The sequence below is a fragment of the Hydra vulgaris genome, chromosome 09 (assembly GCF_038396675.1).
Source record: "Hydra vulgaris chromosome 09, alternate assembly HydraT2T_AEP".
In the NCBI taxonomy this organism is placed as follows: domain Eukaryota; kingdom Metazoa; phylum Cnidaria; class Hydrozoa; order Anthoathecata; family Hydridae; genus Hydra; species Hydra vulgaris.
In genome coordinates this window covers 55,432,501-55,490,667 of record NC_088928.1, presented here as the reverse complement: position 1 = coordinate 55,490,667, position 58,167 = coordinate 55,432,501, and the positions used below count along the sequence as shown (strand labels likewise).

At 28.8% G+C, this 58,167-nt stretch overlaps 4 protein-coding genes across 4 annotated transcripts in view; 3 read left to right on the top strand and 1 right to left on the bottom strand.

The window, feature by feature from the left end:
• The first annotated feature begins 2,369 nt into the window (after nt 1–2,369).
• Nucleotides 2,370–3,233, top strand: LOC136085593 (ATP-dependent DNA helicase PIF6-like). The gene has a single exon (XM_065806915.1). It carries the CDS (start codon nt 2,370–2,372, stop codon nt 3,231–3,233), a length of 864 nt encoding a protein of 287 aa, XP_065662987.1.
• A 26,452-nt stretch (nt 3,234–29,685) lies between these two features.
• LOC136085592 (uncharacterized) lies at nt 29,686–30,719 on the top strand. The gene is made up of 2 exons (XM_065806914.1): nt 29,686–30,078; nt 30,180–30,719. The coding sequence occupies exons 1-2, from the start codon at nt 29,686–29,688 to the stop codon at nt 30,717–30,719; spliced, it is 933 nt and encodes a 310-aa protein (XP_065662986.1).
• A 2,293-nt stretch (nt 30,720–33,012) lies between these two features.
• Nucleotides 33,013–33,828, bottom strand: LOC101238041 (uncharacterized). The gene has a single exon (XM_065806913.1). The coding sequence runs from the start codon at nt 33,826–33,828 to the stop codon at nt 33,013–33,015; it is 816 nt and encodes a 271-aa protein (XP_065662985.1).
• A 13,051-nt stretch (nt 33,829–46,879) lies between these two features.
• Nucleotides 46,880–58,167, top strand: part of LOC100212662 (dynein axonemal light chain 1) — an 84,372-nt gene continuing 73,084 nt past the window's right edge. Inside the window, exons 1-3 of the mRNA XM_065806090.1 lie at nt 46,880–47,018; nt 47,222–47,260; nt 57,237–57,346. Coding sequence (XP_065662162.1) covers nt 47,016–47,018; nt 47,222–47,260; nt 57,237–57,346 — 152 coding nt within the window. The 5' untranslated portion in view covers nt 46,880–47,015. The remainder of the gene's footprint in view (nt 47,019–47,221; nt 47,261–57,236; nt 57,347–58,167) is intronic.

The window sequence follows — 58,167 nt, the reverse complement described above, 5'->3', positions numbered from 1 at the left end:
ACAGTATCACAAAAGTAATCTTATTGGAATGAACAAAAACTATTTAGAACGCGTTTCAAAAAATACTACATCTAAACAATTAAATAAGCAGTTTGTTAAACTAGCTTCGATACCTATTATTGGCCCTAAACTCCGAAGAGAGTTTAAAAAACAAAACATCAGAGTTATATTTACTTCACCTCCCAATTTAAATAACATACTATGCAACAACAAAACAAAACTACCACCGAACTCGAATCCGGGTGCTTACGAGCTTAAATGCTCATGCGGAAGTATATATATTGGTGAGACCAACAAGAAAATCATTTCAAGAAGTGCGGAACACCAAAGAGCCTGTAAAAATCAAAAATGGTCGAGTTCAGGAGCCACGGAACATTCTAGAACATGTCGCGGTACTTTTGATTGGCTGATTCCTAAAACCTTGGCAGTCATTCCAGAAATATATATATATATACACACACACACACACACACACACACACACACACACACACACACACACACACACACAATAGTGTTAGTTGCTTATTTTTTCGTTCATTTTTGTCCTAAAGCATAAATAACCAGCACAAATGTACTAAATTTTAACCAAACAGTATCATAATTTAGTTTGAGTTTTTCTTACATAATAGAATTAAAATTTCTCATAAAAGTTTTTCTTTGCAAAGACTTTGACAAAAATTCTTCTGCAACTTTCTAAATATCTGCGTCATTTATTCTTTGTTTATAGATAACTGCGAGCATATAGTTTTTTAGTACATTTGGGTTAACTTGACATATCTATGAATAAGATCTTAGCCATATATGAATTTTAAATGTGTTAGCTCTTATGTAAAACTTATGCGAGAAAAAAAACTTTTAAATTTTTATGTTTTCAAATTTAGACCTCAAAAACCGAGGTTTTGGGTAAAAAAATGTGTGGTTTGCCGCAACTTTTGACCAGTTGTACCTAGTTACTGATAAATATCTTCAATCAAATCCTCAATCCAAATACCCTTTATTAGACACCTAGACTTATAATTTTAAAAGTTTATAAAGATTGTTATTTTTGCTGTAATATCTTGCGTTGTTACAAAAAGATTTTTTGGTTAAACTAAAATATATTTAATAAGCTATATGAAATAACTTATGAATTATCATTTATAACATGATGCATTTTAAATGCTGCATTTGAGTTGACACGTTAAGTTTACAAAAAATTTTGTTTATAAACTATTGTTAACTTTAAGTTTTTTATTGATGGCTAATTGAGTACTATCAAACAGCTAGAACTTGTTGAAAAAATGAAATTAAATATTCAGAAAACAGTTGTTATGTTTGTTACTCTGTCTGGAAAGCTCACATTGTATTATTGAAACTTCAAACATACTTCAACCACAATTTTGTAGCAAAGATAAAGATGAGATGATGTTTGCAGTGAAGGCAATAAATTCAATAAGAAATTTAAGCTCTCTAGGAAGTACTGCTTTTAGATAAAAAAAATTCCAAAATTTAACACCGATGCTGAAACTTTTATTGAGCTGATTGATTGGAGTATTGACATTTTCCAAATGCAAAGTTATAAAAATAGTTTATTAAGTTCTTAGAAATCCTAATGGAAGTTTAAGAATTTCCTGTACGCGGAGAAACCATAGAAAGAATTGTAAAGAAAGTTACAAAAGCTTAATAAATTACGAACTAGAAAGGCGGATTGGTTTATAAAGGTAACAATTGTTCACAGAGAACTTCTTCGTGTTTTAGAATCTAAACAGAATTTGCTTAAGCTTTTTTATGTAATAAGTTTTAACTTCGTTGTATAGTAAATGAGTGAAAGCACCCCGCCTCCCATATGGTATCATCGCACCTGATATATATATATATATATATATATATATATATATATACATATATATATATATATGCATATATATATATATACATATATGTATATATATAAATAAATATATAAATATATATATATATTTATATATATATATATACATATATATATATATATATATATATATATATATATATATATATATATATATATATATATATATATATATATATATATGTATATATATATATATATATACATATATATATATATCTTAATATATATAAAGGGCAATGTGTGTGTGTTTGTTTGTTTGTTCTCTATAGAAATCCGAACCGCCGGACCGATCTCGATGAAATTTGGCATGGGGGTAGTCCTCGAGGGGGAGAAGGTTCTTAGCTGGGTTTTGACCCCGTACCCCGACCCCCGGGGTCAGGGGGGCCCAAAAATGGGATCCAGTGTGGCTCTGCAGCCTCAGCCGTGCAATTTGGCAAAACCTAAAAGCTTCCTACCTGTGGAGGAGTGTCAGAACACTTCATTTGACAACAAACATGAGGGTAAAGTTTTCTGGTGATCTGTCAGCAGGAGCCTTTTCCAATCAGCTCCTTGCCTTGGGCAATGGTGAGGCACCAGTTGATGTGCAGACAGGGCTCATTAAATTCCCTGCCAACTTTTGCACACTGGTGGATTCTGCAGAGGAACTCATTGTCAAGGTGTTTCCCAACATCCAGCAGAGTTTCACCAGACATGACTGGATCTGTGAGAGAGCTATTCTGGCTCCCAAAAATGAGTCTGTCACCAAGATCAATATGCAGATCCAGAAAATGCTCCCAGGCAATGAAAAGTCCTACAACTCCATTGACATGGTTATGGACCCCAGTGAAGCTGTCAACTATCCAACAGAATTTCTGAACTCTTTAGAACCATCTGGATGTCCTCCTCACATTCTTCACCTGAAAGTTGGAGCACCAATCATTCTCATTCGCAACCTCGACAGTCCCAAGCTCTGCAATGGAACTCGACTCATCATCAAAGCTATTCTTTCAAACTTGATTGAAGCAACTATACTGACTGGATGTGGCAAAGGTGAGAATGTCTTCATTCCAAGGATTCCAATGATTCCCAATGACCTCCCATTCAGTTTCAAGCGCCTCCAGTTTCCAGTCAGGCTGGCTTTTGCCATGACCATTAACAAAGCGCAGGGACAGTCACTCAAAGTGGCTGGCATCAATTTGGAACAGCCCTGCTTTTCTCACGGCCAGCTCTATGTTGCATGCTCCAGAGTTGGATCTCCACGAAATCTTTTCATTTTGACTCCAGAAGAAAAAGAACATTGTCTATCAGAAGGCTCTTCAGTGAAAGAAATCCTCTTTAAAGAAGTCCTATTAAAAGAAAACAATAACAATCCAATGTGAAGAAATTACCCATGATTTAACTTTTGTAACATGTTCAACTTTTTTTTCCAGTGTGAGAGAACAATTTAATTGAAAAATTTGAGTAAATGTTCTTTTGGAAATTCTTAATTTGTTGTTTTTAAGTGGAAAATAAACAAAATGTCTTTTTCTTCCTTAATGTCTTTCAGTTATTTCATAGCTTCAACCAACAGGGTCACATTTTGTGGGATTATTGTGCAACACTAAAAAATATTGCACAATCTTACTGTGCATTGCCCAAAATTAGTATAACAAAGTTCCAGATGCTCATTTACTTTTAAATATTGGCCCGGGCAACGCCGGGTAACTCCAGCTAGTATATATATATTGAGTCTTATCTGCTGAGTTTTATCACTTGTTCTGCTGAGTCTTATCTCTTGCAAAGTTTACCAGACCTACTTGCTTTTTGTGAGACTAATTTCAGTTCAGCTGTCTTATTTTGTGATCTTATGTTGATGCTTATCTTTCTTTAATTTGTAAAGACTCCAATATAACATGCTTGGCCTGGGCATCTGCATTCGTACGAATTTACCCATTTGTTGGCAAACTAGATTTGAATCCAGAGGCTATTCTTTCATGTGCATATTATTCTTTATTTTTATTTAGCACGACTTTACTGTATTGCCTCTCTCTTTGCTCTATATTGCTTTCCTTTAAATCAAGATTGCACTCTTGTTGATTTTGTCTCTGATCAAATTGACCGAACTCATTCTCTTTAGCCAATATTGTTGTTGTCGGTGACTTTAATGCTTATCACACTGAACAGCTTGGCTTTAGTGTCAGTGACTCTGCAGGCGTTAAAGTCCATAATTTTTGTCTTTCTCAATCTCTAACACAAAAAGTCAACTTTCCAACTCGCTTTCTAGACAACCCAAATCATTTACCTTCTCTACTCGACTTATGTCTTGTTTTTGATCCTAGTCAGTACTCAGTTTCTTCACATTCACCCTTAGGTGCATTTGATCACGGTTTGATCTCTTTAAAACTATTAAATCCCTCTAAAATAAAACCTCTCTATCATCGTACCTCTTACAACTATCTTAAATCTGACTGGGAATCTTTCCATGATTTTTTTCGCAAGGGTCTTTGGGTAGAATTTAATTGTCTTACTGCTGACAAGCAGGAAGGCGATTGAATTCTATCCAAGGTGCTTCTTACGTAACTTCTTGGAATCAGGCTGGCAAGGAATCCTACATTACCTCTCGATAATTCCAAGTCAAGTCTTACTCTTCTCCATGGTTTTCCTCTCATTGTGCTGCTGCAATTTTCAATCGTAACGATTACTTCCTTATCTATCGCCAAAACATTTCTCTCGAAAATAGTACAAAACCATTATAAAATAAGTTTATCTAACACCAATGTCCGCTATTCTCAGCTCACGAAATCTCGTATCTCATCTCAAAAGTTAGGCTCTTGTGACTTCTGGAGAATTTTTAACAGTATCTATAACAAGGGTAAGAATACAGGACGCTGCAGTAAATAACACCGTACTATAGCAACATTATTTTAATGATACAATGAATGTATATAGTTAACTTACAACATTTATCTAAAACCAAGTTTATTTTTTAAACAAGAATTTGAGTCGTCTGTTATCAATACCAACATGCCAAAATTTTTATCTATAAAGTCCTTTTTGTCTCAGTTTATTTTGTCCCAGTGTACTTTTAAGTTAAGAGTGTATTTTGTGGGCGTTAAGAGTCTGGTTTGTGCACGTTAAAACTTAACGCGCACAAACCAGGCAGACAATTATTTGACATCGTTGACCTTTTTTTTACATAAGTAATGTGCTAAACAATCGTTTCACCTTACATGTTGTTCCTGGTAAAGTTAACACTTGTAAGGCATACCTGATACTTGGTTAAAATTGCGTAAAAGGTAATTTGTTGCTGCCAAAAAAACCATTTCTACGCAAACTAAATAAAGTTAAAAAATTGAGATGGGCAAAAATAAAAATCAGACAATTCAAAAATTGGTCTCAGGATTGTACACAGATGAATCAAAGTTCAAAATTTCTGGAGGAAAATATTGGCAATTATTTTCTCGGTTAATTGGAGAACGCATGATAAAACAATGCGTGATCCTTAAAGTCAAGCATTACCCTTAAAGTCAGTCATCGTCTCGGGACGCTTTATTGGAAACAAAGTTGGTGACTTTGTGCAAACTCAAGGTATAATGGATAAAAAAAAGCCACAGAACTCTCCAAAAACATGCATTTCTGTGCAGAAAAAGAATTGTGGATTTGTTTTTTACAGAATAACGATCCAAAACACACTTCTAAATTTTGTTAAAAATATATCGCAACCAAAGAAAAACAAAAAAAAACTAAAATGATCTAAGTCTCATTAGTTGCCTGATTTAAACCCGATCAAGTTGTTGTAGGGTGAGTTAGATAAAAATATTAGAAAAATGCAACCAACCAATTAAAAACACCTTTGAGTATTCATACAAACATGCTGGAATCAAATATCAACGAAATCATTGCAGAAACTAATTGTACGGATGCAGGCCCGGCGCCAGAGTTTTTGGCGCCCTAGGCAAATCTGGCATACTGCGCCCCACCCCCTCCTCCACCCTCCTTCAATTTACTTTCACATTTGTATTTACATTCAGATGAATAAATGCATAATCATAAATAAACGTATATTCGTGTAACTTTATAATGTATTCATAAATAATTTCAAAACTTCACTTTTTGTGCTTTTGATTTTGCAAATGTAGAAATAAGTTCCGTCAGTTCAATGTTTCCAGCAATATCATGTTCACTTGACAGTGTAGCTAATCCAGCAAGTCTTTCTTGCTGCATAGACGTTCTCTGATAAAATATGTTTTTATCAGTTTGAGTTTTGAGAAGCTTTGCTCACCGCTAGCCACGGAACTAGAAGTGTCAAGAGGATTTATAAAGTTATAACAGTGTTGGGGACACAATCTGTTAGATTATTTTTTAGTATAAAATTTAGTAAATATAGTCGCAATTGATTTCAGTTCACTACATAGATCAACTGCATTTGGAGTCTCCATATTGCAAAGCTTTCTCAAGATTCAAGTAATTTTCCATAACATCTTTGTTAGTTACACTCTGTAAACAGTGAACATCACAGAGAAAACCAAACAACGAACTTATTGTTTACATAAGAGTAAATTTTTCTTCAACCAATTGTATTGCTGTGTCAAGAATAGCAAAGTTAAAGTTTACTTTGAATTTTTCTACCTACTTAAAACTAGAAATAGCGTTTGCTATAAACTGCTTAATGATAGTTTTAGTCATACGTGGGTCCAAGTGGGTCCATAAGTGGGTCAAATGAAGCTAAAAATTCCACAAATTTCAGAAAGTTTCCGTTACCAGCAATATTCAGTTTCTCATGTGCTCCACGAAAAGCAAGATTTGTACACCAAGAACTCTAACTAAAGCTATCCACCGCTTCAAGATTTACTGCCAATACTGTCCTTTTTTTTTAACAAGACGCAAATGTTCGACATTAACTGTTTCATTGTTTCGCAGTCGCAGTTCGAACTCTTTCCATGACTGAAAATTTGCTAGATATTCACTGCTTTTCTCATTCCCTGACAGAATTGAGGACATGTTTTTTCAATTATATAAACCATTGGAAGAAAGAGATGACGCAACTGTTGTGGTACTGGTAAACAGTTTGCAGCAGAAACAATACACATAGTCATTACTCACAGAATACTGCAGCCAATGTCTACAAACTTCATCTCTATTGACAAGCCGGCGGTTGTAATGGTTTTTGAAAATTTTGTTTGCATTCTGTCTTTAGGAAAGTCAAACTTGATCGACTTGTTTTGGTCCATGTTTGATCAAAAGTTGTCGCATTTCATCATCAAATACGATTCAAGTAGCTGGATCGCTATAGTTAGCATATAGACCAGAGAATTTATCGATTTTATGCGCTTCAGATTCTTTGCGTGTTTCGTGTATTACATTATGTAACTTAAACTCTTCTGATACTGTCATCTTATCGACTTCCTTGGCTGCTTCAATTTGATTGTTTAACTCGTCTGTGCCGTTTTCATTTCTCTGCGGCGAACATAGATACTTTAACAGCGAACCAACCTGTTTTGTTACAAACGCTGCGTTCGCAGTCCGTAGTTTGCGAAATAGCGCACCTGGCAATTTTTTTCTTTCTGCCATCGTGGATTGAAATATCAAAGGAAACTGCTAAAAATAATTAAAATGATCACCTTCTATCTCTTTAATATCTTTAAATTAAAATATTATTTTTACTTCTTTATAAAAGCTTTAAAGTTACATTTTAAAACTTTTAAAGCTCCATAAATATAAATAACAACACTCTATAGTATAAAAACACAATATAAATCAGGTAATTTGTTACTATACTACTTCGTAATTGCTATTCAATTAAAATTCTTACTATTTCTGAATTAACACGCCAGTAAAAACAATTTTCACAATAAAGTTAAACGTGCTAAAATTTTCTTTAAATGAGTAAAGAAAACTTTGCACTGTATTTATTACTACAAAATTTCATTCTGCATAAAAAGTATTTAAAAAAATCAAGTCAAATAAAACAAAAATAATTTAATCTTTTGTTTTATTTGACGATTTTGTTTTACTCTTTCAAATCTCCTAAATTTAATTCAAAAGAGACTTAAAAAAGAGTTTGGCAATGTTTTTGATATATTTATTTTTTATGCAGCTAGTTTTAGTGCCGCCCTAGAAAACTTACCTTGGCGGCCGCCTAGTTCGCCTGGTGGTTAAGCCGGCCCTGTACGGATGCACAGCACACGTGCATCTGTTATAAAAGCGAAAAGAGGATGTTTTGAATAATCAAAAATTAAAAAAAAACTGAAAGATTTTGTAAAAGTATTTTGATAAAATATTATTTTACTGTAAACAATATGGGTACTAACTAAAAACTATGGGGAAAATCTATGTTTAAAAAAAAAGAAAAGAAAATATTTTGCATGATCTTTAAAATATCTGCTACTTTGTTAATAGTTAAGTAACTTTACTGTTAACTATATATAAATAAATACATACGATGAGAAAAATCTTTTTTTTTTTGTGCATATTATTATATCAATCAAGTGAACCCGAACTTTTGTCCGGTAGTGTATGTGCTCGACTTCGATGAACAATAAAGCTTATGTGTATTTGTCGTGTAATTCTATTTGCATACAATGACAATTCTTCCAGGTGTAAATAAATGTCTTTAAATTTCCAAAAAAATAAAATACTTTTATACTTGTTTGTCCTTTTTGTTTCACATAGAGCAGGAATATTTTTGACAGAAGTTCTCTGTTTTGGACTTTCACAAAAAATGCAATAGTTGTGCAATAATGCTTTAATAGTGCCAATATACCTTTTTTTTTTCCCCAGCGATTTCCAGCACCCATCAAAATCCTGACCAAGCAAATTATTAAAGAGAAGGCCAAATGTTTTGCAATTTTGAATGATACAAACAGAGACTGTTGCAACATCTATATCTTTTAGCAGTAAAAATCCCAGAAACTCCTCACAAATCATAGCCTTCTCTCTAGACGTATTAACAACTGCACTCTCAGTGATAACTGTTAAGATCCTAAAATATCTGCTGTTTCACCAACTATTACCGAGACTCCAACAGTATTGTTGGCAGCTTTTACGATATCTTCTCGCACAGTATGTTCAGACAAGTTGAATAAATCATTCTGCATATAATGTGATGTATAAAAGGCTTTTTCAGCATCTGTGCCAAAAATATTTTTTAAGATACTATCTCCCTTCTTATTATCTCCCTTCTTATTTTTTAAAATACTATCTCCCTTCTTAATTTTATACTCATAACATTGTTTGTCATTTCTTTTGTTATTAAATTTCTCACATAATATAAATCGTTTGTTCTGAAAAATAAGATTGTAAAAATGATAGGATACAGCTTCTTTCTATTGTTTTTAATTATTCGTTTTATTGAATTATCTAGCTGACAAAGAAAATTTTTATTTAGACTTCTTACTGTTGATGCCAAGTGTTTAGCATCTTGCTAAACAAAAATAGTTAAAGCACCTTTTTATCGAGGTAAATATGATAACCATAGAGTAGGGGAGAACTTGCACCCTTGATCCGTAAGCACCTTTGATCCTATACCCTTATCTCCTTACTTACATAACTTATTAAAGAGGGCTGATAACCAGCGTGTTATAAATATCGCATCTTCAAAATTAATTGTGTTTTGGTAAGAGAGTAGACCACTATTAAATTTATTTCTTAAGAGTTTGATTTTGACGATAAAAAGTAATTTTTTTACTTTTACAAGGAACCCCACATCTTTAATATTATTTTGAGTTGAATAATTTTGCTTATGTCATTTTGTAACTCACCTCTTGTATGGTTGCTTTTGGTAAGCTATGGAAGCATCTAATATGACAAAAAAAGAATTTTTGTAAAAATTGAGCGGGTTAGCACCCTTGATCATAATGCGTTTATGCACCTTTGATCCTATGATCAAAGGTGCATACACACACACAAACAAAATGTTTAACCAATAAAGTAACATGTACAAAATATCATATTGTTTTTAAATAAATTTTTTTCTTCCAAAATGTAGCCTTAAAAGTAGATTTTATACTATTTTGTGTTTTTTTTGTCCTCCTAATACTTCATATATATATATATATATATATATATATATATATATATATATATATATATATATATATATATATATATATATATATATTAGGGGTAGTCATTTTGAGGGAATTTTTGAAAACGAAATACATACCCAGCTAAAGTTGGAGCAAATATGCTAAAACTTAGTCAAAATTTTTTTTAGGTCAATTGGGTGACTTTTAAGTCCCCCTCAAGACTAAAGTAGTTAAGAAGTTGTTCTTCAAAAAAGGAAAAATAGGGTGTGTTCAGGGTGTTTGAGGGGGATTTAAATGAAAAAATTATTTCCTTTTTTTTTGTTTTGTTTGTTATTTGTTATCTATATTTTCATTTTAAAAGGGTATGTCATCATTTTTTTTACATATTCTCGGTTAAAACGATATTTAAGAAATCAAAAAATGAAAAGTTTAAGTTACGCAAGTGGTTATGAAATTAGCAAATTATGTTAATAACATAATATAATAAAAAATAATATAATAAAAAAACAAACTATTTTGTACTAAACAAGTAATTTACCATTTAATAAAAATCTTTACAAATACTATCAAGACAAAAGTTATGCATTAATTGAAATAAGTATTTTAAAATGAACAACAATTTTCTAAGTCTACAATTTCCTCTTCTTTAGTTAAGAGAGTGATATCAGGCTTTTTGATAGTTTTTTTTTTGTAATATTACTTTTTCCCACACCAAAAACCTTGAAAGTTGATCTTACTTTGTAGACGGTTAAAAGTCTGTTCTGCTTGTCATCTTCATTTATGTATCTTCGCACAAACTGCTGCACCATTCCGATTGCTCGTTCAGAATGATCATTGACAACAATTAACATTTTGGCAAAGTTTTCAAAATTCTTAAACGAGGACTGGGTGTGCCAATATTAGGGTGGAAGTGACAACCAGTCTCTCACTCTCTGATTATCCAACCCTATCATTGAAAAAATTAAATGTGAAAACTCATTAACCAAAAGAGAGAGAGTTGGTACCTTCATATTATTTATGATATTAAACTTGTCTATTCGTTCTTTGCTTCTATGTTTAAAAAAAATCTGGATCCGGCATCGTTATATAATCGTTGAATCAAGATACCATGTATGCTTATAAAGAGATGCTAACACAGCGTCTACTGCCTCCGGATTGGAGCAAACTTTTTTATACTCATTCATCTGAAAGATTGGATCAAGATCAGACGCAGGAGATTGAATCGCTTTATGTGCTTGAATGTACCACCTTGTGTAAAAACATACTATGAACTTGCAGATGAGTTTTAAATCTTCGCGTAGATAATCATTTTCTTGCACAAATGTCAGTTGCTTGCACAAAAGCTGAAGTTTAAGGTAGTATAAACTCTTGCCTAAAAAACTAGCATGATGAACTTGAAATGTGCAGAAGGGGATAAATACTGCATGGTTAGTTCAGCCAACTCTCTTCGGTCATTCCTCATATTGCGTTTTTTAGTAATATAGGTCTCACAGTAATCTAAAGTTTTCCTTGCAGCTTCCTTCAAAACTGTTCCTTCAACGGTTTTCCAATCAAAAGAGGTCAGGTTATTTTTGTCGTATTTGAATTTAGGGTTCTCAAACATATGTTTGAACTTTACCAATAAGCCGTTATCCCTGTATAATTCATTTTGACGGAAAAGTCTTTCCGTCAAAATGAATTATACAGGGATAACGGCTTTTTTCCACGGCCTTCTTTATATCTAATTTAGCAATTTCTGCAGTATCCTTGGCAGTTTTTTTTATCTTCTTTAATGCTGTTGACGCACTGGCTTTGCATTTTGCGATATCAACTCCACAATCTTGAAGAATTGCTCCAGTAACTTTTTGTAAGACATTCGGGAGATATCATTTGATGTAGCTATGATAGATACATTTCCATCAAAAATATTCATAGGGACTTTGGCAGTAATGTAACAATCATCAGCTCTTCTATGATGCTAAACTTTGGGTTCAAATTCTGAATCAGAATCAGCGCTAGTGTCAGTGAAACTCAAGTCTAATTCTGAGGTAGCGTCAATCTTAGGAGATTCGTCTTCTAGCCGTGTCCTCTTCCTAATAATGTATGTTAAATTAGCAAATTTTAATAAAAAAGGTCAAATTACCCCCCTAAAAACAACACAAAACCTTTTTGCTAAATTTTCTATCTTCTGATCCCAAACTAAAATGAGCGTTTTTTATCCTTCCTAATTTTGTTTTTCAAAAATGAAATAAACTCCCCTTGATTAACCTTGTCTCTAGCTGTTCCTCTGTATTTATTTCTACTCAAATCTGAATACTTCTTGTCCATCTTCATTAGGTTCTTGATAATATTTTTATCTGACATTACTTGAAATCCCGCTTTAAGCCATGGTCTTTTAATTAAGCCTAAAATGCATTCACAATCAGCTACTTCACATCTCTTGTAACCCTGAATCTTGTTAGGAGGGCATGATAAAATTGTTGACTTCTTAACATTATGAGGAAGTAATGATCTTCTGTAGGCAATGTCTTGAAGAATATCCATTCCAGTAGGGAGTTGAAGACCTTAAGAAAAAAAAAATCAATATTTTAATTTTTAACATAAAGTTTAAAATTCAAAACAATTTTTTTAAATTGAATATGTACATGTAATAGCTAGTTTAGCCTCATTTATGATAAAAAGTTTGCTTTTGCTTGATCTGAGAAACCTTCTCTTCCCAATATCTTTTACAATTTTTTTTTCCATTTTTGTATTCAATCTAAATAGATTTAATGGTTTGTAATTAGTTAAAAACTTCAATACAATTTTACTTTATATTGTAATTCGATTAATAACAATCAAGTAAATACGAAAGTTATTTACAAAAATAAAATAATGTAACGCAATTTCACATACAATTTGTTTATAAAAACTCTTAGTGACTTAAAAATACAGTGCAGTATCTTCAGCACATTTTCTTCTGCATTATTTTATAAGAATTTTTTTATTGTTGCCGATTTTCATAACCAACATAAAATTTTCATTTTTTCCTTTCGTAAATATTGTTTTAACCAAGAATATGTAAAAAACATGATGACATACCCTTTTAAAATGAAAATATATATAACAAATAACGAAAAAAAAAAAAAATGGAGATAATTTTTTCATTTAAATCCCCCTCAAACACCCTGAACACACACTATTTTTCCTTTTTTGAAGTACAACTTCTTAACAACTTTAGTCTTGAGGGGGACTTAAAAGTCACCCAATTGACCTAAAAAAATTTTTGACTAAGTTTTAGCATATTTGCTCCAACTTTAGCTGGGTATGTACTTCGTTTTCAAAAATTCCCACAAAATGACTACCCTAATATATATATATATATATATATATATATATATATATATATATATATATATATATATATATATATATATATATATATATATATATATATACATATATATATATATATATATGTATATATATATATATATAGGGGAGAGTGGGGTAATGGCGAACGCGGGGTAACTCCGAACATGGTCAAAACAGCATTGTAAAAAAATAAATTCGACAATTTTTTTTTACCTGCTGAGAAGGGATCCTATGCTCAGTTCCAGACGTGCAGTAGTGTAATGAAGCTGCGGATGTTGTTCACTATAATTTGATTTTAAATTTTTCTGATAATTTTATGCAACTTTTTTCTTGAGTAACACTCTGTTGTAGCTTCTATGGAAATAAAGTCACTCCTTTTTTTTATTTTTGTTGCATAATATAGTTTTTAGACTTAGTTATTACAATTAGCTTTTTATTCGCTATTACACAACAGTGCTTGTGATTGCCCCCCAATGTGTTCGGAATTACCCCACGTAGGCAGGGTAATTCCGAACACCAATGGTTTTATTTCTGGCATAAATTTTTATTTTATAATAAGATTTTTAAAAATTCCTTTTGAGGGTTTGTGACTGAGTAGTTAAACTAATTGATAAGCAATAAATATGATCAATTTTGTATAACTGGTGTCTTTAATTCGCATTCCCGCTTAGGTGTTCGCCAATACCCCACTCTCCCCTATATATATATATATATATATATATATATATATATATATATATATATATATATATATATATATATATATATATATATATATATATATATATATATAAATATATATATATATATATTTATATATATATATATATTTATATATATATGTGTGTGTGTGTGTGTGTGTGTGTGTGTGTGTGTGTGTGTGTGTGTGTGTGTGTGTGTGTGTGTGTGTTTGTTTTTTAATAAATTATATTATAATAATTAAAAATCTTTATAAATGTTCTTCCAAAAATTAGGAATATAGCAAAACTATATAAATGTTTTTCATTTTTTTACAGTTAAATATGGTGTATCATAAAAAAAGAAAAACCGATAGACCACCTTGAGGTAAAGTTAATGAAAATGAAATGCGAGCAGCTGTTAATGCAGTTCTTAATGGTGGTACAGTTTATCGTGTATCTAAAGAGAGGGGAATCAGTTTAATGAAACTTAAAAGATATGTAAGGAAATGTCAATTAAATCCAAATACAGTCTGCAAACCTAACTTCATTACCATGCAAATCTTTACCAACAAAGAAGAAACATCTTTATCAGACTATCTTTTAAGGGCTTCAAAACTTCACTATGGATTGTCAACCAAAACAACACGAAAACTTGCCTATAAATTTGCAATCACTCTTTCTAAGCGCATTCCTAAATCCTGGAAAAGTTTACAAATTGCTGGGAAACAGTGGCTTCGTGGTTTTATGTTACGTAGGAATGAGTTATCTTTACGAAATCCAGAAGCTACTAGTATGGCACGAGCAACTGCTTTTAATCGTTATACAGTCGGAGAATTTTTCACCAATCTAAAAGATGTTCGTCTGCGACACAAATTTTAGCCACAAAACATATATAATGTCGATGAGACAGGTCTTACAACCGTTCAAAAACCAGTTAAAGTAATTGCTGAAAAAGGAGATAAACAAGTTGGAAGGATAACTTCAGCAGAAAGAGGGATATTAGTAACAGTTTGTTGTGCAGTTAATGCAATAGAGAACTCAATCCCTCCATTTTTTATTTTTCCAAGAGCTCATTTCAAAGGAAGTAGGTTAAATGGTGGTCCACCTGGATGTGTTGGGGTTGCAAACCCATCTGGCTGGATGAATTGTGCAATGTTTTTCGAGTGGATGAAACATTTTATTCAAAATGTGAAATATTCACCAGCTAATCCAGTGCTTTTACTTCTTGACAACCATGAGAGCCATGTTTCAATTGTGTGTTTAGATTTAGCTAAAAAAAATGGCATAACTATGCTGTCCTTTCCACCACATTGTAGTCACAAGCTGCAGCCATTAGATCGGTCAGTTTATGGGCCTTTGAAACGTTATTACAATACAGCCTGTGATGATTGGGTTGTATCTAATCCAAGACCGATGACCATATATGATATAGCTGCAGTTGTAAGGAAAGCTTATGCACAAGCTTTTACTTTGTCTAACATTTCTGCAGGATTTGCTGTGGCAGGAATTGAACCCTTTAATCCTAACATATTTTCTGATAATGAGTTTTTGGCTTCATATGTAACAGATCATCCAGAACCTATTACTGCAAACCCATTTCCAGGTGTTATTGATCCAGTTTCTACTATTATTCATGCCCCAGCTTTTAATCAATCATTGATGTCAAGTCTGTCATCAGGGCCAGCTTGTAGTGTATTGCCAATTCAGCCTATATCTGAACCTGTAAGTCAACTATCCAGAGTTTCTATTAATATCTCTTATCAAGCAAGTCTAGAAAAAATTAGGCCATTTTCGAAAGCTGGATCAAGGAAGTTCATTAAAGGACGTAAGCGTCAGCGTACCCGAATACTCACAGACACCCCTGTTCGAAATGAACTAGGCTTCAGGAAATGAAAAAAAAGTCTCAGTCAAAAAAGAAAAAATATGAAATGCAAAATAAGATCTTCATGACAAGGAAAAGAAAACTTGATCTTGAAAGTAATGAAAAAAAAAAGGTTGAGTCTCAGTAAAAAATAACATTTTTTTCATTGATTTTTTCTTTTAAAAAAGATAAATTTGTAGTAAAATTAATAATAACTTTATTGGTATTTATTATAGACATACTTTTGACGACTTAAAAATAATTCTTACACATTTATGGTATAAGTTTGATCTCAGAACATGTATACACACATAGGATCAAGGGTGCATATAGGTAGGATCATGGGAGCATACTGGTATGCACCCATGATCCCAATTGAGGGTTCTTAGTTTTTATAATTTTAAATCTACTTAAAATATTCTGGTAAAAAAAAGATTATTGAATTATAATAAGGTATACAATTTGCTTTTATGTACTGTTACTTTAGAGATCGAAATGAAAACATATATTCAGTAAATTGGCCTGATAGATTTTTAGGATCATGGGTATATACTCTCCCCTATACTAGGTATTTAAAAATCACCTTTGAAGTCGTAGGGCGGATGAGGCTGGTAAGGATCAGTTAACAAACAATACTTAGGGTATTGTTCGGTAACTGATCCTTTCTAAATGTATTCTAAATAATAAAATACCACTGGATTTAAAATTTTGTGTCCCTTATATTAAAAAAATTATGCAAGAATTTCAAAAATAAGAATTGATTTAGAAAAAACATAATTATATATATATATATATATATATATATATATATATATATATATATATATATATATATATATATATATATATATATATATATATATATATATATATATATAAAATAATTAAAAATTTAAAATATTTTTAGATATTACATAATATATTATATACTATACAATATAATATGTATTATATAATATATTATAGTATATTAATTAGCTATAATAAATATTTAAAAGTATTAAAAAGTAATAATAAATAATTTAGTAATTATATATTTTACCGACCACATTTCTAAGGGATAAATTTTATATTATTTGTAAGATTGAAATATTTTAACATTTACAATAAAGCAGAAAATGTCAAAAAATGAGTTGTTTTTGTTTGAATTATCGTTTATTATTTACGATGTCGGAGCAGTTTGAACATTTGAATAGGACAACTTAAATTAGATTATACAATATTATAGTGCAACGTGGAACAAAATAAATAGACAGCGTGTGTATGCTGAAAGTGAGCAGCTAATTTCCAAAGCAAGGTTTCATGACACAATAATTAGAGAAGAACCACCTGATAGTAAAGATTATACAAACAGTCCAACAAGCGGCAGGATAACGGAACGAATATTTGGATGGATTAAAAACCATCTAAAGATTCATCTCACCTAAATATGTAAAATTATTTCCATAAGCTCTACCTTGCAAAAAGAAAAAAAAAATCATGAAAAGATAATGTAGAAAATCAATAATTCTTATGGAACTTTAGAAAGAGAAGTTAAAAATATTTATCTTTAACGCAAAACAAAACTTGAAAGTTTAAGAGATATTTATAACAAGATATTTTTAAAATCAAGCTATAACAAAGAGTACTTCGTTTTATGTTGAATGAGTTAACTTTCAATTGTTTTGATTTTTAATCATGACAATATATATATATATATATATATATATATATATATATATATATATATATATATATATATATATATATATATATATATATATATATATATATATATATATATATATATATATATATATACTGCGAGTCAGGCTATTTGTCAGTCGATGTATGTACTGAAGCCCCGACAGCAGGCTATTTCAGTATAACGTCACGCTGCTCACCTAGATCAGCAGTATAAGGATATATAAACTTAAACTTATATATATAATGATGCTTTATTTCAAAAATTTTAAACTCCATTTTAAAAATTCTTATTTCCATTTGCGCAAAACAAAAAAAATTAAAAGAATTAAAGATATTATAATAGATTAAAAGCTATTATGACAGAATGTAAAGTTAAACAACTTTTGATATTAAGTTTTTTTGATTTATTTTTCAAATGAAAAAATAGTTTGAAATATTTTTGCAGTATTGTATAGACTTTTTTGCTCTTCCTAACATTTGGTTTTTAACAAATATCTTGGAATTATGATTGATTCCAACCTATCGTTTGTATCCCACCTCAAAAACTTAGCGTTAAAATTTAGCAGATCAAATGGAATGCTTGCTAAAGTTCGCCATTATGTCAATCTGAAAACATTATTAAACATACATCATGCCATTTTTGGCTCGCATATACGATATGCTTGTTAAATATGGGGGTAATCTCAACAGCAAGAAGTTTTAAGGATATCTCATCTTCAAAACAAAGCTTTAAAAATAATACATTTTCAGAATTACAAATCCAATCTTAATGTGCTTTATCTTACTTCTAAGATCCTTAAACTTTGCGGCCTTGTTCAATTCTTGAATTGCCAGTTTGTCTGGAACCACCAACACAAAAACCTACCTCTTACCTTCAACAATTTCTTTTCAAAAAATGCAAATAACCGATACTATCTTCGATCAACTGATAATCTGAATCTTCCACTCTTAAATCATCGTTGTGTTACTTATGGATATAAGTCCATAAAAAACCAAAGTATAAAAATCTTGGTATAACCTTCCCTATGACCTAAAAGCTCTCCATTTAATTTATGTTTTTAAGAGTAACCTATTCTATTCCTTCCTAATCAAATACAGTTTATAAATCCAAAGATATGTGTATCTATGTATAAGTGTATATGATATGTGTATCTATGTATACATGGATGAGTATGTGTGTATGTGTATGTTTGTATATATTTAAATGTGTATATATATGCGTGCGTGTGTATGTAGGTATGTACGTATATATTTAAATATATATATATATATATATATATATATATATATATATATATATATATGTATGTATATATATATATATATATATATATATATATATATGTATGTATGTATATATATATATATATATATATATATATATATATATATATATATATATATATATATATATATATATATATATATATATATATATATGTATGTATGTATATGTATATGTATATATATATGTGTGTGTGTGTGTTTCTATATGTTTCTATATATGTGTGTATGTATCATAATGTGTGTATGAACATAATTTTATATTCTGATATTTTCATAATTACTGTCGTGAAAGGTTTTTATATAACCAACGTTATTAATATATTTGATTATCTATTAGAGTTTATAAATCACAGCATAATATAAATCACATTAATAAAATATGATAATGATATAAATCACATTAATAAAAGGTGTATGTGTGTGACTAATACTAAATTACTATTATTCTTTTTATGATTATTGTAATTATTTTTTTTGTTGTCATTTTATTTTTATTATTATTATTATTATACAATACAATGATAGTATTGTTATTATTGTTACTACTACCACTCTTATTATTATCATTATTAGTATTGTACTCCTTTAACTTTTAATGTTCGTTTTGTTACAGCTGTGGAGGATTACTATTACCTTTAGCATTAACAATATATTTAGTAGCTTTTATTTATATTTATAAAAATTCTGCTGAAGGTGATTCTTTTTTCAATTTGTTAGTTCTGCATAAAAGTTATGAAAAATACAATTTTGAAAAGTTATGTATTATCATAGTCATAGTATTTAAATACTATGACTATGGTATTATCTACCATTCTATAATTGCATATCTAATTGTTATTTTGTTATATACACTTTTTATTTGTAATATGTCAATGATGTGCGCTGTTACATAATTTATTTGGATCACGCTGTTAGTGTTCACACATGTGAACCTGTGTGTCCTTGCTAATCTAAACTAATCTATTTTAAGGAAAAACTGAAATAAAAAGAATTCATGTTTTGTTGAACACATTTTGTTCCACACCTATTTCCTAATCAAATTTAGATACACATTTAATCCTAATATAAATCTGTCAACCACGCAAATAAAAACTAAATTATTCACAATCAATCAAGAAATGATTAACACAGTAGCAAACAAAAAAAGAAGAAGAATTAAATTGACGAGACTGTCACGCTTCTGTTCAATCTGTTCACAACTTTTATCAGTTCCAATTCAACTACGTGAATCTACCAAATCAATAATAGTAGCTGTGAATGCTACAAAATCAGTAATAGTAACAGTGAATGCATGTCTTTAATTTACCCGAGATGTTAGACATTTTCAAACTGCTGAAGGACATAAGAATGAGAGAATTTAAAAGAAGATAAAAACTATATTTTAGCATTACGCAAAGCAATCAGCCATAATAGAGAGTTAGTCCACGCAAAATAAAATGGAGATTTAAACAAATCAAAAAAATGCAAGCGTCCAAATCGTGTGTACGAAAATGACAACAAATTAAAATTACCAGTGACTTACATGCCAAAAGGGGTGAGTTTGAAATGCTTGAAATGCAAAAAATACACGCATAGCGATGCGTTCTTTAGTACAAAAATAATGTAAAGACTGGTATTTTTTGCTTTACCTCCTCATCTGTGTAGTTAATTGTATTAATTAATCTGTTTAATTGCTTTATTTCCAATAAACTTTAGAAACAAAGTTTATTAAAAATAAAGCAATTAAGCAGATTAATTAATACAACTACTAACTAAAATAGAACTTTAATTGTATGGCTAAATAACAGGTTTAAAATGATAGTAATTTCGCGATTTTTGTTTTTTGAACTTATACGCTTGAAATTTGAAACTAAATAAAATTGTAAAACAAAGTTTATATATGCTATTAGAGCAAATGTTTTATAATAAATCTATTTAAAAAAATAGACATAAAATCTTTATTTGAAAAAAAAACAAAAAACGATTCAATTTATTTTTATAAAATGTAAAATAATTATTAGAGTTTTTTAAATATAAAAAAAAGAATGATCCAACAGTTCTAATTCAATTCAAAAAATTCAGAATTCACAAAATTCACGAGATGATAATAATTTAAAATTCAAAAAAAAAAAAACTTTTTTTAAATAATCATGAAAGTTTAGAATTATTTGCATTAATTTACGTTATTCAAAGGTTTAAATCTTTCTCATTTAAAATAAAATATACATTAAATCATATTTTTTCAAAAATGATTACTTTATATCAAGTTTTCGAGATGAGCAAATCATCTATATCCTAGATGATTTGCTAATATGTTAAAAGTAATAGTTTAAGTTTTTTTAGGATCAATTCAATAGTTGTGTTTTAACATTACTAATCCTTTTTTTTTGCCAAACGTGTCCTTTGTTATTTATTGAGAACATGGTGGTGTCGTATATAGTTTTGGGTTGAACATAGTTTTTACTTCAGTAACAACTATGGTCAACCCATATTCGGTAGGGTACTTGTGCTGAATTTTGTTAAATAATGGTTTAAAGATATTTTCTATTTTATTTTTACTCATTTTATATAAAAACATAAAATAACATATGATTATTTGGTCAACATTTAGTGTATTATGTAAAGCAATGATTTTGAATGTGTACTTTAATAGTTATCTAATAGCATTTTTTGCTCGTTGGATAGTTTTTTTGTTTTATTGATGCGCGGACAATGACTTCTTGTTTGCAAATATAATATAATATCAGCGGATAAGCCGCGATTATCCGCTTCTTATACGCTGCTTATCCGTGCTTATCCGCAGATCATGGTCGCACAGAGGGTGCGGGATCCGAATCGGTTTCCCCGGTCATCGGAAAACCAACCCAAACTCCCCGAAATATATGCTAAATAAAAAATTGAAAACATCCAATAAAGAAATGAAAATTGTTTACTTTGTTACAGAGAGATTTTAATCTCTGAAACAACGTAGATTATTTTCCTTCATCTGGTCTACGCCATACATCAATTCGAACATAACAAACAGTCAAGAATCTAAAGTTACAAAACCTCGTGATTTTTAAATTTAGATTCTCTGACAAATTTAGAAAGCTCTCTGAAAAATTATTGGCTCTTAAATCTTCTGAACAGCATTTATGCAAAGGGATTTGAAGGAAATTTCCTTCAGTAATGCATCTTTCTTCGTATCTTCCGTACTTGCCAGTATCTATGGCTAAAGGCGAGAAATCTTTTTGCAAGTTAGCTCTTGTCAAGAACTTTCTAAGAGCTACCATGGGATAGGATCGTCTTGACGACTGTTTTTTCCTTTCAATCGAAACAGTTCTTGCGAAGAAAGTTAATTACAATGTTGTAACTTCCAACTTTGCTGCAAGAAAAGCTCATAAAGTTTTGGTATAACGTAAAAAATATTTGATAACAAATGCAAATTTTTTTTTTCCTTTATTATGTTTAATTATTTGATTTGTGAACTGTTTTTATAAAATATAAAAATATTTTGTGAATGCTAGAAATAATAGCTTTATTTTTATTATTATTTTCATTTTGGTGGTGGGAGGGGGGAGGGGGGAGGGGGCATCCAGTAAATTTTTTTTTATAATATACTCCTGACATCATGAAGTCTCTGAGCGCCCCTGGCTCATATTATACTATGTTAATAGTCCGCTCTTCACAAACACCTTGCAACTTAAAGCACGTTTTGTTGTTTCACATTTTTGTTAACTTATTGTTGTATCCGAAGAAATATATAAAAACAGTATAGCTAATGTATACCTCTACAGATGCTCTCAATTAAGAGAGTATTTAAAAAAGAGTATTTAAAAAAGAGTATTTGAAAAAGATTTGGTTTAATAGATTAAACCAATACTTTGAAAAAAAAAAATTTAATGTGTTTCTGTAAACTTTATAAGCGAAGTTTTCATCTAGAATTACTCCCAAGAACTTCATTAAACATTCTCTTTATATAACGTGAACACCGAAAATAAGTTTTGGAAGTGTGAGAAGAATTTAGTTTCTTTTATGAAAGCAATGAAAAAAGTAAATATAGTTTTATTTAAATTAATAGATATTTTACTTACATCAAAACATTCAGTTAATTCTGAAAATTCATTATTGAGTTCTAAAAACCGTTCTAACCAATCTTTTAGTATTACTATGGAAATAAAATAAATTTAACTAATCAGCAAATAAGATTTTAGCAGTTTTTCTTAAATCATTAATATATACTAGCTGACCGGATCCGTAAAAATACGGCTCTTGTAAGTCTATTCCAAACAAGCTTTTTCTATACTTTTTCATATATATATATTTATATACATATATATATATTACCCGTTCTTTAAAACCGTAAGAGGTCCGTTTGGGTTTGCAACTGGAACCCATATGGGAAGCCCATCGGGAACCCGCCGGAACTTGGCCGTGCTTTTCCTCTAGGGCCCATATGGGTATACCCACCAGGGCATATTTTGAAACCCTACACAGACTCAGAATAGCAGAGATATGCCCAATCTGATTCGCTGATTTTGAAAGAGAGGCTTTAGCGCGTATGTTTATATAAAAAAAAATGCCAAAAAACATATTAAATAATAAAAGTGAATTTGAGTAACTTCATAAAAGCCAAATAATAATAGCAAAAAAAATTATGATTTTTCTATCTAATTTTGTGCAATATAGTACAAATACTTATAGAAACCCACACAACTCAAAACATCCGTGATTTTCAGAATTTTTTCTTAAAAATAAAGATTTCAAAAAAATAGTTTGTTTTTCTAATTGTTTCAACTCTAAGATATAAAAAAGACAACTATTGTAACAAACTATAAACCAGATGGTAAAACTTGACTATGCTGTGATTCTCACGGGATAGATTTTTTAAAACAGTTTTAAAATTTACCTACTAATATCAATAGACTATTATTGACTTGGTATACTTTTTTTCAAATTAAGTTCCCATATATCCAATCATTTAGCAAGATAAGTATTTTGAAAAAATAGCCTAATTTCTTTTTACAACTTTACACATATTACTCCCATATATAAATTAAATATAACACTAAAAAAGTTTGAGAATATTGCTTATTGGTTGTTATAGCTAGCCCAGATGATTTGCAACACTCTTAAATTAAAAGCAACTGTAAGCAAGAGCGAATTTAGATATCCTTTAATAATGTATAGTAATAAAAAATCACAAAGCATTGTAGCCTAATAAGCTATTAGAAAAAACCTGATGTCCACAAGTGTGTTTTGATATAATAAACTGATTACCAAAAGCAATAACTCTCAACTTACCACACCTTTATGAAAAACTAAGTGTAAAAAGGTAGAAACAAGAAAGATTGCAAACATGCAAGTTTATGTTGTTTATTTTAATTTCAAAACTCAATACATGTTTGTTGATATATAGCTTTTAACCTGAACAAAATACTCGTTATTGTATTCTATAATTAATATAAAATGTGTATCCTTTGATAGCAACTGATGGTAAATAATATTAAATAAACCAGCAAACTTTGATAAATTTTATATATTTATAATGCTAATAATTTATTTTACAATATATACTCCAGAAGAAAATGAAAATATGTCTGCTCTTAAAAAATTAGAAAAAAAACCTTAAATAAAATGTACTCCATATTTACAAATTTTATGAATAGTTTCATTATTTAATTTTTGGTATAACCAATAAAAACAGGTGTTCTTTTTTTTAATTTCTGTGAATATCTCTTGTTTAATAATATAAAAACAGAGATGCATCATGTTTTATTTTGATGTAATATTAATAATTTTTTAGAAAACTTGCTTCTTTAAATGTAAAAGCTAATTTTGATAAAGTTATTTTTATTACAAAAATTGCCATAATTCACCTTTATTTGGTTAAATTTTTTGACTTTAATACTCAGTAAAGTTTTAATGTTCAGTGAAAAAACAAGTATCGCTTTTTTTGTTAAATTTTCCAATAGATTATTATCAAATTGATTATTCAAATTATTTCCATTAGATTAATATCTAATTTTCATTCTATATAATATATATATAAAAAAAATATTGATATAATATAAAATAAAAATTGATAATATAAAATAAAAATTGATATAATATAAAAAAAATATTGATGTACGCCTTATCAGCCTTCTCAAAATTTAGGTTGAACAGTAACTTCCTCAGGGTTCGTAGATTTATATGGAACATGTAAGCTAGTTTGGCAAAACATCTGTAAAAATTTTCTTTTCCAAAATTTTAAATGTTAAACTGTTTATAATTAACAAGTTGGTATGAAGATGCAGTAACGAGCTTAGAACAACCTCTGCCTCAGCTTAAAACTTATACTTTGCATATTTTAAGTACTTTACCAGTAGTCTGGTGAAATTGTATATAAACTTTGTATTGAGCATGCTTTGTAGAACACGGACATTATATTTGATGAGAAACACATTTAGAAATCTTGCAAAATTGCACACATGCAAATTCAAGTGAAATATTTCAAGAGTTTATACATACAAAACACATTTTATAATAGCAAAAATATTTATAGCATGACTGATTTTGTTCTTTTTTTTGATAATTTTCTTTTCTTTTTTTTATTACTCTTTTTTCAATATAACATTTGATTTTAACCACTTAGTTTAGTTTATTAAATCCTTTTTTTTTTTTTTCAACTACTACAATACAAAAAATGCCACAATCATTTGCCATAATCCACTTTTATTTATGCCATAATCCACTTTTATTTGGTTAACTTATTTGACTTCAATACTTTTTCTTGCGTTTAATGTCAGTGTTTATATGTAACTGTACAAAAATTACTTTTCTGTAGACAAACATAAATTTCACTTCTTTTGTTAAATTTTCGAATATTTTATAAACTAATGTAGCCAGCCAAAATTTTTCAAAAGTTTTTAATGGTTTAACACAATGTTTTATTAAAATTATGTAATAAAAAAATATTTCAGCCTCCTCCAAACTATGGTTGAAACAAAGCATGAAAACAAAATCTCCTCAGATCGTATATATTGACATGGAACATGTAAGCTAGTTTTGCAATTAGTAAAAATTTTCTTTTTTTAAAAAATTTAATTTTCAACTCTTTATAATAAACATGTAAATCAGTTTATAAATAAAGTTCTTCACAAGTAGTCAGGTAAAACTGCATATAAACTTTGTATGCAAAAGTGCTTCACTATTAGTCTCGTACAACATACTTATATAAACTATGTATTTGAGAATACCTTAAAGTATTCTCAAATACATAGTTTATAAGTTTCTCTTAAGATATATCAAGAACATATTTTAAGAGAAACATATTTGTAGATTTTTTCAAATTTACTTCAACACATTTTTTTTTTCGTTTCTTAAAATTAACAATAGATAAAATCATCATCACCAAGATAAACTTTATTGAAATTTTGAAATTCTTACAAGTGAAAATTCTCTTGTACAAATAGATTTTGATACATTTTAAATACTCTGAAGAGTACTAAAATAAAATGAATTTCCTGTGTTGATAGTAACACATGACTTGTATTGATAAACTTAGTATATCATTACTTTGAAATTTATTTCCAAAATCTGTTTGTTTTGATTTTAATTATATTTTTCAACAAAATTGCACTTGCCTCTCTTTCAAAATCAGCGAATCAGGTTGCTCATTTTTCTGCCTGATAGACCTTTTCGTAATAGAGCGGAAATTATGAATCACGTGACCTAATGTTTTTCTCGGGAGGGCAAAATTATATACAAACTTGGTAAAACGCTTTATCTTTTTATTGTTTGTTTAAATATCTAGAAATAGTTTATCTGGAAATATATATTTGAAAATTGTATTTTACCATGCCACTTGAAAAATACGAAGATTTTTTGAATTTATCTGTTAAACAGTTTGTTAGTTTTTTAACTGTTCGTGGGCTAAGTTTGCGTCCAGTAGTACGCAAACATTTTCTGCAATGGAATTAAATATAGATGGTATAGAGACAGCAGAAGAACAGGAAAAAGAACTTAAGCAATCTTATACGGACAAGCTAAAAGCTTTAGATCTAATTGACCCAAACTTTGTTCCAATGGAAAATAGAAAAGACTTAGTATCTAAGTGGCTAGAGTTGCTACTCAAAAAAAACATGCGCGTTTTTTTTATAAAAAACACGTTTTTTTTGCAAAAAAAACAGGCCTGTCCTAAGAACATGTTTTTAATGGTTTTTTTTGTTTTTTTTAGGTGTCCATTAAATTTTATATATCAATTATCCTTTAAAAAGTTACAGTGTCAGTAAACCTTCAAAATATACATGTTTTTTGTTAAATGTAATGTATCTTACCCTATATAATATTTCTTACAAATTTATAGAGTTGCAACCCAAAAAAAACGGTTTTTTTCTTCTTAAAAACTGTTTTTTATAGTTTTTTTTATTTTTTTAGTATTTATTAAATTTAAGATATTAATAATACTTGAAACAGTTTCAGAGGCATTAAACCTTCAAAATATGAATGTTTTCTATTAAATAAAATGCATATTTAAAAAAAAAACAGTATTAAATATTAAAAAAAAAATTAAGTAATTTTTTTAATATATCTCAAAAAAACTATACTAGTAGCTACTAGTTAATTGTAAGTATAACACAACTGAATGAATGAAATAAAAATGTTATTTCAGCAGTGTTATTTCATTCATAAAAATGAATGAAATGCATTGCAAAATACAAAAATGAACCAACAGTTATATAAAATTTACTTTAATGTTTTATTTACTTTTATTTATTACTTTTGTAAAATTTTAATAGTTTATTTCTTTATTTAAATATTTCAATTTTAAACAGAGTTTAAAATTGAAATTTTAACTAGTTTTAATTATTGGAATTTAAAATTGAAATAGTTTGGTTTATTTTGAAGATTTAATTTTGTTTTTTATAAGTTTTTTTATCTTGGATTCATTTGAGTTTAGAAAATTTAAATCATTTTTTTCAAATATTTATTCAAATTGCAATTAGATAGCTAAAATTTTATTTATTCAAAAAATATTCAATTAAATAAAAATAACACAATAACTAAGTTTGTATAACTAATGAAAAAAACTTAATATTAAACAATTTTAAAAATATTGTTTATATTTATTTAAAAAAAAAGAAATCTAAAAAAAAGAATGCCAGGCAGAAAGAAATGTTTTGTAGCTACATTGTTCAATGAGGCACCTTTAGAATCTGGAGGTTCTAAAATTCAACAAGTTATATGCAAATTTTGCAGCTTAAAGCTATCAAAAAATGGCACTCGAATGACCGAGCCCATTGCAAAATGTATGAAATGTGGAGATCAAATAAAAAACAAATATTTGAACGATATGCCTTTTAAACAAAAGAAAGTTCAAACTGAACTAATGATGGAAGAAGATATTCCTGAAAACTTACCTATTCAATGTATGGAAAAAAAGGAAAAAATATGTTTATCATCTGCTATATTGCAAATTCCAATTGAGTCCTTCTTTCGAACCCCAAGCTGTTGTGGAAACCAAAGTAGGTCTACAACCCCTAAGTTTGGAGACTGTAAGCCAAATAAAACCAATTCAGATAAGCCTTCCTTGAAACGATTGCATTCTTCAACAAGAGTTCCATTCACACCTCAGAAAAATAAAATTGCATCCTACATTTTCTCGGACAAAATGACTAATGAACAAATAGTAAGAATTATATTTAAAATATTTAATACTTCCAAATATTTAGCAAACTTTATTTAGTACATAAGTAATTTTTGTAATAACAATTTTTATAAATTTCATGTTTTTACAGGATGAATCGCAAATGGATTTAGCACGCACTGTCTATGGTACTGGGTGCTCATTAAGAGTTTTTGAAAATAAACTATGGATAGACAGCTTTGCAAAATTGAGACCTGCATTTAAACTACCTAACCGTGTTATGTTGTCTAATTCCCTACTTGAAAGGGTTTATAATGAAACCTCAACTACCGTTAAAGAACTTGTGGGAACTGCTTTAAGTGTAGCAGTTTTGTGTGATGGGTGGAGCAATATCAGACAAGGAAAATATGATTTAAAATAGTAGGACTATTTATCTACGTTTTGATTTGTGCACTAGTATAGGAGTATTCAATACCTAGATACTTTTAAACGTTATATAACAAAATTATGTAACAATGTAAGCTACACATATATAATTTAAGTGCATTCTAACTTCATGTGTATAATTCATAAATAATAAAAATCAGTAATAAAGATAGATTTTACTATTTACAGGAATGAAGGAATCATTAATTTTGTTGTAACGGTACCTCAACCTATATTTTGGACCAGCATAGAAACAGGTAGTCTTTTTAGATTAATTTTAGTTATCATGTCTTCAGAATTGTCAGATAGCAAGTTTTATTTTATATTCTCCAAAGTTGTAAAGTTTTTCAAAAATATTAAAATTTTTATAGTTTATTATAACTATTAAACGTATAACTCTTTATTTAGGCGCAGAAAGTCATACTGGCGAATATATGGCAAATATAGTTAAAAAAATAATATGCGATGTTGGACCTATGAAAGTTCTTGGTGTTTGTACTGATAATGCAGCCAATATGAAAAAAGCATGGCAACTAATAGTTACTGAATTTCCTCACATATATCCTTATGGATGCCTGGCACATACCTTAAATTTAATTTTTACTGATGCGAGTAACTTGAAATCAATAGCAGATTCCCAAAGAAATTGCACAATGGTGGTAAAAGGGATAAAGAACTCTCAAATTTTATCAGCTTTGTTAAAACAACATCAGCAGAAATCAGGACAAATCATTCAACAATCACTAAAGCTTCTAGTAACAACTAGGTTTATTAAAAATTAATTTTATAATAAAATTAAACATAAAAACATAAAAAATAAAACATAAAAAGTATTATTATAAATTTTTAAAAAATTTATATTACATTATAAATCATAATACTTAGTATGGAAATAACATTAGGCAAATTAATATTTAATTATAAATAAATATATTTTTCAGATGGGCTTCAATTATACATTGTATGGAAAGTCATCATAACAACAGATTATCATTACGGGGATTAGCTATTGACGATGAAGCAAAATCTCTTGCTAAGCCTATTCAAAACCTATTGTTGTCAGAAGTGTTCTGGGATAAAGTGGATGGGTTTATCAAGTTATTAAAACCAATAGCCATAGCCATTGCAGCAGTTGAAGGAGATAAATTAAGTCTCTCCATTGTTGCAAAAACATTTTCAGATTTAGAAAAGTCTTTTCAGGACAATATCCTTTGCAGTCCAATTCTAAAAAGCGAGGAAAATGGTATGATGAAAATAATTGCCAAAAGAAGGAAATTTCACATTCGAAACATTCATCTTGCTGCAAATTTAGTGGATCCACGTTATAAAGGATGTCATATCTCTGGAGATGAAATGGTGAGTATTTTCAGAATTTAATCCTCATTTAAATTAATTGAAAAAGAAGGAAGTTATATTTAAAATGAATTAAGATGCCTTATTTAAAACATCTTCTTTAGATTGATGCCATTGAAACGCTACATAAATTAGGAAAAATGGATTCTTCTATTAAAGAATGTGATGACAAAATTTTGGGTGAGATAGCTGATTATAGATCAAACGAAGGACTTTTTGCAAAACCTTTTATATGGGCTTCAGTAAACCATTCATCTCCTGTAAGTTGGTGGAAGGGAATATGTTGTTCTTGTGCTCCAATACTATCAAATATTGCAAGTAAAATTTTATTACTTCCACCAACAAGTGCTGCAGTCGAAAGATCATTTAGTAGACAATCTTGGATCCATAATCAAAAACGGAATAGATTAACAAATGACAGAGCTTCAAAATTAGTATTTATATCACATAATTTACAACTCAAAAATCTAAAATGTAATGCAGAATCATCAACAAGTCAAAGCCAAGAATTTTTTCTGGACAATGGTACTTCACAGAGTTTAGAGTCAGAGGTATCAAGTGACTCTGAAGAATACGGATTTGACTTTACAATAGAAGACCTTAATGAACAAGAAAGCCAGAATACAGAGTCTTTTGTTAATTAAAAATAAATTTTTCAAGTGATGTACTATATATTTATCATATATCATGTTACTATTATATATTGTATTACATTTATAATAAAAATAGAAATTAAATAAAAGTAAATAATTTTTTTTCATCTAAAAAAACAAAAAAAACTATAAAAAACAAAAAAAAACACACAAAAAACATGTTTTTTTTGCAAAAAAAACACAATTAAAAAAAAACGGTTTTTTTTGCAACTCTATGAGTGGCCTAGTATAACAATGGGAAATATTTTTTCATATATTCTTAATAGAAAATATTTTGATTCGGAATATATTGGCAAATATAAGGACCAAAAAGCATTTTCATTTTTCGATAGTGGTTTTGTAGGCCCAATAATGCACTTCAGGTTTAAAAAAGATGTTTTATTCGCATATTCTGAAGTGTGTGGTTCGCAAAAAATTCACAAAAAAAGAAAGCTTTGGATTGCCTTTTGCAATAGTGATATTCTTTCTGCTTGGTGTTCGTGTATGGCTGGAGCTTTTGAAGTTTGTAATCATGTCATTGCCACCCTTTATAAAATGGAATATGCTAATAACAAAGGTTGGTGTAATCCAACATGCACAGAACAAGCTTGTGTCTGGAATAAGTCTTCTAGAAAAGATATAAAACCGTGCTTAATAACTGACCTAGTTGTTAGAAAAAAAATTGCAAATAATGAAAAAAATGATAATAATAAGGAAAACACTAGGATGAAAGCATTGCAAGAATTCGATCCAAGAATCGAAATTCATCGTGAATTTAATGAACATTCATTTGAAACTTTTTTAAACAACATTCATATATCTGAGCCTTCTGCTGTAATATTTAAATCAAAAATTAAAAAATCTGTTAAAAATATTGTAAGTATTCCTGATCTTGAAAAGCTATCATTTAAAATACTTTTAGACCATCCTAACGCTGATGAGTCAACATTAGGCAAAATATTATTAGAAAAAATGGTTTTAACACATGAAACAATTAAAAACGTGGAATATAACACAAGAGATCAAGCTAAAAGCAATACCTGGTTTCAAATGAGAAAGGGAAGGATAACTGCATCTAAATATCACAGAATATATACCAAAGTTAATACTCTTTCTAGAAATACAAGTTCTAAGAAGCCTAAAACAACTCCTCTTGTTGCTGAGATTTTATACCCTCATAAAAAAACATTTGTTATTGCTTCTATCAAATGGGGAATTGATCATGAGCAAGATGCTATAAAAAAATTTTATGCAGAGCATGTATCAAATCTCACTGATTTAAAAATTGAAAAAAGTGGTCTCTTTATTTTGTATGACAGACCTTACATTGCTTGCTCCCCAGATGGATTTATGGTATGCAAATGTCATGGTAGAATGTGTTTAGAAGTTAAATGATTTAAAAATTGAAAAAAGTGGTCTCTTTATTTTGTATGACAGGCCTTACATTGCTTGCTCCCCAGATGGATTTATGGTATGCAAATGTCATGGTAGAATGTGTTTAGAAGTTAAATGTCCGTTTAAAATTTTTAATAAAACAATCAAAGAAGGAGCTAGTGAATGTAATTTCTTTACAATAAAAAATGATCAAATAACATTAAATAAGTGTCATAAATATTACACACAGATTAATTCCCAAATGGCAATTACAAATTGCAAGTCAGCATATTTTATTGTTTGAACGCTTAAGGACTTATATGTTGAAGTAATGGAATTTGATCAAGAGCTCTGGGATACGGTGAAAATAAATTTAGATATTTTTTTCAAAACATATGTTTCTCCAGCATTATTACTAATAAAACCTATAACATTCTGTGGAAAATGCAATAAACTTATACACGAAGATCCAGAAATCAATGTTAAAGAATTTAATGAATTTAGCAGTATTCAATGTGAAGTATGTTGCGCTTGGTTTCACTGTTCATGTCAAAATTTAAAAAAAGAAGACTATGAGTTAATAGCAGATCTAGACTGGGTTTGTTGCATGTGCTCAATGTCTAGTTTATGTTTAGCTTAAATCTTCAATGGATATTTTATTAAGAGTTGTAGGTAAATATGTTGCTTTTATTTACATTTTTTTAAATTCTTTCTGCATTTTCAAAAGATTTTCAAAAAAAAGTTTTTTCGGGGCTGGTTTGGTTTAAAAAAACAACTAATTTTTTACACATCTTTCAAACCCTAGTTGATATAAACTCATGTTATAATAATAACCTAAAGTTTGGACAGTGGAACATTATATTATACAATAAAAAAAACTATTTAGTAAACTAAATTTGTTTAATGAACTATTTAGAAACTAATGGTTTTCTCAAGTTTGATACGCACATACGCGTAGTATATTATTCATGATAGGTAGGTATAGTAATGGCTGTATTATTTTTAAAATACGGAAATGTTTTATCCTTTTTATTGCTTGCTCCACATAAATACGTACATTAGCAATGTTTGATGTTTCTCGAACTTCTTCTTTTGATATTTGAATTCCTTTAACAGCACTTGGAGGTATACAAAGAGTACACTGTTTATATGCAAGGTCTGTCCTTATTTTAAAGCCACGATCTGCCATAACTTGGTCATAGGGCTCAAGTATATCAAGAAAACCACTATTTCTGACAATAAAAATGTCAGAGGCACGTCCACCATAAAGGGGAGACAGCCATGAAATGGCTCCATTCGGAGTTATTGCTATTAAAAATTTGACTGTTGCATGATGTTTATAGTCACTCCACATACAAGCTTGAACATCAAGAGCACTTGATGTTTCAAAAAATATTTCAGAACAATCTATAATTGTTCTCACTTTTGGATATAATCGCTTAAAACAGTTTGGCATAGTTGCTCGAATTGTATTCCGGCTAGACCACAAGATTAGGCTGTCCAACTCTTTAGATAACAATATTACCCATGTAATAATAATTTGGGAAACTGTTCCAGCTGATATACAAAAGCGGAAAGCTAAATCTTCAATTAAAAGACCCAAACGTAATCTCATCATAACTAAAAGAAATTCCTGTTTCAGTGAGATTTTTGTTTTAGGTTCGCTTTTTCTCATAGGAAATAAGTTTTCGCTAATAGTATAATCTTCTGATAAGTGTAGCTGCTCGACGGATTCAACACTGGACATGGTTTTTCGTTATCGATTTGTTCTCTTATTTCCATCCCAGTATTTCATAACTGCTGCTTTGTGCTTGACATAATTGAAAACACTTTGAAACATTTTTGCATTTTGTAAACCTGTAAAAGTCGATACATCTGAGTCCCTAGTAATATGACAAAACTGTAAAGCAGTATATGTTGATAATAGAGTAGGCTCTATATTATTTTTAACACTGTAGCCGGCTTTATTCTTAGACAAAATTGGATTTACAGTGTCTTTTTCTTTGGGAGAGGCGGGTGGGTGTAATAATTCTTTGGGAGAGTCGGAGATGTGTAATAATTCTGCTGCAACTGCATCGCCACAAACATATGGAGTTATTTCGAACAATATTAAGCTTTCTTCGTCTGAAGAAACAATCATAAGATCTGACAACTCTTCAGCTGTAAGTGTATCCGAGTTAGAGTTGATAGATTCAATCATTTTTGACGAAACAGGTTTTACAATAGATGTTGTTCTGATTTTTGGAGGAGGTCTTGATTGTTTTTTTTCCGGAGTACATTGAACATTCATGGCGTATGTCAAAAAGAGTGTTGGGTTAGGATTTTCATAAGTGGGCATGCCATCGACAAAATGATTAGGGGAGATTTTAAAATGTTTAGGTATAACAAAGTGTTTTCGCCCTTTAGAAACTGCAGGAATCCATAATTTTCTTGTTTTTCCATCAACAGGTAATTTGTGGAAACATAATTTTCCAGATTTAACGTTACTATGTATTTCGTAACGCTCTGGATAACGTTTATCGTTATTGCAAATACCAACTACACAGCGATCATTAACCATAATGTTTTTTTAACTGAGATAGTAAACAGTAAAAACTTAGTAATGAACACATGATAATAAATATTCAAACAAAAAGATTAAAACTTAATTAAAAGTTAAGAGAATAACCAGTTATATTATACAGAATTATTTTTAAACAATAAGAAAGCAAATAAATTCTTTGCAAAAACTCACTGCTTTAATAAGAATAATTTTTTGGTTTGTATCTTTTTCTATTTTATTGAGGTAAAAGTAAAATATTCTTTACTAAATTTTTTTCGACTTTTATTTTATTTGTGTTTGTAAACGTATATCATTTTTAAAATTACACATCTGATGTATTTTTTCTTATTTGTTATTTACCTGATGTATTATTTCTTATCTTTTTCTTATATGTTTATTATTAGTTTGTTTACATTTTTGCCCTCCCGAGAAAAACATTGCATCACGTGATTCATAATAGCCGCTTAATTACGAAATCTTCTATTTTGAGCCTATATAGGGTTTCAAAATATGCCACTGGGTATCGGGCTATCGCATATCTCTGCTATTCTGAGTCTGTATAGGGTTTCAAAATATGCTAATTTTGAAACCCTATACAGACTCAGAATAGCAGAGATATGCCCAATCTGATTCGCTGATTTTGAAAGAGAGGCTTTTGCGCGATGTTTAAATCAAAACAAATGTCAAAAAACATATTAATTAATAAAAGTGAATTTGAGTAACTTCATAAAAGCCAAATAATAATAGCAAAAAAAATTATGATTTTTCTATCTAATTTTGTGCAATATAGTACAAATACTTATAGAAACCCACACAACTCAAAACATCCGTGATTTTCAGAATTTTTTCTTAAAAATAAAGATTTCAAAAAATTAGTTTGTTTTTCTAATTGTTTCAACTCTAAGATATAAAAAAGACAACTATTGTAACAAACTATAAACCAGATGGTAAAACTTGACTATGCTGTGATTCTCACGCGATAGATTTTTTAAAACAGTTTTAAAATTTACCTACTAATATCAATAGACTATTATTGACTTGGTATACTTTTTTTCAAATTAAGTTCCCATATATCCAATCATTTAGCAAGATAAGTATTTTGAAAAAATAGCCTAATTTCTTTTTACAACTTTACACTTATTACTCCCATATATAAATTGTATGCAACACTAAAAAAGTTTGAGAATATTGCTTATTGGTTCTTATGGCTAGCCCAGATGATTTGCAACACTCTTAAATTAAAAGCAATTGTAAGCAAGAGCAAATTTAGATATCCTTTGGTAATGTATAATGATAAAAAATCACAAAGCATTGTAGCATAATAAGCTATTAGAAAAAACCTGATGTCCACAAGTGTGTTTTGATATAATAAACTGATTACCAAAAGCAAAAACTCTCAACTTACCACACCTTTATGAAAAACAAAGTCTAAAAAGGTAGAAACAAGAAAGATTGCAAACATGCAAGTTTATGTTGTTTATTTTAATTTCAAAACTCAATACATGTTTGTTGATATATAGCTTTTAACCTGAACAAAATACTCGTTATTGTATTCTATAATTAATATAAAATGTGTATCCTTTGATAGCAACTGATGGTAAATAATATTAAATAAACCAGCAAACTTTGATAAATTTTATATATTTATAATGCTTATAGTTTATTTTACATTATATACTCCAGAAGAAAAAGAAATGTCTGCTCTAAAAAAATTAGAAAAAAAATCTTAAATAAAATGTACTCCATATTTACAAATTTTATTTATAGTTTTATTATGTAATTTTTGGTATAACCAATAAAAACAAGTGTTCTTTTTGTAAAAGCTAATTTTGATGAAGTTATTTTTATTACAAAAATTGCCATAATTCACCTTTATTTGGTTAAAATTTTTAACTTTAATACTCAGTAAAGTTTTAATGTTCAGTGAAAAAAAAAAAACTCTTTTTTTGTTAAATTTTCCAATAGATTATTATCCAATTTATTATTCAATTTATTTACATTAGATTAATATCCAATTTTCATCCTATATAATATATATAAAGAAAAATATTGATGTACGCCTTATCAGCCTTCTCAAAATTTAAGTTGAACAGTAACTTCTTCAGGGTTCGTAGATTTATATGGAACATGTAAGCTAGTTTGCCAAAACATCTGTAAAAATTTTCTTTTCCAAAATTTTAAATGTTAAACTGTTTATAATTAACAAGTTGGTATAAAGATGCAGTAACGAGCTTAGAACAACCTCTGCCTCAGCTTAAAACTTATACTTTGCATATTTTAAGTACTTTATCAGTAGTCTGGTGCAATTGCGAATAAACTTTGTATCGAGCATGCTTTGTAGAACACGGACATTATATTTGATGAGAAACACATTTAGAAATCTTGCAAAATTGCACACATGCAAATTCAAGTGAAATATTTCAAGAGTTTATACATACAAAACACATTTTATAATAGCAAAAATATTCATAGCACGACAACTCATTTGGTTCTTTTTTTTGATAATTTTCTTTTCTTTTTTTTATTACCCTTTTTTCATTAAAACGATTCATTTTAACCACTTAGTTTAGTTTTTTAAATCCTTTTTTTTTTCAATTACTGCAATACAAAAAATGCCACAATCATTTGCCATAATCCACTTTTATTTATGCCATAATTCACTTTTATTTGGTTAACTTATTTGACTTCAATACTTTTTCTTGCTTTTAATGTCAGCGTTTATATGTAACTGTGCAAAAACTACTGTTCTGTAGACAAACATAAATATTACTTCTTTTGTTAAATTTTCAAATATTTTATAACTTAATGTAGCCTGCCAAAATTTTTATAAATTTAAAAAAAGTTTTTTATGGTTTAACACGATGTTTTATTAAAGTTACGTAATAAAAAAATATATCAGCCTCCTCCAAACTATGGTTGAAACAAAGCATGAAAACAAAATCTCTTGAGAGCTCATATATTGACATGGAACATGTAAGCTAGTTTTGCAATTAGTACATATTTTCTTTTTTTAAAAACTCTAATTTTCAACTCTTTATAATAAACATGTAAATCAGTTTATAAATAAAGTTCTTCACCAGTAGTCAGGTAAAACTGCATATAAACTTTGTATGCAAAAGTGCTTCACTATTAGTCTCGTACAACATACTTATATAAACTATGCATTTGAGAATGCTTTAAGGCCAAGAGCATATTTTAAGAGAAACACATTTGTAGATTTTTTCAAATTTACTTCAACACATTTTTTTTTTCGTTTCTTAAAATTAACAATAGATAAAATCATCATCACCAAGATAAACTTTATTGAAACTTTTACGAGCGAAAATTCTCTTGTACAAATAGATTTTGATACATTTTAAATACTCTGAAGAGTACTAAAATAAAATGAATTTCCTGTGTTGATAGTAACACATGACTTGTATTGATAAACTTAGTATATCATTACTTTGAAATTTATTTCAAAAATCTGTTTATTTTGATTTTAATTATATTTTCAACAAAATTGCACTTCCCTCTCTTTAAAAATCAGCGAATCAGATTGCTCATTTTTCTGCCTATTCTGAGCCTGTTTAGGGTTTCAAAATATGCTATCGGGTATGGGTTCCACGAGGTTTACACATTGCAAATCTAGCAAAACTACGTTTAAAAAGTTTAAAACTTACAGAAAAAGCAAATTTATATATAACTTGATTGGTTTATTTCAAACAAAATAATTAATACACACTGTCGAAATTAAGCAAACTTTTAAACGATTCTTTAATTGTGCATCGGAATGTAACGCGATGGTATTCTTAAATTAAAAATACCATCCCGCCTTGTCATTGTTATATATAGCAATGTTTTATACTTTATAAAAAGGTGACGAAATGGCATTCCGGCTCACTTTGAGCACTGTGCATGTATATATATATATATATATATATATATATATATATATATATATATATATATATATATATATATATATATATATATATATATATATGTATATATATATATATATATATATATATATATATATATATATATATATATATATATATATATATATATATATATATATATATATATATATATATATATATATATATATATATATATATATATATATAATTATAGTTAAAAACGATAAAGAAAAAACTTTTTATTATGGAACTTTAAGTTTCATGCCTAACGGCAATCATCAACCATATATTACAAAATTAAAAATTAAACGTTAAATTACAATTAGAATTACGGTGGCGTGAGTTCTAATGACTCCATGGAAACAAAATTTTAACGTATATGTAAATTTAGTATAACGTGACGTAAACGTGACGTAAACCAACCAGGATCAATCTTCGGTATCAAAAGAGGAGATAAGGAACTTATTTTTGTGCCTGCACTTCGATATTATTTCGCTTCTTGTATTTAGTAGGTTTTCTTCTCTATACATCAAAATTTGGAACTTCTCCTTCAAAGAAAGGTTACAAACTCTTGATGTTGGGTTGTATGGTTTGCATTTTTTAACAATCCTCCATTTGACAAAAGGTGTAAAGTTATTTTCTTTTAATTTCCATACTTCTTTAGATAGCTCTGTATCATTCTTGTATCTAACTGCATTAAAAGATTTTAAGTGGTTTGCATACCGAACTTTAAAAGGTGTTTCGCTATTTCCAAAATACACTTTTTCTTTATATTCCGGATTGTTTGAATAGATGGTGGCCTGATAAACAATGTTGTTGGAAAGGCAATGGTTGTTCATGGGACATTTGGTTTTTTCAATGCAGTTGCATTTCATTTCATTAGTTTTTGCCTCCTTACGTAAAATGCTTTTGTTGTGAGAGTTAATAATGGATTTTATGTTTGGCATGCAGGAATAACTTATTTTGATTGTGTTTCTATTAAATATTTTACGAAGTCTGTGGTTAAATGGAAAGTGGAGGTCGATGAGGTTCAAGAAACATTTACCTATTTTTGTAACAACATTTGCACTGAAAGGAGGATTATACCAAATTATCTTGCGTTTATGGTTGCCGTTTGTTGATTTTATACTTGGATGGTATGCAAGTTCACAATTGTAACCCGATTTTTTCAAGGCGTCTTGATAAGGAGGAATACTTTCTTTAAAAATTGGTTCACTCGACGATGCTGCTGACAATCTTAAAGCAATAGTCTTAGGAATACTTTTAATTACACTCGGTGGATGGTTAGAATTAATATGTATATAATTCAGTATATTATCTGGTTTGCGATATGGCTGAAAAGATCCATCGTTAAGGTTTAGCGTTAAATCGAGATAGTTAACTATTTTCAAATTACATTGAATAGAGATAAGAAGATCGTTATTTTTAAAAATTTGTATAAAATTTTTCTTTATCCTCTCAATTTCTTGACCACTTTTATTCCTAAACATAGCTAGCCCATCATCTCGATATATGCCGAAATTGCTTTTATCATAAAACTGCGAGATTTGATGCAAAATAAAAATCCTAACTAATTCGCAAATCTCCGCGCCATCAAAGGCCCCCATAGTAACATCGAATAATCCTCCCATTTTCTTAATCCAAGCAGTTCCATTGCTAAATAATAATGATTTTCTTGCATGGTGTATAAAACTCTTTTGTTTGCTATTTATTGTTAGATGTTGCTCTGCAAAAGTTATTGCATTTTTTAGTAGGTTTTCATTAATCGACGGATAAAAATCACTAATATCAAAGACTAAGAACTTACAGAATTGCTTTTCTTTTATGTTTTGAAACCAATGTATAACATTTTGGGTGTTTTGCCATTGGTTCAAAAATAGCTTCTTTCTCAGTTCGGAGTTAATGTTGGATACAATAGATTTTGAAATTCTTCCTATCTCATTTTTAGCAGGATTAATAAGTCTAACAGTTGGTTTATCTAGGAAGTTCTCTTTATGGCCTTTTAGAGTTATGAAACAATCTGCAGTACCGTTAATTTCAATTTTATTGTATACATCATGGTTGATTAAGATTTTTTTACCTTGTTTATTTACTCGATCTTTGAGTTTAGGGTCCGCTTTTTTATACGTGGAAGTAATTGCATTATTAAGGAGATGGTTGTATTGATCTTTGGATAGTTTGTACATGTTTGATGTTTTGTCGGCTAGAGTTAAAGTTTTTTTCGAGGTTCGTATAGATTTTATATCGTTTGCTACTTTTTCTTGAAAAACATTGTTGATTTTCCGAAATTTGATGGTTTTAACAAGATTAATTAAATTATTTTCGAAAGCACACATTTCCTTAATTTGCGGAGGACATTTAGAAGAGTTAATACCGTAGTTAACGTAATCGAGAGAATCTTTTTCATTCGATTGTTTGTTAATGAAAAAAAGCACTTTCCACCTCATTCTTTTAATAAGTGTTTCGGTCTTTGCCAGTAATTGTAAAATATATTCTTTCTCTGATGGTATTGAGATATTTTTAATTGAGTATTGCAAGTTTAATTTCTCCATCTTGTGGACGACTTCGAGTAGAGTGCTCGACTGGTGGAGCGTTTATATCGTTTGATTTAGTGTTGTATTATAATAATACAAAACTCTTGTTCGTTTAAAAGTGCTCAAAATTTAGGAAATTTATTTTGGTTATATATAAATTTCTAAACAGAGCGATTTATAATTATAGTTAAAAACGATAAAGAAAAAACTTTTTATTATGGAACTTTAAGTTTCATGCCTAACGGCAATCATCAACCATATATTACAAAATTAAAAATTAAACGTTAAATTACAATTAGAATTACGGTGGCGTGAGTTCTAATGACTCCATGGAAACAAAACTATCAAATGTCCCATGAACAACCATTGCCTTTCCAACAACATTGTTTATCAGGCCACCATCTATTCAAACAATCCGGAATATAAAGAAAAAGTGTATTTTGGAAATAGCGAAACACCTTTTAAAGTTCGGTATGCAAACCACTTAAAATCTTTTAATGGAGTTAGATACAAGAATGATACAGAGCTATCTAAAGAAGTATGGAAATTAAAAGAAAATAACTTTACACCTTTTGTCAAATGGAGGATTGTTAAAAAATGCAAACCATACAACCCAACATCTAGAGTTTGTAACCTTTGTTTGAAGGAGAAGTTCCAAATTTTGATGTATAGAGGAGAAAACCTACTAAATACAAGAAGCGAAATAATATCGAAGTGCAGGCACAAAAATAAGTTCCTTATCTCCTCTTTTGATACCGAAGATTGATCCTGGTTGGTTTACGTCAAGTTTACGTCACGTTATACTAAATTTACATATACGTTAAAATTTTGATTCCATGGAGTCATTAGAACTCACGCCACCGTAATTCTAATTGTAATTTAACGTTTAATTTTTAATTTTGTAATATATGGTTGATGATTGCCGTTAGGCATGAAACTTAAAATTCCATAATAAAAAGTTTTTTCTTTATCGTTTTTAACTATAATTATAAATCGCTCTGTTTAGAAATTTATATATAACCAAAATAAATTTCCTAAATATTGAGCACTTTTAAACGAACAAGAGTTTTGTATTATTATAATACAACACTAAATCAAACGATATATATATATATATATATATATATATATATATATATATATATATATATATATATATATATATATATATATATATATATACATCGTTTATCTTTATTAAACGATATATATATATATATATAATATATATATATATATATATATATATATATATATATATATATATATATATATATATATATATATATATATATATATATATATATATATATATATATATATATATATATATATATGTCTACATTTAGTGAAAATTTTGTTGCTTACGAACCATTAATTAACTTTTTATTAACTATTTTAAAAGTTGTTTTAATATCTTTGTGGGAGCAAAAAAGATTGGCATCATCATAAAAAAAAATTAGGTCTAAAAGATTTGTTGCTAAGTATAAGTCGTTTATGTACAATAGAAATAAGAGTGGTTCTAAAATAGAGCCCTGAGGAACCCCGCAAGTTATGGAATATGGAATTGTGTTAATTTATTCATAGTATAAAAATTGCTTTCGGCTTTCAAACCAAAGAAAGTTTTCATTTTTCACTCCATAGTTTTCAAGTTTTTTTATTAGTATATTGTGATTTATCGTATCAGAAGCTTTTGACAGATCAATGAAAACATCTAATGTAAAACAGGTATTATCAAAGGTTAGATATTTGATTGGAAAGCTCAACTACTGCATGTTGAGTGGAATTTTTTTTTTAAAACCAAATAGCTTGTAATAAAACGTGTTGTTCTCAGTTAGATGATTATATAGCCTATTATACATTTTTCTCTCGAGCAATTTTGAAAAACAAGGTAATATAGATATAGGCCTGTAATTTAAAATATTTGATTTATCTCTAGATTTAAAAATTGGTGTTATATGGGCAATTTTTGTTTGTCAGGAACAATACCTGTCTTAAATGAAAGATCAAAAACATGAAATAAAGAAGATTCAATAATAACAAATACTGATTTGACAATATCAACAATAATTTTATCAAAATCTTCACTTTTTTTATATTTAAGACTGCTTAAGTTCAGCTCTCAGCTCGCTAAGTTTTAAACTAGTTTTGTCCATAAGTTTATCATAAGTTTTTAAATATGAATCCAATAGAGGGGAGCACATTCTGGTATTCACCAAAAGCTCATTGCATTTTGTATATCTGAGAAAGTTTTTAAACTATTTTATTATTTTTTAACCGCAGAAATTAAAGTCATCCTTGACGGGCAACACTCTCTTTCATTTTTCGTAACTTCTGGGGTATTATAAAATTCCACCTTTAGTTTTGTGTTATTTCTCATCTTCATTATTGATCTATTTAAAAATATTACATTTATGGTGGCTCTATTTTTTAACGACACAACTATGCGTTTTAAAGGGAAATTGTGTGCTTGGAAGGGAAATTGGGGGGAAAAAAAAGTAAAAAAATGTACAGACCTTATAAAAACATTTACTGCTAAACAAACAGTTAATAAAATGCGGCAGCAGTTGTTTAAACAAGAAAACACTATATAGCATTTTGAGGATCCGTTGAAAAAAAAAAGTAATTCATGTTTATCAAACTGCTCATCACACTGAATGACTTAACTGTAGTGTCAGTGACTCTGCAGGCGTTAAGGCCCACAACTTTTGCCTTTTTCTATCTCTAACACAAATAGTCCAAATCGCTTTCCAGACAATCTGAATTATTTACCTTCTTTACTCAACTTGTGTCTTGTTTTTGAATCTAGTCATTGCTCAGTTTCTCCACATTAGATGCTTCTGACCATAGATTGATCTCTCTAGAATTATTATCTCATTCTTCTTCATCATCAGAATCTTCCTATCATTGTAACTCTTACAAATGGCTTAAAGCTGATTGGGAAACTTTTTGTATTTTTAACATAGATGGTCTTAAGGTATAAATCTTTTGTCTTACTGCTTACAAATGTGCTTCTTACATAACTTCTTGAATTCATGTTGGTACGGAATCTTTTATTCGCTCTCGAGAAATATATATCAAGCCTCACTCTTCTCCATGGTTTCCTTCTCATTATGCTGCTAAAATTGCCAATAGTAACCATTACTTCCATATCTATCACCAAAAAAATTCTTCAGAAAAACAGATGTCTGTTTACAATTGCTAGAAACCATTATAAAAAGGTTTTGCATAACGCAAAAGCCTGCTATTCTCAGGTTACAAAATCTTGTATTTCATCTCAAAAATTAGGCTCGGGAGACTTCTGGAGAAATTTTTACAGTTTCTACAATAGGAGTAAATATTCCCTTTATATTGTTACCTCACCTAAAGACAAGACTGAATGCTTTTTTTTAAGTGAGGTAACAAAATCTCTTGATTCCACTAATCTTAGCTGTCGTCTATACTTTCAAAACGAATCTAACAGTATAAAAATTGTCCTTGATGCACAGCATTCATCTCCATTTCCTGTAACTTCAGGAGTTCCTCAAGGTTCTGTTATTCTTGGCCCAATACTTTTTGTTAATTTACATTAACAATCTCCTAGAAATTCTCACATCTAAGGTGGTATTGTTCGCTGATGATACTACCATTTTTTCTTTTCTTGATAAGAAGCCAACACGCTCTTATTGCTTGAAAAGGATCTCACTTATTCTTCAGCATGGGGTTCTCAGTAACTGTTAAACCATAATTCAGATACAACTCAATTTTTTTCAGCTAATTGTTATCGCAAAAATCTAGATCTTTCTATATTTATGAATGGTAATGTACTCGATTAGTCATCTACCCTTTGTCTTCTAAAGTTAACTCTTACTTTCGATTTTTCGTGGAAACCAAATATTAAATCCATTGCAAATTTAGTATCTGTCAAGATTAAATCTTTTCATCGCTCTCGCTACTTTCATTCTTTGGGTTCTAATCCTTATTTCTATAAATCTCAAATACGTCCTTGTATGGAATATAGTTACCATATTTAGGGTGATGTCTTTGAATGATGCGCTTTTGCCACACTAGTAAAAAACCATGGTTAATCTATGTGTCCGAGGCTACCCTCTAACTTTGAAATATGTCTTCTAACATTTCTTCTTTTATGTTTTGTATATTATTAAGGTACATAATAATTATTTTTTTGATTCTAATTTAATAGATAAATGTTTATACTTTTAAAAAAGTCTTTTGACACTATGTTTTCTGTTATTACATGAGTACAATCTATTTTTTTCTCAAGTTTTCGGGCTACCTGACTTTCCCCTAATAAGAAATAACTTTAAAGTCACTTATAGCTGTCTTCCTAACATCACCATTATTATTAATTCACGCAATGAAAAAAAATTATCTTCTGGGACGACTGAATAAGTGCAAATTTCATAACAGCGAAGCTGCATTAGTGCGAACTGGCATAAGTGTGAACTGGCATAATTGCGAGCTTGCAAATGTGCAAATTAGCATAAGTGCTCTAATGGAATTTGCAAACATTAGCATAAGTGCAAACAGGCATAAGTCCAAAGTTGTTGCAAAAATTAGCATTAATGCAAACTGTTATAACGGCACACATATATCCAGAGATGTAGTCAAGACAGTAAAGGCCAAGACCAAGAATAAGACAAGACATTTGGGGTCAAGACCAAGACCAAGACTGAATGCTTCAAGACCAAGACCAAGATTTTGAAAGTTTTTACAAGACCGAGATCAAGACTTAAGTTCTAAGAAGTCCAACACAATAAAACTCATGCTCACACATGTAAGGGGTAAAAAAATTACAAGATTTTTTTACCCTTTACATGTGTGAGCATGAACTCTCATTGAGAACGGGAGGTTGTGGCGATGTACGGTTTGTTATTAATAACTAATCAATTAATTGTTGATATTTTTTGTAAGAATCAAAAAAGTAAAAGACATTAGAGGTCCGAAACCAAGACCAAGACCAACACTTTAAGCTTCAAGACCAATACCAAGACCAAGACAGTTAAATATGTCTCGAGGCCTCTCGAGACCAAGACTTTGGTCTCGAGACTTACATCTCTACATATATCATGAACTGGCATTTGTGCGCCGAAAAAATTTGCAAAATATTTTTTCGGCTGTTTTTGCAACTGCTTCGTACTTATGCCAGTTCGAACTTATAAAATTTTCACTTATTCACAAATTTCTAAATATTAACAGCATCATTTTTGGCGTACATATTAGAGAGTTTAAGCATGCAAGCGTTATGTCGAGGCAGTGGTAGGAATACAAAATAATTTTTCGTAAATAATTTATAAGTCTCAGGGAAACTTCCTTTCTAACGCACAGCATCTAAAACATACGCTAGAAATCTTATTTCCTACCACTACTTAAAAACGTACGTTACATGAATAATAAATGAGTTTAAAACTCATACCTTTGTTTTGAATGATTTGCTTTATTATTTTTAAGGTTAACGTCGCTCTAACTCCAAATGTCATCTTTAAATTTAAAGTAAACTTTGATGCAGATTTTCTAGTAAGATTGCTTTGATTGTTTATAGAGCAGATTTTTTTTGAAATTGTTCTTAAAATTGTTTTTGGAAATTTTAGTTTAAAAATAAGTCATGAAAATTGAATGACTTGAAACGCGCATGTTAAAGGTTTTTCATGCTAAAGGTTTTTAAAATATGCCGTGGTAGCATACTTGCTAACGTTTGTACTAACACCGTTTGTACACGCGTTATCTCCAGGCGGTGCACCGCATGGAGATAACGCGTGAGTATACTTAAACTCTCTATTCTATGAACAAAACCTGACCAACTTTATTGTGACGTTTTAGTGTGATGACTCTATTCGCTTGGCAACTTTTGTTTATTAAAGATGGGTACATCACGCTTCGTATTAGTCCAGTTTAATCAATCATGTTTATTGCCAAAAGATAAAATTTATTAAATTTTTGAAGAATATCAATTATGGTTAATATAATTATCATTTATTTACTTTAAAGATTTTTTGACTTTAACTGATTAAATTACTAGTTTTTAAGTTCAGAGTTTATTCACAATTTGTATAGTATATAATTTTTATAATTTTAGTAATTTTTAATAGTTTTGTTAATAATATAATTAATTTTTAATTTTATTATTTTAAAAGAATCGCAATATGTATTTTTATTTAGTCTAAAGGTACAACCATTAAAGAGGCTCTTGCCAAATGGGTAATACAATTATTAGTTCTATATACCTTAGTTTTACAATTTTTGAAGCAAAAATTTTGTAAATTAGATTATTTATAATTTCAACAGCATCCCCTACCCATTTAATAGTTCATTTTATTTACTTTTAAAATTTCTTTGTTTATCGTGAATTTAAGAAAAACAGAACTATTAAGGTTAAAGTAAACAGAACATCAACATTTTATGATGAAGTATCATTATACTTTTAGTGATTATAAAAGTTCTGGAAAATATCCAATATAATTATAATTTTATAATTATATTACATTTAATTTATAATTAAAATCTAATTTAAAAATTATAAAATATTTTATAATTTTGTAATTACATTTAACATAATTATATTGGTATATTTTTTACAGTTGTTGAAATTTTGTTTGCTTTTACCAAATCTTTTTTTATTTTGTGCTTTCTCTACTGTTATATTTGCAGTTTATTTGTATTTTATTTTTAGTTTAATTTTCACACTTTTACATGAAGTCTGATGTAGCACGATATTTTTTGCAAGATTATTATTGTTCAGATCATTGATTTATTATTATATATCAATAATTAATTTTTTTATTCATTGCATGATACTTTTGAAAAGTAAAGGTGATAAAATAATTTACTTGATATTTATATACAAAAAAAGTCTGCCCACATTTGTTAATTAAATAACCATCTGTGAAGAGAGTTGAAATACATGATTTTGTTATCAATTTGATGCAGGCTAGTTATTTAGTTTAAATAACTTTTTACTGAAATTGGTTGATATTAGAATAGGCTTAAGTTTACTATTATTAAATATTATTTACTTTTTATGTTAAAGTTCCTGGAGTCTATCATTATAGAATCTGCTATATAGAGTCTTGAGTAAAATGATACATTATACCTATAGGTTCAAAAATCATAGATTTTAGAATTCCTAAAATTCTGCAATATTTTTTTGCATTTGCCTTTTACTTTTTGTTTTTGAATTTTGAATTATCCTAGATGTTTTATAAATAATTTTATCATTTTCCTTTTTCGCAAATATAAAATGTTTTCAAAATACTATCTAAAAAAATTATTGTATTTATTTTTCATTTTATCTTTTGACCATATCTCAGGTCACTTAACCAAAAGCCTCTTTCCAAAAAAAAAAAGAAAAAGCTTTTTACCAACTATAAAAAAAGGTATTGTATCTCCAAAAAATCAGATAACTATATTTTAATCAAGATAAGTTTTTGGTAAAAAAAGCTGTACAAAATGAAAAAGTATATTTGACTAGTTTTTTTCTCCCAGCAATGTTAGCTTTTGTTGAGGGCATTCTCTCTCACAGTGGGTTGATAATGCCTTTGTCATAATAATATAATCTAGCCAGTTAAGCCATTTTTACAAGTTTTATTGTTTTCAAATAATAAAAGATAATATTTTCATGTAAATAAAAAAAATTTGGCAAACTTAGAAACAGCTTTGAACTTTGAACAACTAGAATTTTGAAACAATTTATTGATTCTCGTATATTAGATCTAGAATTAGATCTAATATAAGAGAATTTGGTTTATCAAAAATGATAAGTTAACAGTCAAATAAATAAATGATAATTAACATTGTGTAAAATGTAAATCAAATTAAGGACTCTTTCCAAATATAATTGTTTTTTATAACAATAAAATAAAAAGTTTACCAAACTATAAAAATATGGCTTCGCCATATAACAACACTGCACTCTAGGAGTGATTCTTCAGCATGATAAATAAATGAAAAAACTTATGTAAAGCATGCATGTTCTACAAACAAATTCATAACTTTAATTCAAAAAAGTATTTTTTTTTAATTTTATTCTGATTTACTCCCAACAAGGCTGCAAGCAACCACTATTGAGTTTAGAGTTACTAGAAAAAAAGAATAGAGTTATAGAGCAAGGAAACAGTTGACAGAAAACTTAAAAAGTTGTATGAATCAGAAAAACACGATGATGGGAAAGAGTTGATAAATTTTTTCTCTGCAATTCAACTAAAGGGTTGAAGTGCAGAGAAAAAGATAGAGGAATAAAAGTTTTTAAAGCATGCAGGGATACATACAGTAAATGAATGAAACTTAACTGAATGACAAGTAAAACCAGAATGAGTTTTAGTTGACGGAACTAGAGATGATAGCTCCTTTGAGCAGCAACCATGATAGTATTTGTATAAAAGAGAAAGAGATGCAACATTACGACGATGGGAAAGAGGTTCAAGCTTAGCAGATAGACCGGGTCCAACTACGTTTACAATGCGTTTTTGGACCTTGTTTAGAAGGGAAAGAGTATCATTAGAAGAATCAGTTTTGAGAATTATTAAAAGAATCAGGTTGAGTAAAAGCTAGAGATGGTGTCTCGATAAAAATACTCATCTTGGGCAGATGTTAAATGCATCCAGCTACTGTCTTTTAGAAGGCCTCCTAGGCAAAGACTTAAGGGGTAAACAGATTCTATCTGTTGACCAGCCTCGCACCCCTTCTTCACCTATTAGACTGGCACAGATGTATTTTTAGTACATTGTTTCCAGTTTAGGATGTTGAATGCTGGATCTTCTTGACTCAACGCATGGGTTTTGCTTGTGTCTCTGTTTTTATGACTAGGCAACTCATTCGATTATCTCCTAATGAGGGTACAGCTTTAAAACTCAGTTTTTGAGGTTCTGAGGCCGGCAGGTAGTCAGGTTTCCCGAACTCTGTGGTAGCTCTCAGAGAGGCTGATTCCATCAACAGCTGAAAAATATCAAAGTATTAACTGTGCCATGCTGCACATGGATGGTGTCCCTGTTTGTACTTTTGGTGTGCATTGCCGAGGCCACATTTGGAGCCCTTTGTTATGGCTTTGGGTTTATTAATAGTAATGTGGCAAATGCTAGGGCTATTAAACAGTGTTCTGAGTACTATCTATGCATTGAGTCAAGTTCTCCAACAAATTTTAAAATGAATAAAGTACCAAAAACTATAAAACACAAAAAACCATCATCATCACAAAGTTCTCTAAACCTATCATTCACTAATATTTGTGGTCCTTGATGTAACTTTTCTTCTGTTAAGTCTTATCTCTTGCAAAGTTCAGCAGACGTACTTGCTCTTTGTGAGACTAATTTGAGTTCGGCTGTCTCATTTTGTGATCTTAGTGTTGCTGGTTATCTTCTTTTAGTTCGTAAAGACTCCAATAGTCACATGCTTGGCTTGGGCATTTATGTTAGTAAGAATTCACCCATTTGTAATGAAACTAGATTTGAATCCACTGACTATTCTTTCATGTGCTTTCGTTTAGCACCACTTCACTCTATCGCCTTTCTCTTTGTTCTATATCACTCTCCTTCATCTCAAGGCTGCACTCTTTTTGATGTTATTTCTGATCATATTGACCAAGCCCTCTCTCTTTATACATCAGCTAATACAGTTGTTGTCGGTGACTTAAATGCTCACCACTCTGAATGGCTTGGCTCTAGTGTCAGTGATTTGGCAGGCATTAAAGCCCACAACTTTTGCCTTTCTCAATCCCTAACTCAAATAGTCAACTTTCCAACTCGCTTTCAAGATAACCTGAATCATTTACCTTCTCTACTCGACTTATGTCTTGTTTCTGATCTTAGTCAGTGCTCAGTTTCTCCACATTTACCCTTAGGTGCTTCTGATCACAGTTTGATATCTCTATAACTAATATTTCATTCTTCTTCATCACCTGAATCCCCATATTATCATACCTCTTAAAACTACAGTAACGCTGACTGTGATTCTTTCCGTGATTTTCTCCGTGATGGTCCTTGGGTAGAAATCTTTTGTCTTCCTGTCGACAAATGTGCTTCTTACATAAGTTTGTAGATTCAGGCTGACATGGAATCTTTTGTTCCCTCTCGACGATTCTAGGTCAAGCCTCACTCTCCTCCACAGTTTTCCTCACACTGTGCTGCTGCAATTGCTAATCAAAACCGTTACTTCCATATTTATCAGCAAAACAATTCTCCAGAAAACAGGCGTCTGTTTATTACTGCTGAAAGCCATTGTAAAAAAGTTTTGTCTAACGCCAAAGTCCGCTATTCTCAGATCATGAAATCTCGTATCTCATCTCAAAAATTAGGCTCTCGTGAATTCTGGAGAATCTTTAATAGTATCTATAATAATCAGTTATTCCATCTCTCTTGTATAGTTCAGACTTTGTCACCACTAGACAAAGCTGAGTTGTTTGCTTAGAATTTTTCATCAATATCATCTCTTGATTTCACTAGTTGTGTTCTTCCTGATATTGCCAACAAACAGGTTGATCCATTGCTTGACATTCGTATCACTCCAGCTTCTGTTTCTAAAGTGATTTCCTGCTTAGACTCTTCTACAGCTTGTGGCCTGGACAACATACCTGTTATTGTCTTGCAGAAGTGTTCTCCGGAGTTGTCATCTTTATTCTCAAAACTATTTAACAAGTGCTTATTATAGTCTTGTTTTTCAGCCTGCTGGAAAGCGGCATCTGTTATCCCTATCTTCAAAAATTCCGGAGAGCGATCTAATTTGTCTAAATAAGATCCCATTAGTTTTCTTACTATCATAAGCAAGGTTTTTTAATCTTTAATTAACAAACACTTAATTTCTCATCTTGAATCTAATAACTTACTTTCTGACCATCAATATGGATTTCGATCTTCTCGTTCTACAGCTGATTTGCTAACAGTAATAACCAATATGTTTTATCGTGCATTAGATAAAGGTGGAGAGGTTAAGGCCATCGCTCTTGACATTTCAAAAGCTTTTGATAAAGTTTGGCATGCTGGTCTTCTCCATAAGCTTTTTTCTTATGGTGTATCTGGCAACATCTTTAAGATTATTGAATCCTTCCGTTCCAATCGTAGTATAAAAGTTATCCTTGATGGACAGCACTCTTCTTCATATCCTGTTATTTCAGGGGTTCCTCAAGGTTCTATTCTTGGCCCCATACTCTTTTTAATTTACATTCACAATCTTTCAGATATTCTCTAAGGTGGCATTGTTTGCTGATGATACTACCATTTATTCTTGTTGTGATAAGAAACCAACACTCTCTGATTGCTTGGAGCTTAAAAAAGGATCTCACTTCTGCTACAGCATGGGACTCACAGTGGCTGGTAATCTTCAATACAGATAAAGCTCAATCTTTTCAGCCAATCGTTATTGCAATAATTTAGATCTTCCTATATTTATGAATGCTAATGTACTTGATGAGTCATCTATTCTTCATCTTCTAGGATTAACACTTACTTCTGATCTTTCTTGGAAACCATATATCAAATCTGTTGCAAAATTAGTCTCTACTAAGGTTGCATTTCTTTATTGAGCTCGACACTTTCTTACTTCGGATTCTATTCTTTTCTCTATAAATCTTAAATCCCGCCTTGTATGGGATACTTTTGCCATATTTGGGGCGGATCTTCTAATGGTGCCCTTTTCTCTTTTAGACAAAGTGCAAAAATGCATTGTAAATATAGTTGGACCTGCTCTTGCAGCCAACCTCCAACCATTATCAAATTGTTGTAATGTTGCTTCTCTTTCTCTTTTCTACAAATACTATAATGGGCACTGCTCTAAAAAGCTAGCATCACCTGTGCCATCTACTAAAATTCATTATCATGTTACTCGTCATTCAATTAAGTCTCATCCTTTTTCTGTGACTGTTCTTAAGTGCTCCAAAAACTCTTATTCATTTAGTTTTTTTCCTTGAACATCACTTCTTTGGAATTCGCTTCCTTCATCTTGCTTTCCTAATTCATATAATTTGCAATCCTTTAAGTCATCTGTCAATCGTTATCTTGCTCTACAATCTTGATCTTTTCTCTTCTAGTATCTCCCAACTTTAATTAGTTGTTGCTTGCAGCCTTGTTGGAAGTGAAGATGTTTAAAAAAAAAATAGCTGTTTGTAGTAAATAACTGAGTTTTGTTGGAGCTAAAGTTTGCTAGCTACTGTGAGCCCCAATCTGTTACAGAAGTGAGATCAGATTCAAGATCAACTGTCTCTTCAAAACGATTGATAAGAAAAGACTTTTTGTCAAGAGAGGAGTATAAAGTTGAGTCATCAGCAAAAAAGACTTCTTTATATGTAGGGCTGTCGGGAAGATCGTTAATGTAGATAAGAAACAAAGCAGGACCAAGGATAGAACCTTGAGGTATCCCAGAAATTACTGGAAATAAAGAAGAGTGTTGAGGATGACTTTAGTAAAGTGGTTAGAACGAAATGATTTGATAATCTCAAAAACTTTCCTAGATACACCATATGAAACAAGCTTATGGAGAAGACCAGCATGCCAAACTTTGTCGAAAGCCTTAGATATGTCAAGAGCAATAGCCCTAATCTTTCTGCCTCCATCTAATGCACAAATGCTAAAAACAAACTTTACATTCTTTCATATATTGTTGATGACGTTTTAATAGACATGAGATAATTCTTTGCATTTATTCAATCTTATAAAGAAAGTGGTTGAAAATTTTAATAGTGATTAAAGAAATTGTTTAAACTTAATCTAAAGTTTTATAAAGTTGTTAATTAGAAAGATTTTTCAAAAATTTCTACTAATAAAACCTCAACCCTTGTAGGATATGACTTTGCAAATCATATTTGACCTCAATTTTAAGTCTAAAGATATTAATAACTTTTATTAAAGGATACGTTATTCAAAATATTGAAAAAGCAGATATTTTTCAAGAAATACTCTCAATTTTGGTGGTTGGAAAAAGTGTAGAAATTGAATCAAGTTATTTTGACAAGTATAATCATTTTGGCGAGTATAATCGTGTGAAAATTTTTTTAATCAAATCCAATTTGATCTTGGATTTGATTAAAAAAAGATATCATGATATCAAAAAAGGTTATTTTCATAGCCACAAATTTTATTAAAAGCATATTTTAGCATATGAGCTATATTGCAGTGTGATGGAGAGATTCTTTAATTAATAAAGTGAAAACCAAATGAATTTAAGTTTTTTAGTTGTCACATAAACTCTAATGACTAAAGCATATAGTATAAGAGTTATTAAAGCGTGTACATGAAATAAATCTGAAAGAGTAAATACGTAATTTTTTTTCAATGGTTGTATTAATATATTTTTCATTGTGTTTGTATTTTGTACTAAAATCTTTTTTTTAAATCATCACATGTTGGCAACATGTAATGATTTAAAAAAAAGATTTTAGTTTTACCATTTACTCTCAAGTCCTCAATAAAATTGGGGGAGGAGGGTTTACATTAATTTCCGCCACAAAACAAATTTTTATTAAAAAATTACAAAGCTTGATACAAACCTAACTAATAACTGATAATGACTATATTACTCTACTTCATATGTCTCTAGGCTAACTAATCAATTACTCACACACACATCTATTGTTATATATTTCATAATATTATTTATATTTTTATATTAGTTTTTAATTTTATATATTTTTTTAGTATATAAATAATGCATTTAATCACATAAACGAAAATTTTTAAACAACCATTGAAACATTTAACTATTTCACAACTACTAGCTAACTAAAAATGAATTAATAATAATTTAAATTAAAAATTAATAAATATTAAATTAAATTAATTAAAATTAAATTAATTAAATTATTAAAAATAATAAAAAATTATTAATTAAATTAAAATTAAAAAATTAAAATTAATAATTGGTACATGAAACTCAGACTTGCAATTTAAATTATATTTTATTATAAACATTAGCATTTAGCTAATTTCTGCTACTGCAGGTAACAGTAAAATATATGCTATATATATATATGAAGACCTCAGTGGAAAAACCGGCGTTGTCACATTTAAAAAGTATTGAGAAAGTATTTATTGATCATTAATAAAAGTCTTTATTTAAAGTAAATGAAACTAAGCAATTTAAAAAAATTTATATTATAATTATTTTATTTAAAATTTATTCAAAAACAAAACATTTTGTAATTTTTTATACAAAAATTTTTTTTTCTTTGCTTTAAATAAAGACATATATTAATGATCAACAAATACTTTCTCAATACTTTTTAAATGTGACAACGCAGGTTTTTCCACTGAGGTCTTCATATATATATATATATATATATATATATATATATATATATATATATATATATATATATATATATATATATATATATATATATATATATATATATATATATATATATATATATATATATATATATATATATATATATATATATATATATATATATATATATATATATATATATATATATATATATATATATATATATATATATATATATATATATATATATATATATATATATATATATATATATATATATATATATATATATATATATATATATATATATATATATATATATATATATATATATATATATATATATATATATATATATATATATATATATATATATATATATATATATATATATATATATATATATATATATATATATATATATATATATATATATATATATATATATATATATATATATATATATATATATATATATATATATATATATATATATATATATATATATATATATATATATATATATATATATATATATATATATATATATATATATATATATATATATATATATATATATATATATATATATATATATATATATAATATATATATATATATATATATATATATATATATATATATATATATATATATATATATATATATATATATATATATATATATATATATATATATATATATATATATATATATATATATATATATATATATATATATATATATATATATATATATATATATATATATATATATATATATATATATATATATATATATATATATATATATATATATATATTATATATATATATATATATATATATATATATATATATATATATATATATATATATATATATATATATATATATATATATATATATATATATATATATATATATATATATATATATATATATATAATATATATATATATATATATATATATATATATATATATATATATATATATATATATATATATATATATATATATATATTATATATATATATATATATATATATATATATATATATATATATATATATATATATATATATATATATATATATATATATATATATATATATATATATATATATATATATATATATATATAGTTTTGCACCGAAAAGTTTCTACCATAAACTGTAGTTTTAAAACTAATAAACCAGACCAGAAAAATAATAAAAACTTGAAAAAAGTTTATTTTTTAAATGGAAGATTGCTTGCCCAAACCAGACCCTCAGTCGATGTAGCAGCACTTCCTCGTGGCAGCAGGCTATAAGATAGTCGATGTAGCAGCAGGCTATAAGATTGTCAATGTAGCAACACTCCGCGCAAATTTTAAAAGTATGTTTTAAAAAAACAAAAACACAATTAAAAAAACTCTCTAGTCATTATTATTGCGGTTTTTCAAAAAACAATAAAATTTAATGTACTTCTGCATTATTTTGTTTTAACTTTTAGACAACATTAAAATGTAGCTTAATTGTTAAGGTTGCTTAAATGTTATATGTAAATGTATATATAGCTTCTATAGCATATTTAGATAAGCATTTGCTCACTAGTTTTGCTTATCTTTATAGCATATGGTGTTTTCAAAAAAAGGAGAAAAAATGAAGAATAATGAAAGAAAAGATTGCTGCCTCACCCCAAACTCTTAGTCAATGTAGCAGCACTCTGCTGCGAGTCAGGCTATTTTTCAGTCGATGTATGTACTGAAGTCCCCAGCAGCAGGCCATTTCAGTGTGACATCAGAGTGCTCATCTAAACCATCAATTTGTGTTAGATATATATATATATATATATATATATATATATATATATATATATATATATATATATATATATATATATATATGTTTGTATGTATTTATATAAAAACATCATTTTAAATAAACCTATTTTATATCAACATAAAAAAATTTGTTGTTTCAGGAAGCTGATACTGGCCTTAAAGCTTCAGAAGCAGAGCATATTAAGTTGATTGGTCAAATTCCTCCTATTGATAAAATGGATGCATCTCTTTCTACACTTACAAACTGTATGTAAGTGTCAATTTATAATTTTTATTTTGCTTTTCAAATAACTCTGATTAATGTTTACTTTGTCTTAAAAATATGTATTTTTAATTTTTACATGTTTACAATTTTTTTTTAAATGTTATTCATCTCCTCAGGTTGAGAGTGCCACTACAGTAGTGGAGGCTACTTTGTTGTGGTTACAATCTTTTCTTAACTCTTTAACTCTGAAACATGAACCTTGACAAACAAGGTTGCTATGCTGAGAGACTAGTTAAGTGTGGTACTACCAGGGACATGATGGAGATCAAACTTGGAACTTATCGCTTATGAAGCAAGCACTCTACTTCTACACCACTACCACATTTTTGTGTTAATTTTTCACTTTAGGTTCGTTCTCCCACTCCCAACTTACAATCCATTTTTTGCCATCAAAAAAAGCTTTGCTTGTTCCAATTTCAATTGTTGTTTCTTCCATTTATTACAAAGTCGATAGTAGGTAGTATTATTTTGGGACAAGTTCTTGTAGAAATACCTATTGGAACTCGTCTCATTTAAGTTTTCCTGGTTTTGTTGACGTTTGTAGCAGTCCTTCGCAGCATGTTTATGTTAGCATTTCTTGCATAAAGAGGTACATTTATGTGCAAATTGATTTAATGATTAACAGTTAAAACATCATATTTCTTTCTTTCTTTGTTTATAACTTTTCATTACAGTCCCATTTGTTCAGTAACTTGCATTTACTTCTTCATTTACAGATAAACATGCCGCATCTAATCTAGTTTGTACAACCACGGATGCAGTCTTGACACAATCGTCAAAGCTCAATGCATCTTCTCCCCGAAGAA

Excerpts from the sequence above, each read along its gene's own strand:
- LOC136085593 (XM_065806915.1), top strand. The coding sequence starts at position 2,370 with ATGAGGGTAAAGTTTTCTGGTGATCTGTCAGCAGGAGCCTTTTCCAAT.
- LOC136085592 (XM_065806914.1), top strand. The coding sequence starts at position 29,686 with ATGGAAAGTCATCATAACAACAGATTATCATTACGGGGATTAGCTATT. Across the intron at positions 30,079-30,179 it reads ATATCTCTGGAGATGAAATG|ATTGATGCCATTGAAACGCT; the intron begins GTGAGTATTTTC and ends CATCTTCTTTAG.
- LOC101238041 (XM_065806913.1), bottom strand. The coding sequence starts at position 33,828 with ATGTCCAGTGTTGAATCCGTCGAGCAGCTACACTTATCAGAAGATTAT.